General features: G+C 50.8%; 5 protein-coding genes and 1 non-coding gene across 6 annotated transcripts in view; 5 read left to right on the top strand and 1 right to left on the bottom strand.

Annotated features, from left to right (window-relative positions):
* Positions 1–9,535: 9,535 nt before the first annotated feature.
* On the top strand, positions 9,536–16,172 carry LOC103735864 (keratin, type I cytoskeletal 42). Its single transcript, XM_008835244.1, has 8 exons — positions 9,536–9,997; positions 12,064–12,146; positions 12,224–12,380; positions 13,433–13,594; positions 14,125–14,250; positions 14,514–14,734; positions 15,710–15,759; positions 15,882–16,172. The coding sequence occupies exons 1-8, from the start codon at positions 9,536–9,538 to the stop codon at positions 15,977–15,979; spliced, it is 1,359 nt and encodes a 452-aa protein (XP_008833466.1). The 3' UTR covers positions 15,980–16,172.
* A 1,685-nt stretch (positions 16,173–17,857) lies between these two features.
* On the top strand, positions 17,858–22,854 carry LOC103735863 (keratin, type I cytoskeletal 17). Its single transcript, XM_008835243.2, has 8 exons — positions 17,858–18,419; positions 19,392–19,474; positions 19,868–20,024; positions 20,559–20,720; positions 21,273–21,398; positions 21,484–21,704; positions 21,801–21,826; positions 22,622–22,854. The coding sequence occupies exons 1-8, from the start codon at positions 17,991–17,993 to the stop codon at positions 22,714–22,716; spliced, it is 1,299 nt and encodes a 432-aa protein (XP_008833465.1). The 5' UTR covers positions 17,858–17,990; the 3' UTR covers positions 22,717–22,854.
* Positions 22,855–29,778: 6,924 nt separating this feature from the next.
* On the top strand, positions 29,779–32,514 carry LOC103735862 (keratin, type I cytoskeletal 16). The gene is made up of 8 exons (XM_008835242.2): positions 29,779–30,317; positions 30,764–30,846; positions 30,986–31,142; positions 31,239–31,400; positions 31,489–31,614; positions 31,906–32,126; positions 32,213–32,262; positions 32,420–32,514. Exons 1-8 carry the CDS (start codon positions 29,793–29,795, stop codon positions 32,512–32,514), a joined length of 1,419 nt encoding a protein of 472 aa, XP_008833464.1. The 5' UTR covers positions 29,779–29,792.
* Positions 32,515–53,502: 20,988 nt separating this feature from the next.
* LOC103735861 (keratin, type I cytoskeletal 14) lies at positions 53,503–57,812 on the top strand. Its single transcript, XM_008835241.2, has 8 exons — positions 53,503–54,125; positions 55,354–55,436; positions 55,948–56,104; positions 56,269–56,430; positions 56,514–56,639; positions 56,735–56,955; positions 57,047–57,111; positions 57,566–57,812. The coding sequence occupies exons 1-8, from the start codon at positions 53,601–53,603 to the stop codon at positions 57,661–57,663; spliced, it is 1,437 nt and encodes a 478-aa protein (XP_008833463.1). The 5' UTR covers positions 53,503–53,600; the 3' UTR covers positions 57,664–57,812.
* Positions 57,813–59,949: 2,137 nt separating this feature from the next.
* Positions 59,950–60,081, bottom strand: LOC115070714. The gene has a single exon (XR_003849862.1). It is a non-coding gene; the product is annotated as a small nucleolar RNA SNORA51 (small nucleolar RNA).
* A 7,966-nt stretch (positions 60,082–68,047) lies between these two features.
* Krt9 (keratin 9) overlaps positions 68,048–68,448 on the top strand; it is a 5,673-nt gene continuing 5,272 nt past the window's right edge. The window contains 2 exon segments of the mRNA XM_008835371.1: positions 68,048–68,405; positions 68,408–68,448. The exon segment at positions 68,408–68,448 is cut by the window's right edge and continues 232 nt beyond it. Of these exon segments, the coding sequence (XP_008833593.1) occupies positions 68,048–68,405; positions 68,408–68,448 (399 nt within the window).

Genomic DNA, 68,448 nt, shown 5'->3' with positions numbered 1-68,448 from the left:
TCTATACAGTTGGGTGTGGTGGCGCATATATTTAATCCCAGTACTCAGGAAGCAGAGACAGGTGAATCTTTGTGAGATCATGGCCAGCCTGGAAATATAGAGAGACTGTCTCAAAAAAACAAAACAAAACAAAACAAAACAAACAAAAAAAGTGATAGACATTAAAAATGAGATAAGGCTGGAGATGTAGCTGAGTGGGGGACTGTGTGCTTAATATGCCCCAGATGCTGGGTTTGATCCCTAGTACAACAAACAAACTCAAATACAGCCATGCCTGGATGAAGTCTATGCTTTTCAGAATTCTTTCATTGTGGGCTTTTTAAAATTCTGGTCACGTCTCACAAGCTCTGTGAATCTGCCTAGAGATTCCCTATAAGGGTCCCAGGGAGCTCTCTGTCCGCAAAGCTCCTCCTGGAAGTAGCCCTGTGTCCAAGTGAGTTTGGGAAGCACTTTGCACTATGAAGAGTTGCAAGCACCCTAGTTTGTTGGGGGTTCTGGGAAGCCTGCGGTGCAACAAGCAAGCTGAGCTGTCTGAGCAGAATATGCCTTGCCTGGCCCACCACACCATGCATCCTGGTCCTCAGACTCCCGTGAGCACCACCTGGCCAGCTTTGGTTCAGCAGGGATTCCAACCTCTGCTCTGGTGGTTTGGCTCTGACCTTGCTTGACCTAATGTATCATGGTTGTCCCTTGCCATTTCTCCCCTCCTCAGTCTCACTGGCCCTCTCCTTGCTCCTTGAAGAGGAGTGAGTCCCTGGGTCTAGCCTCAGGACATTTGCACTGGCTGTTACTTCCCCTGGAAAGCTCTTCTCTGTGCATGGCTGGCTCCTTCCTTGGTTTCCCTTAGCCATAACTTGGGCAAGATTTCCCTGGCCTTAGAGAATGAATCACTGCCCCATGAGGGCAGAGATGAGCTTTCTTATGCTACTACAATATTCCCAGCATCAGAAACAGTGCCACGCCCTGAGACATGCTCAACCAGTAGCCGATAAGATGCATTTCCTTACACACTCTACTCCCCAGCACTCCAATTGTGTCATTCAGAGATCCTGACCCTGCTTCCCCCCTCTACTATGCTCCCTAAACACACTGGGCATGTCTGTACCTCTGCCTGGCCCATGGCCCCTGCCTTGGCTTTGAAACCTGGCTTTGAGGTCCCTCCCTCTGAAACTGCTCAGTGGCTCAGTGGGAGTCACTTCTTTCCCTGTCCTCCCAAGGTGTTTGTCCACACATACCTTCATCACCACACAATGCTATTGTGCTGGAATGAAGTGCGCCTGTCTCTCGCTCTCTGTTGGCTCTCATTAAGGGCAGGGCTGGGCTGACTCAGGATAGTGTTCTGCTCACCCAGCCCAGTGTCTGCCATACAATGAGAGCAATAAATGGGTGCTGACTGAAGTCCAACTTCGGGCTCTTACTGTCTGTATCCATTTATGCCAGAGGTCAGCATATGTAGGGCACTTACTGTGTGTAGAGCACTGAGTTAAGCCTCGAGGCAGGTCCAGAAGCCATCTTATGGCTGTAAAGGATTACTGTCAAAGGGGAACGGATCTCCTTAATAACTGCACATGAGTGTGCATGGCTAGCTCGCATGGACTGACTAGAATGGTCTTGAGGAGTGTATAGTTTCTTGTTGCTGCTGAGACAAACGACCACCTCATGAACATAACATGGCACGCACATCCCCTTACAGGCCTGGAAGTCAGAAGTCCAAATCAGAGTGTCACCAGGGCTGTCCCTCCTCTGGAGGCTCTGGGGAAATCTGGCCCCTGCCTTTTCCGACTTCAGCAGGTGGCTGAGGCCCTCCGCTCAGGGCCCCCGAGTCACTCTGACATCTATGTTTGTTCTGCATTGGAGGAGGGCCCAAGGGCTTACCTGAGGCCACTAGGCCACACAGAATCCAGACTGGGCATTGGGGTTCAGAGCCCTTTTCATGGGTATGGTCGGGATCATAGATAAAGCAGTGCCTGGCCTTGGGGGTGTGAGGATGAGGAGGGGGTGCTGTTTCTGAGAGTCTTGCTAGAGAAAGTACCTTACTGTGACGAGCCACGGACAAGGCTCTGTGCTCTGCGCCTGAGAAGGCAGGTTGCTCCTGGCTGGCTGGGGCAGCTGGGCTCCAAGGACTGAGGGACAAGAGTCGAAGTGGAGGCACTGTGTTTCATGAGCCTAGGATGCTACAAAAGGACGGAGCCCCTGCCATGCAGCCCTAAGTCTGCCTGCTTTTCTGAGTGCTAGCTCAGGAAAACAATAACTTTTCTTTTTGCTTTTTCCCTCTCTCTTTCTCAGATAATTGGTGTCCTAGTCTGTTCTTCATTGCTGTGACAAAACACTCTGACCAGTACCAACTTGGGGAGGAAAGGGTTTATTTGTCTTACATCTCCCAGGTTGCACGCAGTTCATCAGGGAGCCCAAGGTAGGAACTCAGGGCAGGAACTTGGAGGCAGGAGCTGGAGCACAAGCCATGGAGGAATGCTGCTTACAGGCTTGCTCCCTTAGCCCCTGCTCAGCCTGCTTTCTTATGCAACACAGGCCCACCTGCCCAGGGGTGGCACCACCCACAGTGGGCTGGGCCCTCCCACATCACTCATCAAGAAGATGCCCTTCAGACATGGCCACAGGCCAGTCCAATAGAGGCAATTCCCCGATTGAGGCTCCCTCAACCCAGGTGTGTCAAGTTGACACTAAAGCTACCCAGCACAATTGGCCAGAGTCATGTTTTCTCTGGCACCATGGGCTTTTCCACTTTCTCCGAAGCTACCCCTCTTTCCCATGCATCTGTTTGCTGCCACATGGCTGCTTGCTGACCTCCACTGCTGAGCATGCCATCCTGACTCAGACATCCGGGCTTTTGCTTTCTTCCTCTTCCTCATATCCCTCCTCCCAGCAGCTGCTGAGAGTTACAGCTTGCCTGCTCTGTTTTCTCTCAAACGCAAATAAAATTGTCTTCAAGCTTCAAAAACTGAAGAAACAAACAGGGGCTGGAGAGATGACTCAGCAGTTATTGCTTTTCTAGAGGACCCAGGTTTGGTTCCCAGCACTCACATGGTAATTCACCTCTGTCCTTAACTCGTTTCAGGGGATCTGACACCCTCTTCCTGCCTCTGTGGGCGTTGTACATACATGGTGCACTTACATACACGCAGGCAGAACACTCACACACATAAAATAAAAGGATAATTTTCTGGGTCTGGTGGTGTACATCTGTAATTCAGCACTTAGGACGCTGAGGCAGGAGGGTCTCTGTAAGATAGGGGCTAGCCTGGTCTACATAGCAACTTCCAGGTCATCTGGGGCTACAGAGATATCATGTTTCAAAAACTAACCAACCAACCAACCAGCCAACCAAACGATGTAAAAAATGATGGATGACCTTTCCTGCCCCCGCCCCATCCCCACCCCTTGTCTCCTGTTCCCCAGGTCTTCCGCCAGCATGCCTCTCAGGTCCTCTGGGTTATCCCAGCCCTCCCTGACTGTTTTACCCATCAGTGAGGCTGGTGAGTCATAGTAAGGTGGACTGCTGAGTGAGCAGCAGGTCAAGGGATGCTACCATGAGCTAGTGTCCAGTCATGGGGAGAGAAGCACCTCTTCCTGAGAGCCTGCTACATCTGCCTGGAGGAACGCACTGGAGAACGTGAAGTTTCGGGTGTAAAGAAGAACAAATGAACAGGGGACCAGCCTCTGCAGACCACAGGAAAGCCACCAGTGTGGGCACCTGGGGTTGTGGGCGGGGCCTGTGGTGGGAAGGAGCTTAAGTCCCTCAGCCAGCCTGTGGAGCGTTGGAGAACCTGTGTGAGCCTTAGGCCTGGGGGGACCCTCCAAGGTCACTCCCATGTCATCTTCCTGCAAAAGTTCTCTGGGAAGGATGGGTAGGGGAGGGAAGAAGTGGGGGAAGGTTAGAGGGAAAGGAGAGGGAAGGCAGAAATGGCCAGGTCAGATGTCACCCCAACTCCTTGAAGCATGGGTCCTTCCCTGGTTCCTGGTCCCCAGGCTCTCATGTCCTGTCCACCCATCCTGGGGCATTTCTGGCCTCTGGGTCATTGTTTGGCCCAGATCAGCTGATGTGGCTCTGTCTGGAAGGATGGGTATCCCCAGGCACTTGTGCTGTCTTGGTCCACCCAACATGCATGATTCCTGGAAACCTGTCAGAGGGAGGTAGTGTTGGGGTGGGGCAGAAGGAAAGAGGCTGAGTCAGGCTCCCCTTGGGAGGGGCCCCCTGGTGGCCCTCGGAGTGTTCAGAGTCATTAGGGGATATACTACCCCTGCCTCTCCAAACTGAGAAGAGGCTGGAGAGTGGCACACCTGTGGCACATGGCACGTCCAGGGCCCTAGGGAGGCAGAAGGTGCAGTCTCTTTTGGAGCAGGAGACAAATCATTAGTGGGTGGATTTGGGTGGGGCTGGGCCTCAGGACTGATCCAGGAAACAACTCAGGAAGAAGAGGATTCCACTTGAGGGCGGGGCCGGCAGGTGCGGCTGGTGGAGGATGTATTCTCAAGGGTACCTGCCCAGGAGTGGGGACTGCTTGGTGGCCCTGCCCATCGAACCCTGGCAAGGTGCTTTTAGGTAGGAGGGTCTCAGTGACTGGGGTGAGTGGGAAGGAGCCGATGGTCCCTAGTGCCAGGTACCTGGGAGAAGAGTGATGGCTTCTGGGGGCTTGTCCTTATCTTCTGAGGTTCCAGTAGGAGCCCACCCAGAGCTCTGGAGCCTTTTTCTCTTCCCCTACCTGATTCTGACTTTGGTCCTTGGTGCGGGGAGGTAGCTCTGTTCCCTTCACCCCAGCCACCTTAACAATTCTACGAGCACTTATAGAACACCTGCTGCACACGAACCTTGTCTGGCTCTAAGCAGGGGTATAAGATGAAGCCCATCCTAGGCGTCAACCCTTGAGGCCTACAGGAACCAAGGACAGCTGGGCAGATGTGGTATGACATCTGTCAACATCAATATGTGTTTATTAAATGCCAACTGTATCCAGGCCCTCCACAGTAAAGTCAGAGCCTTCCCCTGACTCCTGATCTGTTCCAGTTTGAGGCAGGCCTGGCTGCAATTCATTCTGGAGCTCACTGGCTTTTCATCAGTCCTCGGAGAGAGGCCCAGGGCTTCGGTGGCAGTCCAGCCTGGGGTTGGCATGCAGTGTTCCATCTTCCTTGGGACTTTCTCTTGCCTCTGTCTCCCACCTATGCCGGGCTTCAGCCACCTCTCAGCCTGGTGTGAAGGAGCCCTGTGGATCTTACCCTTTCACTTGCTCATCTTCAATGTGGGCCCAGTTCTTGACAGCTGCGGGGGTGGCAGGGACCTCTTCCTGCCAGGGCGGAGGGCAGGCCCAGGCAGGAGACTTGCTGGCCCAGAGGACTTCTCTGGCCCTCAGCTGTTGGGTTGGGCCTTTTCTCCCAGTAGGGAGAGTTGGAGCTGCTAGGGACCCTGGCTCCAGGCCTGACTCTTTTTTTTTTTTTGGTCTTTTTGAGACAGGGTCTCCCTGTAGCCCCAGCTGTCCTGGAACTCACTATGTTGACCAGGCTGGCCTTGAACTCACAGAGATCCTCCTGCCTCTGCCTCCCAAGTGCTGAGATTAAAGGTGTGCATCACCATGCCCAATTTCCAGGTCTGACTCTTATGCTACTAGGAGTTTAATCCAGCTTCTGGTGCTCTGTCACCTCAGTTTCCTCACAGTGTTGTGAAGATCTGAACGGGAAGGCCCAAGTCTCCTCAGTCTTGGCCAGGATTGGCCACACATTGCAGAGGGTGTGGAGACCTTCTTGAGGTCCTAGTGCCTTCTTGTGCTATGTCTTGTATATAGTTGCAACTGTACACAAGGTCCCCCCATCACTTTTTTTTTTTTTCGGTCTTTTTGAGACAAGGTCTCCCTGTAGTCCCAGCTGGCCTGGAACTTGCTATGTAGACCAGGCTGGCCCAGATCTTATAGATACCTGCCTGTGTCTGCCTCCTTAGTGCTAGGATTAAAGGAGTGTACCACCACGCCTGGCTGCTAGACCTGCTTTTTTTGTCTTTTTGAAGCAGGGTCTCCCTGTAGCCCCAGCTGTCCTGGAACTCACTATCACTATGTAGAATTTATATACATTTTTAACTTTTTCACATTTTATATTAGTTAACCCTTGTGATTTATTTTGCTTTCTTAAAACTTTTACAAAAACTTTGAGAGTTTCATACATGCATATAAGGTATTTTGATCAAATCCATGCCCCCTCCTTCCCCTCCAACATTCCCCCTTCTGAAGAGGTAACCCTAAAATCTTCTAAGGATTAGATACAAGCTCCCAAATACTTTTGACATTTTTGGACTTTGGAACAGAGTATATTGCTAACAGGCCCAAGGACATTTTGACTTTTAGCCAAGAAACTGGCTACATTTCTTTGGGGTCTTTTTACCTTAACTGCCTAGCCAATTTCTATCTCCTATTCTTATCATGCCATCCTCTGAAGAGGTTATCCAAATTGCCAATAGGGAATAGGGATGCAGAGTGCTCTGGCTTCTTCCATGCTAAACAGAGACATAGGGTGAGGCAATTGGAGTACCCTTTCAGTGGGTCTATCTAAAAGACTTCCAAATTGTATAACTCTTGTCTCTAAGGAGAGAAGAAAGTCCTTGAATCATGAATGGGAGATGTGAAGGAGAAGTAAAGGCAAGAGTAATTAGCATTGCAAGTTCTAGACAGGGAACTAGGAAAAAGTCAGAACAGGGCAATTTTCAAATGTTCCTATGAGAGTCCATTGGAGTTTCTTGACAAGGGCTTCCTAAAGCATCTAAAGTTGGGACTTTTTGCCCATTTCTCCAGTTCTATGCTAGGTTTTGTCTGGGTTGAGTTTGCATTGGTCTTGTATATGCCGTCATCATTGCTCTAAGTTCATATGAGCAAGCTCCCAGAAGCCTGGAAAACTTTCTTTCCTTGTGGTCATCTGCCATCCCTGACTCTTACAATCTTTCCTCCCCGGCTTCCGCAATGGCCTTTGAGTGGCTGCTAGTCTTGCTTTCTGTATTGTTATTTTGAGATAGTCTCACTGAGTTGCCCAGACTGGCCTTGCTTACTCTCTAGCCCAGGGCTGGCCTTGAACTGTGGTCCTCCTGCATCAGTCTCTCAAATAGCTGGGATTACAGACCTGTCCTCCAGGCTTGCTCATGCTGCCTTGACTTTGCCGTTCACTGGGGGAGGGGATGCTAAGCTGGCCTGTCCAGTGTGTGAGGCCTCTCTGGGCTGCAGAATCAGAGGAAGAGTTTCCAATAAGCATAGGCAGAGTTAGATCCCTGAGCAGAAACTGAGAAATAGAGAAATGGAGGCCCAGGGAGGGGGAAGAGTGACTCAAGGCCTTATGTTAGGGGTGAGGGACCTTGTGGGGCCAATAGGGAAGTATGAGGCTTTTGGATGAAAAACGGTTAGCAGACTCTACTTCTCCAAATTGGGCCCTCAAGGCTGAGGTCTGGGGTTCCTGGAGGTAGAAAGTGGGGATCGTTTCTGCCTCCTAAGATCTTTGAGGGACTGTGGAGAGGTGGTGACCACAGCTCTGAGAAAACCAGAGTCCGGATGGGACTGGGGCTGGGGTCCAGACCAGAGGGTTAGGGGTGATCTCCACATACTTCCCTACCGAGGAAAGTAGAGGAGGAGGAAGGCTGTGATGGGGGCTGCACGGAGAGGTCTGAAGGACAAGGGCACCCGCAGCTGACCGGCCACTCTCCAGAGCAACCCAGGGAGTAGTGAGTACAGGGGAGACAGCTTCTAGAGGAGAGGGGGTCTTGGGAGGGTGGCTCTGGCAGGGATGAGGAAGGGCCCCTAGGCCTTTCTCCCAGAGGATGGTTGACTGGGGCAGAAACAGCCTCTGACCCACTCAGGTGAACTCAGGTTATGTGGGGCTCCTCTGTAACCCCAATATAGTCTAGCTTGCCAGAAAGTCCTTCCTGATGTCCAATCTCATGGCTGCCTGACCTTGCTCTCTAGCCTTGGCTCTGAGATTTCCCCACCAGCACCCTTCACAGACCAGGTGGGAGCAGAATAAAGCGACCACCTCACCTCTCTCAGGTGGTTCTAGTAGATCCTACTGTAGTGCTCCAGGTGAGGGGCAGCAGCCCACCAGAGACTACCACTTCTAAGCAGAAAGTCCTTGCAGCAGTCAAACTTCTTTTCAGGAGCCTGTTCTTTATGGAAAATCAAACTCTCTTTCTGTCCCTGAGAGTGGGCAGGGAGCCCAGGCCACCCATGTGCCTCCTGCCTCTGCCCTGTCCCTCAGGCCTTGGCCACCCCTGGAGGTTCCACATTCAGACAGGCCCTGCACAGATGCCAGTGTCTGGTAGGGCCTAAATCATTAGTGCCGGTGAGATTAGGCTGCTAATCTCCTTGTTGGGTGGAGTGGGTGCCAGGCTGTGGGATCGTCACACACTCCCCTGCAGGGGTGGTGGCTGATTCCCAGGATGGGGACATGGCTCTTCCTCAGGGCACAGCACCCACTCAGGGGCACCTGGCAACAGTCCTGCTTCTCTGTGGCTTCCCCACCTCTGGTGCCTTCTGTGGGATCCCCCTGGACTGGCTTTCCTCAGGCGTGGGGCCAGCCAGCTGGTTCCAGGCCCTTCTCCTATCCCAACACCTGCTTCTCATTTTGTCACAGCTTTGCTGATGTCACTACCAGATTCCCCTAAAGACTCTGTGAAATAATTAATAATAATAATAAATTATTGTGTGTGTACGATGTGTTTGTGTGGGTCTATGCGCCACAGTGTGTTTGTAGAGGTCAGAGGACAACTTTGTTGAGCCACTTCTTTCTTTCTACCTTTATGTGGGTTCTGGGAATCAAACTCAGGTCATTGGGTGTGCGTAGCAAGCACCTTTACTCTGATTCCCTTGTGTAAAGGAGGAAAGCTTCCTGAAAAATCAGGGGCACAAAGCTCCCTTTGACTGCAGCCTTGTGTCTTCCTTTGGCTTAGGAACTCAAGCTTGGGACTGTGTCTTGCCTTGAAGACTTGGAACAGTTCCAAGAGAGCTGGGTGGGGGGTGTCCCTCAGCTCAGAGTGGGGGGTCTTGTCAGTAACACCTTGTACCTATAGGGATATAGGGCTCGTGTCTCCCCTTAACCTCAGACCCTGGGATGCTAGGTCAGGGGCCAGAATAGTCTCCTGGCTTCTGGGCCTGTGGAGCCTTGTTTGAGGCCCTTCCTGGCTCCTGGGCTGAATTCTCCTGACTCCCCCCAAGAATGAGCTCAACTGTCTAATTGCGGCTGAGGACAGAGGATCACCCTGCCCTGGGGCTGCAGCTCCAACACCACCTTTGTTTTGGAATAGAACAATGGACCACTAAGAGGTCACCCATGCCCACACTGAGCATGCAAAGGGGGCCTCAGGATACAGGGATGTATTTGACAAGTCTAACCCAAGCCCCAGGCCTTGGGTGACTGGCTGGAACAGAGACAAATTACAGGGCTGGGGTTTTGGCTCCAACTTCAAGGGCAGGGGCTCAGCCTTCCTTCAGCCTTGTTATAAAGGGTAGCCCAGGGTCTCTGTCCAGTCCAGACCGTGTGTGCCTGACTTGGGGACACCATGGCTACCACCACAAGCATCCGCCAGTTCTCAAGCTCTGGATCCATCAAGGGCCTGTGTGCGCCTGGTGGGGGGTTCTCCCGGATGTCCTCCGTCCGTGTTGGGGGTGCCTGTCGGGCTCCCAGCCTCCTGGGAGTTGGCAGCTGTGGCAACATGTCAGTTGCCTCCTCCCGCTTCTCGGCAGGCCTTGGGGGTGGCTATGGTGGTGGCTACACCTGCAACCTGGGAGGGGGCTTTGGATCTAGCTTTGGTGTATCTGATGCTCTGCTGGGGGGCGGTGAGAAGGAGACCATGCAGAACCTCAATGACCGGCTGGCCACCTACCTGGACAAGGTGCGTGCCCTGGAGGAGGCCAACACCGACCTGGAGGTAAAGATCCGAGAGTGGTACAAGAAGCAGGGCCCTGGGCCAGCCCGAGACTACAGCCCCTACTTCAAGACCATCGAGGACCTGCGGAACAAGGTGGGATCCCCTGACCTTTGCCTTTGGCCCGAGTACTCACTCCATCTCAGTAGCAGACCTCCATTGCCTGGCCAGTAATCCTTCCCTCTCTTACCTCTCTGGACTAACTCTGGGTCTGCAGGACGCCCTGGGCTGTGTGGTCATTGCAAGCTCTCTGAGGGGATGGAGAAGAATGCCTCTCTTCCTGGGGAGCATATCTGGGGTGGTTGATGGAAGGATAGGGACAGCTTCAGCACCTTGAGGGCAGGAACTGGCATTCTGGCAGAGAATGGCTTGATAAAAGGTCTGGGAGATGGGGGGCAGGGGGGTGGGTGTCTGGTGTGGCTGCTGGGACATGAAACTGGGTATCTTCTTCCTTCTAGTCTAGTCTCTTCTGGGCTGTGCGCCTGCAGGCTCACCTCCTCCAGGCAGCCCTCCTGAGTGGGTGGCCCTTGTCTTCTTTCCCAGTCTTGGTCCCTTCAATGCTTTGAGGTTCAGTCTTGTTCTGTGAACTGACATCAGAGTCTGGCATGTTCTTAAGGTTGCATTAGTTGTGGATCTTCCCCTCTCTATGATAGTCACTTTGGGGGTCTGTTTTCTAACACAGATTAGAGGCTAACTTGATGGAGGAGGACCCACATTCTACCCCTTACACATTTCTTGACCTCTAAGACCATGGCTTTGGTGTTCTGTAAATGTAGTCACGAGCCTTAGCACAAACCTGCTCTGGGAGGGTCTGTGTACTTAGCCCCAGCAGAAGGCAAGGGTGGATCAACGGAGGGCTGAGAAACAGGCTTAGACTGGTCCCAGGCAGCTCTGAGGGTATCTCAGACTCCGGGGTGGAGGGCCAGGCCTGGTGCAGCCCTATAAGGGGCATTGTCTGCTCCTGCCCAGGGCCTCCACCTGGCAGGGGATTCCTGTAATCTCCCCTTGGAAGCAGAACTCCTAGCTGTGCCAGATCAGATACTAGGCTTGGTTGGGGCGGCGGGGAACCCAAGGGAGTCCTGATGAGTCAGCACTCTGGGCTTTGGGGTTAGCCAGCACCTCCCCACTAACCCCAGAGCAGAGCCCCTCCCCTGGGTTTTCACTTCCTATCCTTGATGCACCCAGTTAGCCTCCAGGGTATGGAGATGGTGGAGTCAGATCTCTGTAAGGTACAGATGGGTCCACTGAGGCAGAAGGAGGGAAGCAACCTGATTCTCAGGCTCAAACTGACCAGGACACTACATAGAACTTAGAGCCTGGAGTGGGGTCTCTGGAGGGAGGTTGTAGTAGCCATAGATGTATAGGATAATCACGATGGGGTATCTCCTCCTTGGGCTAGCCTTAACCCACCCACATCAAATTCTACCCAGCTCCTGCTACCGGGTTAGCTTTTCTCTGTGCTCAAGTCTTTGCCCCTAACTATTCCTTGGGGTCTGCCTTGGGCATTTCCAACAACATTGATAGCAGCAGTAATAATAACCAACCTTTTGTACCTTCTTGGGCCCTGCCCTGGCTTTGAGGAGGGGCCGGTCATAACCTCATCAATCAATTAATTAGTCACTTAATTAGACAAATATACCCTGGGGGCCAACTCTAGGCCAAGCACTGTGCCAGGGCCAGAGGATTCCAATGAGAACTAGACAGATGTGACCTCATTCTCAGGCAACACTGAGTCCAGAGGGAAGGAAGTAACCAAAAACGTGGTAGAAAGTTGCTCACCACCTGGAAAAAAGCTATGAAGGAAACAGAGGACTAGGGGACTGGCAGGGCTTTCTGGGGCAGGTGGGAGTGAGCCCAGAGGGGAATTTAGTTGGGAATGAGGCCTGCCTGGGACCCATGGTGAGAGATGGGTGCATACGGTCTGTCCTAGCACCCCCATTTCTCTGTGCTGGGGTGTCATGTTCCATCACTTTGTGAGCCCTTGCCGTAGGTGTGAGGGGTGTGAGGTGGGGGATTGGTGGCTCCTGAAACTCACTATGGTGTTCAGAGAGCATAGGAACCCTCATTGCCCTCCTCTGTGAAGTTGCATGCAAGCAGGGTGTGTCAGGGCCTCCAGGGGCTGTGGTGGGTATTTGCTTATGAAGACCCCCCGTTACACGCAGATCCTGGCAGCCACAATTGACAATGCCAGCTTCGTGCTGCAGATTGACAATGCTCGCCTGGCAGCCGATGACTTCCGCACCAAGTGAGTCTGTGCTTCAGGGGAGCTAGTGGTGGGTCTGGCTCTGCATGCAGTGCAACACCTCATCTCCAACCTTATAGGTATGAGACGGAGCTGAACCTGCGCATGAGTGTGGAGGCCGACATCAACGGCCTGCGCAGGGTGCTGGACGAGCTGACCCTGTCCAGAGCCGACCTGGAGATGCAGATTGAGAGTCTCAAAGAGGAGCTGGCCTATCTGAAGAAGAACCATGAGGAGGTGAGGCTGGCTTAGGAGTAGCTCCTCATGGAGCTGGGAGAATAGAACTTCTGCAGGCTGGGACCATATACTAGGTCTGGGTCTCATCTCCAGTGGGTTCCTGGCCTGGCATTTGACCCTGAGTACGGCTGAGGGCCCTCCATCCACAGAGACTTTGCTCCAGGCGTGGGTGACTGTGCGTGGCGACAGTTAACTCACTAATGAGTGAATCAGGCTAACACACAGTGCTAATTATTATAATTAATTATAATAGTGATAGCTGTAACATGGTGCATTTGCCCAGCATATTACAACTAATTCACAGCCCTTATTTCTGCCAACAACACCGCTGGGAGAAAAAGACTCCTTCCCTTTTTCGTTGCCAAAGTGTGGAGGCTCAGAGAGGGTTAGGGACATGTTCAGTGCTGCACAGGGACTTGGTTTTGGGTCCATCTGATTTATATCTACCTGTGGTCTGACTCCACCTCTCTTCCACTCACCTCCCCTGACTCCTTTTTCCAGAGAGTTCTGAGTTTTAGGTCCCCAAGGCAGAGTCCAAAAATGGAGGTCTAAGACCCTGCCTAGGACTCAAGTAGCCTTCTCATCCTGCCTTTGAGGATTTCTTCTCAGCTCGGTGCTGCTTGACCTGGGCTGGGGGAGCCTGATTCCCAGGTGCAGGACACCCAGAAAGTGCTTGCCTTAACTTTGAGGCTGGGTGCGTGATGGCTTTCTCCTAGCTGACCAGCATTGCCTAATGGAATCTTGCTTGAGCCTGTGCCATCATAGAGTAGCTTGCCGGTGCCTAGGCTGTAAGGTTGGTGGTTAAAGGACAAGCCAGGGTCAGGGAGGAGGGTGAAGTCTTTCCCCATGCTAGAACTGCTATGTCTCTCCTGCTTCACGCACACTGGGGAGTGGGTGATGGGCACTCTCAGGGTGTGTGTTGGGTAGACTGTTGGAATCCATGTTCCTGTGAGTAGGGGACACGTTGTCTGCCTGTCTGTCTGTTTCTCTGAAGACCTAGGGTCTCTCCCTGGCATGGCCCTGGGTTAGCTTTTACTGTCCTCTCTGTCCAGGAAATGAATGCCCTTCGAAGCCAGGTGGGCGGGGATGTCAGTGTGGAGATGGATGCGGCCCCTGGTGTGGACCTGAGCCGCATCCTGAATGAGATGCGTGACCAGTATGAAAAGATGGCAGAGAAGAATCGCAAGGATGCCGAGGACTGGTTCTTCACCAAGGTGGGTGGCTGTGTGGGGCAGGCGTGCTCGCATGTGACTGCATGTGCTACCTACTGGCACGGCCTAGATCACACTCAGATCCCCATTGTCCCTGCTGGAAGGATCTTTGGAAACCACTTGGACCAGTGTTCAGGGCTTAAAGTAAAATGTGAAGCCCAGAGACGCTCAGGCCGGGCCACCCAGCCTGGCTCAGGCTCCACCCACCGTAGGTGTTTGCTGCATGTGTATGTTTGGTCCTGTAGCTCATGCCTTGAATAAACACCTACTGAGCAACTATGGGGTCTTGGGACAGTCACTGGCCCACCAATAATCGCTGGTGCCTGCCTGTCTTTGAGGCGTTGCAGTTCAGCAGGGAGTTTCAGGTGCCAGTCCCACTCCACGGGTTCCACATGCATAGAGGAGCTGTGGGTGCAGGCCGTGGGTTCCTCCAAAGCCAGGGAGGGGTAGTTTTGAGACAGGACAGGGACAGTCCCCATCTTCCGCCCCCTCTGAAAGCCTGCTTTAGCCCTTGTGCTCACCCTGCCTTCCAGACGGAGGAGCTGAACCGCGAGGTGGCCACCAACACGGAGGCCCTGCAGAGCAGCCGGACTGAGATCACAGAGCTCCGCCGCTCTGTGCAGAACCTGGAGATTGAGCTACAGTCCCAGCTTAGCATGGTGGGCCACCGTCCCTGTCCTGCCTGGCTCTTGTCACCCCTGTGTGGGCCCTACCCTATAGGCATTCATCACTGGGAAAACAGGGACTCCTGGTCCAGCCTATCCCTTCACACTCAGGCCTATGGGCCCCACTTTGCCCTAATTACTGTTCCACGGTGCTGACAACACATACTACCCACCCAGGCAGGACCACTCTCCGGGTGCCCACCATGGGGAAGGGGCCTGGGTCTTGTCTCACTGTGCACCTGTCCCTTGGGCTTCAGAAAGCATCACTGGAGAACAGTCTGGCAGAGACAGAGGCGCGCTATGGGGCGCAGCTGGCACAGCTGCAGGGTCTTATCAGCAGCGTGGAGCAGCAGCTGTGTGAGCTGCGCTGTGACATGGAGCGACAGAACCACGAGTACCAGGTGCTGTTGGACGTGAAGACACGGCTGGAGCAAGAGATTGCCACCTACCGCCGCCTGCTGGAGGGCGAGGATGCCCAGTGAGTGGGGGTCCCTGCACTCACCAGGCTGGGCTGGATGCTGCTTTGCCCAGGGAATATTGACAGCTAGATGTGAACGTGAGGTGTGCAAAAGTGAAACCGAGAAGGGGGAGGGTCTGACCATGAGGATTGTCATTGGGAGCCATGGAAAGATGTGGAGCAGAGGTCATCAGGATCCTTGAGAATATTCGCTTTGACTATAGAGGAAGACAGGAGCCAGAAAGATGCAGAGTGGACAGGAGAACGGCATCAGGAGGCTGGAACAGGGAGTCTGGGCAGCTGATGGAGTCCCCAGGGCTGGGGGTGGGGTGCTTATCAGAAGAGAGGTATCACTAAAAACAGCAGGATGAGATGACCAAGTGTGGGGGTGAGCATGGCTCACGGTGCTCAATAAATGTGGAGGGATCATGTGGAGGAGTGGATGATGAAGACCCTGAGTTTCTGGTTTGGATGACTGTGCTGTTGGTGACACCATTAGCCAGGACAAGCTAAGGTGCAGGGTAAGCGAAACTTTGATTTGGAGCTGGGAATGTTGATCAAAGCCTTGGTGGGAAGCTGAGAGAGTCCTGGAGTCTCCATGCTTAGTCCCACATTCTAGCCTTTTGCTCCCTGACAATGGTGAATTTTATGTGCAGTCTAACCATAGTCTCTCTTGCTTTAACGAAGTCTTATTGGGCCCTTCAGGATATGGAAAAACCACTTGCGTAGCTTCTCCTTGTAAATCCTGGGTTAGTGGCCACAAAGTAGCCACAAAATGCCGTTGGCTGTTCCTTTTCTTCCTTCTGCTTTGAGGAACCTGTGGCATTCGATCCTTGGTTTGTGCTGTTCTCTGTGAATTCTCAGCTGTGATATCCCAATTGGTGGGACTCTTTTGCTCCTCTGGGCCTCCCTAGATGCTGTGCCTTCCCAGTAGTACTCCCAGGGCCCCATTGGCCTGTGGTAGCCCTGAGTTGACCCGTTCCTCTCTCCCTGCAGCCTGGCTACTCAGTACTCCTCATCCCTGACTTCGCAGCCCTCCAGGGACGGTAAGAGTGTGCCCTGTCCTGCACATGGGTCATTGGAGAGATTGGGGGTGCATGGGCAGGAGGTGGGTGGAGCAGGGGCTCTTGCCTGAAGCTTCCTGTGCCCTCTCCTCTTCCACTTGCAGCCATGGTAACCAGCCGCCAGGTGCGCACCATCGTGGAAGAAGTCCAGGATGGTAAGGTGGTCTCCTCCAGAGAGCAGGTTCACCGCTCCACTCACTGAGGCTCTGTTCTTCGGTGACCACCCAGCCTCATAGGCCAAGGGGCAGCAATGCCTGCAGCTCCCAGCATCTACTGCCACGCCTGAGTGCCCATGAGCTGTTGCCTTCCGTGTTTGCTTTCTGCTGCCCCTTACTAAGGGGCCTCTGGGTTTACTCCAGGGACTTCAAATAAAGCTTTGCTGAAGTTCAGTCCTTGAATTTGTGACCTCTCTGGTTATTAACCTGGGCAGTGTGGGCTGAGTTGGGGAGGAGAATTCACTGAGCGTCTGGTATCGCTTGTCACCTGCCCACCTGTTCTGCCCACTGCCTCCAGGTCTGGGGTTCCTGGGAAGCCAAGAAGGGAGGAGGTGGAAGGGTGGAAGGTAGCAATGTGAGATAGCCTATTTCTAAGAATCAGCTGTGGGGCTGTTTCTGGGTTGGTTCCCGGTAGGGCCTGCAGACTTTTTGGGGACCATGCCTGCATCAGAGCAAAGGGAAAGGGGTCTGGCTTAGGGGTTGTCTTTCTGAAAGAATGGTCTAGGGCTTTGATGGATGAGGGGTGGCAATCTGGCAGTCTGGCAGCCAGTTCAAGAAGCCAGACCTGCTTTACCTGGTGTGTGTGGGGTGGGGTGGCCAAGTGTGTTTGTGTCGGGGGCAACCTGTTTGTTTTGGTGGCTTGGCAGCTGCTGGGCCATTGGGGAAATCTCTCTCAGTTACCAATGGGGGCTGTCTGGGCCTGTCTGGGAGGAGGAACCCATTGGCAGTCTCAAACACGACCACATTCCGCCCAGCAAGCCTGCCGGGACCCTGGGACCCAGGGCTGGACTTGGGATGGTGGGCAGGGCAGGGTGGAGCCATGGGGTGGGGCCTGTGGCCCACCCTGGGGAACCACATCATCGTGGGGAGCCTGGCAGGGGTGGGGTGGGGGAAGAGTATCAGGGAAGAATATCCTTTAGTTTTCCTCCTGGCTGGGACCTGAACTATCCCACCATCCTTTGATTTTCTCAGGATATAGACAGGATGTGGAAGGAGACAATCCCCTCACGGTCCCCTCAGAATCCCCCTTAATGAAACATCCTTCCCACAACTCTACCTGTTCCGTAATTACAGCTGAGTACCTCTTTGCCCACTCAAGCCTGAAAGTTGCCACTGTAGGGAGGAGGTAGGGGAAGGTTTAGAAGCAAAATCTGGGCTCCCTGGGACCTCAGGGATTGGGCAGTTTCAGAAGACTAGCTAGATGGATCTTCATCCCAGGATGCATCCCTGGGTGTTGGGGCTCCTCAGAAGGGAGACTCCTGGGTAGGGGCTGTTGCAGCTGAGTGAAGAGGAAAGTTGCAGTGGGCTAGCCCACTCCTGGAGCAAATTAGGCCTGTTTGGACAATGCATCCTTCCCTAAACCCTGGTGTCCTGAGTCCTGGGTTGGCAACTGGAGACCTGAGGTAGTTTGTGTTGTGTGGTGGGCCTGGTGGGTTTAGGACCAAATCTCAAGGCAAGATAGGTACATGGTCTTTCTGTCTCCCCAGTCCCCAGTTCCAAGCCTGTCACATGTCGGGTGGCATATGGAGAAGGGAAGCCACCTCAGGTGTGTGTGTGTGGATGCCTAACTTCTCACCTCATTTCCCCATCAGGTTGTGGGGGGGCAGCTGCCTGGGAGGGCTGGGTGGCAGTGACGTCGCCTTCTCCTCTTGTCCGTATTAGGTCATGGGAAAGCGTAGCTGGAGGGCCTGCCTGAATCACAGGTGACAGGCCTGAGACCAGAGACAGACACACACGCACATGCTCAACGACACCTAGCATGGGTTTGATGAAATGAGGCAGAGCCCCAGTGGTGGGAGGGGAGGGGGCCCACAGCCACCTGGGAGCTGGCGGGCAGCCAGCGGTGATGAAAGCCCAGGGGAATGGAAACAGCCTGCATGTTGAAATCGCTACGCCCACTGGCCGCCCTATAAAGGAAGCGGGCGAGCCCCAGCACAGCACGCACCTTGGCACCTCTCTTCCTTCCGAGCCCTCCAGCTCCCACTTCCTGTTGCCACCATGACCACCACCATTCGCCAGTTCACCTCCTCCAGTTCCATCAAGGGCTCCTCTGGCCTGGGAGGCTCGTCCCGCACCTCCTGTCGGCTGTCTGGCAGCCTAGGTGGTGGCTCCTGCAGGCTGGGGTCTGCCAGTGCCCTGGGCAGTGCCCTTGGGAGCAGCAGCTACTCTAGCTGCTATAGTTTTGGCGCTGGCAGCGGCTATGGAGGCAGCTTTGGAGGTGTTGATGGCCTGCTGGCTGGAGGGGAGAAGGCCACCATGCAGAACCTCAATGACCGACTGGCCTCCTACCTGGACAAGGTTCGTGCACTGGAAGAGGCCAACACTGAGCTGGAGGTCAAGATCCGAGACTGGTACCAGAAGCAGGCCCCAGGGCCAGCTCGAGACTACAGCCCCTACTACCAGACCATCGAGGACCTGAAGAACAAGGTAGGGTTTCGGGCAGGAGAGCGAACCACTGTTCTCCTACCCTCAGGGAAGGCCTGGGGCTGCCACAGGGCAGCTACGCTCTGAGCCTCCAGGAGCCTCTATGGCCCATAGCTCCCCTTTGTGGAGGCAACTGGTTGGACTGGTGACAGTCTGGCAGCATGGGGTCCCTTCAGAGTGTCATTTCCTTCTCAGGAAGTTCCTGTGGCCTTGTGTCATTGTCATCCAGGCCATGAGGATGCAGGTAGAGAGCACTGGGCCCATAGAATGAAGCTAGATCCGTGGGTGTCCCAGCAGGAGGGGATTTGTAGGTTAGGTCTGAGAGAGCTCACCACAGAAAACCTTGGAGAGGCAGCAGGACCTTATGGGGACTCTCATGGCCCTTATTAGTGTCGTGTGCCCCCTCCCCTGCCAGCTCCCTTGACTTTCCTTTTGATCCTCGGGATGGGAGCTCAGTAATCCCCAGGGTGGGGTTGCTGGTTGCAGCCCAGAGTTAATGCTTCCCAGGGGTCCTGAGTCTGATTAAATGAGGCAGAGCCCCAGTGGTGAGCCCCTGCTGGTGAGAGCTCCTCTAGCCACCTTCTGGGGGAGATTCACACAGCCACCATCTGAGTGATAGTAAAACAGTGGGTTCCACACACTCTCCCCATGCTTCCTGGAGTTTTGATGTAGCTTCTCTCTTGAGGACATTTTAAGATTCTCTGGCTCTCTCATCATCCCAGCCCATGACCTCCTTGGTTTTAAGGCTGACACTGGCATGAGGGGTGTCCATGCTGGGGTGGGAGGCAGGAGAGGCATGTTTCAGTTCTTCGGACTCTGCCAACAAAGCAACGCTGCTTAGCCAGAGGCTGGCAGAAGAGGGCTTTCCTCAGAAGGCAGCTCATCTCAGCTCCTAGCTAGGAAGATTGGCTCAGAAACTGGGCCTGGGCTGAGTCACCCCAAACTCAATGACCTAATGGCCTGCCATCTCCCTAGATCCTCGTGGCCACTGTGGACAATGCCAGCATCCTTCTGCAGATTGACAATGCCCGTCTAGCAGCTGATGACTTCCGTACTAAGTGAGTCCCAGTCAGCTGGTTTGGGTAACCTTAAAGCTGGGGAGGAATCTTGGTCCTTTACCCCAGGACTCCATGGCTGCTTGTGGCTAGGTGCAGAAGATGGGGATGAGAGGGCCTGAGAGCTGAGGGCTGACCCCTTAGTTGGAAGAGCAAAGACTACTTCTGAAGGCAGTGGTGGTGGTGGGGGGGGCAAATAGGAGACAGAGGAGCAGAGCCAGGAAGCCAGTGGGCATGTGGTAGTCTCAGGCCCCAGGATTGCAACTTGCTTCCATTCCATCCTTTGATTCTCCCCCAAGTGTCCTTCCAGCCCTGGAAAAAGGAATTCACGGGCATGGACAGGACAGTGACCTGTGTCAGAGCAGCCCCGTCCGAAGTCTCTGGTTTTCATTGCAGGTTTGAGACAGAGCAGGCCCTGCGCATGAGTGTGGAGGCCGACATCAATGGCCTACGCCGGGTGCTGGATGAGCTGACCCTGGCCAGAGCCGACCTGGAGATGCAGATCGAGAATCTCAAGGAGGAACTGGCTTACCTGAAGAAAAACCACGAGGAGGTGAGGGAACCCAGTCAGCAGATCAAAGAGGATGAGGAGTGGGTGGTGGGGCCTCAGGGCTGGACTGCATGAGTTGAGGCTGTAAGAGAGGGCTTACTGGGATTAGTCACCCTACAGGGCTACCCTTTCTGCAAGGCCCTAGTCCCAGAGGTGGGGTGCATCCCTGTATCTAAGGGATCTCCTGGGCCTCACAGAGGCGGCCTCTTCTGTCCTGATCTCCCTCATAATGACAGAAGAGAGATGCTCAAATGCTTGCTTTAGTTCCAACTCTTAAACCGAGACGCCACACGATGTTTGGCAATTGGAAGGGAAGCTTTGGGGGCAAAAGTGTAATTAAATGTTGTCTTCGGAGAGTTCTCAGTCTAATGACGGAGACAACAAGTGAACAAGTGAACAAAAATCCATAGAAGGGTCAGAGGGAAGAGGCTGGGAAGAGGGTCAGGAATGGATATGGGCAGTGGGAAGGCTTAGGAGCTAGGGGTCAACCCTAGCCTACAGGACCACACCTTCATCATTCCTTCCCCTCTTCCACAGGAGATGAATGCTCTGAGAGGCCAGGTGGGCGGTGAGATCAACGTGGAGATGGATGCGGCCCCTGGCGTGGACCTGAGCCGCATCCTGTCGGAGATGCGCGACCAGTATGAGAAGATGGCGGAGAAGAACCGCAAGGATGCCGAGGACTGGTTCTTCAGCAAGGTGGGGGCTGCTGTAGGCCAGATAGGGTGCCAGGGCCTGAACCCCAATGCTAGCCTGTCATCTTAGGGCCCTGTCTGCAGCGAGCCACACAGACCCTGGGGGAGGGGGGCAGGCTTGCTCATTGCATCGACAGAGCTGGAGTTAGCTAAAGGTGGGACCTGGGGTATAAGTGGGAAATGGGGAAGCCCCAGGAATTCAAGGCAGAGGGTAAAGACCCTGGGAATGGCCACTTTTCCCTAGGAAGGAACCAGTACCGGGGTGGGGCTACATGTCCTGGCTGGTTCTTCAGTGTCCTGCTCTACTGCCTCTCACTTGTAGGGATTAACCATACCATTGCAAAGAGCATGTTCCAGGACCTGGGAAGGAAAAAGCTGGGGGAAAGGCAGGATAGGCTCATGGGAGGTCAGGAAGGTAGCCATGACCAGGGGAGAGGAATGGAGTGTAAATAGATCAAAGTGGCCATCTGGATCCTGGGGGCTGAGCATATAGAGGACACTGAACATGTGATTTGGGACCCAGGCTCATGTCCCCTGTCCTGTGTCCTGTTTGCAGACAGAGGAGCTGAACCGAGAGGTGGCCACCAACAGCGAATTGGTGCAAAGCGGCAAGAGCGAGATCTCCGAGCTCCGGCGCACAATGCAGGCCCTGGAGATCGAGCTGCAGTCCCAGCTCAGCATGGTAGGGATGCTGCTATGCACAGGGATGGGTCCAGCACCCAGGATGTGGTTCTATCTCTCTCACTGACCACCCCGTTCTCCTGCAGAAAGCATCCCTGGAGGGTAGCCTGGCAGAGACAGAGAGCCGCTACTGCGTGCAGCTGTCCCAGATCCAGGGGCTGATCAGCAGCGTGGAGGAACAGCTGGCTCAGCTGCGCTGTGAGATGGAGCAGCAGAACCAGGAGTACAAGATCCTGCTGGACGTGAAGACACGGCTGGAGCAGGAGATCGCCACCTACCGCCGCCTGCTGGAGGGAGAGGATGCCCAGTGAGTGGAGGCCTGGGGACAGGGCTGGGGGTTTTAGGGGGATGAAAGTACTCCCAGACCTCATCTAATCTTGTCTCCATTTTTTTTTTCTTCTAGCCTGACTCATTACAAGCCAAAAGAACGTAAGGATCTTGGTGACTGAGGGCTGGGGGAATGCATGGGGCACAAAGCTGGCAAGGGTCCCCAAGGAGTGCCAAGAAATGATGATGGCTGGTCCTCAGCAGGCATAGAGGAATGAACCTGTTAGGGCTTAGAATTGATGCTCAGGGGAAGGATCAAAGGAGAAAGACTGGTCTAATGAGGGCATGGACAGAGAACTGGTCCTTACTCTAGAGATGACAATCTGATAAGGGAGACGATTTTTGATTCTCATACCTCACAGATGGGCCAAAGCAGTTTTCTTCCTGGGGGCTCAAGCCTGATGGGTGACAGGGACATGGTCTTTGTCCTTCAGATCTCCCTCTGGTAGGGGAAGATACATGGTGCTAGCTCGGGGGCTCCTAGTCTACACGGGATGATGGTGACCTAGATTTTTGTTTTGGGCATCCCCATCTAGTGGATGGTAAATGGGAGCATAGTCCACACACTGGAGACTGCAGTGGAGTGGAGAGAGAACTTGTTTCAGGCAGCACCCAGTCCACATAGTCACTCTCTTGAAGGATGAAGTGGGTCAGAATCAAATAACTCATCCAGGGGACCACAACTCACTCACACAGGGAAACCAGCAGAGATGTGGGATAGAAGGGAAGCTGGTGAAGGCAGGAAGGTTGTGTGTGCCATGTGATATTGAGGGGTGAGCACAGTCTTTGCAGTAGCTGGGAGAGGACCAGGGTGGGGCACCAGCTCCCACACAGGGGGCTTGGGGCTGAGCATGGCTTTCTGCACCTACCTACCACTTGAGTGTGTTTCTCCTGCAGCTGTGACCACCCGCCAGGTGCGTACCATTGTGGAAGAGGTCCAGGATGGCAAGGTCATCTCATCCCGGGAGCAGGTCCACCAGACCACCCGCTAAGGACTCAGATCCTCCCGGCCAGGCCCCATCACAGGGAGGCAGCCTTCCTCGGCGCACCACAGTCTGCAGCCTCTCTAGTGTCAGCCCTCTGCTTCAGCCTCTTCCCCAACCCCACCCCTGCTTGATGCCATTAAAGCTGTTGATCTGATGTGAACTGTGTCTTTGTCCTGAACACTGAAGTAGACCTAATGACAATGGGTGGACTGGGAAGAAAAGGAGGTGTGTGTGTGTGTGTGTGTGTGTGTGTGTGCGTGTGTGTGTACACTCACTATTACTGATGTGGAGGTCAGGGGTTAAGAGCTTGGGGTGCTTTGTATACCCTGAAGTCATCTCTCCTTGGTAGGGTGAATGGTTCAGATCAAAGTAACCTTGGAGTAGAGTCATCATATCATATCAGGGGTGGCCCCAGCTGGCCTCCTCTTGTCCTGTAAGTGGCTCCACGACCTTGGCCAGTCACAACAGTCTCGTCCCCTTGAGAAGCCTAATTTCTCACCCATAAATGGATGGGAAGTCCTCAGGTGCAGGGGCTCATCTATCCAGGGATGACTCATCCAATCCCTGGTCCTCCCTGAGGGGCAGGAGGTAGGCCAGGATGGGGAGAGGCACACAGGAAGAGTAGGTGGTCCAGGCTCAGGCTCCTGGGGGAGTCTCAGGAACTCCCGTGGTTCTTGTGCTTTCACTTTGGGAATGGGTGTGGGAGGTCTTGTATTTCTGGAAAAGTTGGGGTCCTGGCACAGATGAGAGGAAGAGTGGGTTTTTTTGGAATGTCTCCTTAAATGGCCAGGCTGCTAAGGATGGGGATGAGTTGGGGTCCTGTGTAGGGTTGTGCTAGGGAGCAGTGCCCTCTGAGCACCAGACCTGGCTCATTCCGGTAACAGCTGTGGGGATCTGACTCTGGGGCACCCTGGGTATCTAGTGGTCTTCCTTGGAGTAAATCTGGAAGTTGCTGAGCAGGGTAGCTGCCTTCCTAGTTTTATTTTCTTTTTAATATTTTATTTATTATTTTTAAGTGTATGAGTGTTTTGCCTGCATGTATATAAGTGCACCCATATTGTGCAGTGCTTGAGGAGGTCATAAGGAGGGCATCTGATCCCCTGAACTAGTTATAGACAATTGTTAGCTGCCATGTGTGTGCTGGGAATCGAACCTGGGTCCTCTACAATAGCAGCCAGTGCTCTTTATTGCTGAGCCATCTCTCCAGCCCTCTTCCTAGTTTTCTTTAAGGACTGGGGATGGAAGATGTTAAAAAGAGTAGGTGTCCTCACCTGAATCCACTGCAGGGATTAGGGAGGTCTTGAACCAGGACCCAGAGACACCTGGTCTCTCTCAGTGCTTGGAGGTGTGGGTGGGACTTAGGGTGAAGGAACAGGAGTGGTCAGCATCCCAGAGGACTGGCATAGTAGGGGCTTGAGACCAGGGGAAGCTGGCATGGAACAAATGGGGAGAGTGGCAAGAATCCGGGGTGCTGGAGTATGTAGACTTTGAGTAGGCCATAGTCTTCTCTGGACCTTAGAGGGCTCAGTGTGACATGAGAGGTGAGAGGGTGGCCCAGATGCTGATGTGGAGTATGGCTTTCTCCCTGGGCCACAGCAGCATCCACGAGTCTCAGAGCTTCATAGGCTCTGTGCCATCAATCTGGCGCCTCTCAGCTGCCTGGCTGCAGACACAGCTCAGGTGAGGGCAGGAGGGAAACACGTCCCCCCCTCATATATCCGGCCATAACCCGAAGAACCAGTCCTTGGACATGATGGCTCATCCTGGAGGGTGAGATCATTTATCTGAACCATGGTCCCAGGAAGCGGGGAGAATCTGGGAGGGGGCACCCCATTGTGTGGATGGGGACACTGAGGCTCTGACAAGCAATGACTCAGCTATTCTCCTGGAGCTTGGCATATCAGGGGTGGAGCAGGGGAGGGAGGGGAGTGGACCCCACTCTGTGCTAGGAAGAGGTATGTGGCGCCACCCTCTTGCCACACCCTGGCTCTTAGGAAGGGTTGTGTCCCCCTTCTGGAGACTCTGGGGATCCACTCTTACTGGCAGGCATGAGGAGTCAGTGTAGGGAAGACAGGAGACAGCCCTGGATTGTGGTCTTCTCCTGAGTGAGTAGGTGGGGGGTTAAGGGATCATCGTGGGAGAGCTGTGGGGTCAGCTGAGGCAGTGGTCCCCTAGGGGAATGTGTGAAGAACTTGAGTAACTTTGTTCCAGGGGCATCCCAAATAGGCCCAGGCTGCTGGGGATATGTGCCTGAGCCTGGCCTGGGGGCCCAGTGGTGCGATTCCAAGAAGGGGCTCGCTGATCATCCAAACTCACTGTGCTTACATCCCCAACTCCCTCCTCCCACCCTAGTAGAAGCCTCAGGTGTATGACTGCCCTTGGTGCCCCTTCCCTGTGATGGATACATACCGATTCCCAGGCCAAGCCCTTGTCAGAGGTAGCTGGGCCTGGGACGCTTTCTCTACCACTCCAAGCTTCTGGAAGTTTTCTGCAAGGAGACAGATGTGGTGGACAGCATTGTCCACAGCACAGCATGTACCTATGGGAAGGAGGGGTCAGTGCCTGGATGAGGGGACTCAAGGGACTTCAAGACCCTCAGCTAAGGGGTGGTGAGCACAGCAGTGGGTCTGAGAATACAGTCATAAGCCTCATGCAGTGTGGGTCTCTTGGGAAGTTGAGGGGAACAGAGGGTGGTTCTGCGCCTAGGCACAGAGCCAGGCTGTATTTGAGCTTGACAGAGCCTTAGGTTTACCTCGAGGGGCCCAGACTGGTGTGAGGGGCTGTAACAGGCTGGCTCCCCGCAGGGGAACATCAAGTATGCAGGAGGGGGAGGACCCCACAGGAAGTGCCTAACCTATGTAGATTCCTTCCAACCCAGGACCAATCAGAGGGTCAGGGTCTGGAATGGACACTTGTTCATCCCTGGGGACCTTGCCCTGTTTCCCTGCACCATCGTATACTACCAGGTCCAGACCACACAGTACTAGAACTGTATTAGCCAAACTCTCTCGCCAGACTGCACATTTGGAGGGCTTCCCTGTCTTGTTCTTTGATTGAGTGCCTGGAACATGGTTGATGTTTTTGTAGACCCCACTGAATATCTGCAGTGATGGGTATCAGTCTGTTAGGCACCTATTTTCTTTCCTCCCTACTCTAACATGCCTATGAGGCAGTGCTGTTATCCCATTTCCCAGAGAAGAAAACCGAGGCTCCCAGAGGCTAAACAGTTTGCCCAATGCCTCCGCTCGACTTGCCTCTCTGTCCTGGCTCAGTGGCACTCTTTTTCCTTCTTGTTTCCCTGAAGCCTGTGGCTCTGGCCTGCCCAACAGGGGTGGGGGCTCTGAAGCTGTTCCTCTTGCACTTAACCCTTACCCTAGAGCTCTCTGAGTTGCTTCTTTCTCCTTCAGCCTGGTAATCCCCTGAGGAGCTTGTAAAAGAGCCCCAAGACCAGGCTTGTCCTGGGCAATGCTGCAGCAGGGGTTGGGGCAGGTAGCAAGTCTGCATAGGGATTCTGATGACCTGTCGGGTTTGGGAACCACTGTGCATTGAGGTGTGGCATTGGCCAATGATGTTTCTCCACCAACTCAAGTGTGACATGACTTCATACTAGAGAAGGGGCGGGGCAGAAGGCTGAGATGGGGGAGGAATCCACTACCTGGAGGGGTGCCAGTTTGATGGGATTCTGTTCTTGTGGCCCCTGGCTTCATGGGCCTGGTCCTGACAACTTTGGGATAAGTGTGCCTCACTGGCATCCAGGAAGTGCCCACCACAACTCTGCCCTCTCAGGTTGTCTGAGGCTGACTGCAGCCTTGTGCTGCCTGGATTCAGAGGGGCAGGACCAGGAAAACAGCCCTATCCTTTACAGCTGAGTCTCAGGGGGTAACACTTCCCCAGGGTCCTCCTGTAGAGGAGTACGGCCAGGGGCCCAGTGCTCCCTGCCGTCAGAGTGCTGTGCCCGATTGGGACTGTGTCTTTAAGACCATGTTTTGCTAAGGTTGAATTATGCTACTGTCTACCATTCCCCAGCCTCTGAGAGACTCCCTGACCTTCCTAGGTGAGATCCTGATTCCTCCCAGAATGGAAGTGTGTGTGTGTGTGTGTGTGTGTGTGTGTGTGTGTGTGTGTGTGTGCGTGCATGCTGAGGGCAGAAAATGAAGAGGTCCCAGAAACTCCAGGGTCAGAGCTGGTGTAAACCTTGACTTGGTAGTTGGAGCCAGGTTTGAATCTACTTCCGTGCTGTTTAACATTTAACTTTCTCTAGTTGGCATAGTGGCCTTTGGTGGCCATGAGGTTTGTTTTCTGGTGTGTGTGTGTGTGTGTGTGTGTGTGTGTGTGTGTGTGTGTGTCTTTTTGACGGGGTCTCCCTGTAGCCCAAGCTAGCCTGGAACTCACTATGTAGACCAGGCTGGCCTTGAACTCACAGAGATCCACCTGTCTCTCCTCCCGAGTGCTGGGATTAAAAATGTTTTTAATTCCAAGGGTGCTGAGTCTATGGTTGGACTTGAATTCTAGCCACATCCAGACAGCTGCAGACTGTTTTAATTTTTTGGCCCCAGATTTTGGGATCTTCTTTGCCCATATTTGGGGTCAGGTGTTGGTACTGGGTTCCTTCTCCCAGGTCTGGACCCCCAAACACATGTATCAGCTCTGTTCTTATTAGGCAAGAGGCTAGCTCCGGGAGGAACTGACCAACAGACCCCCAAAGATAATCTTGTTGCCCTTTCCCCTAATAAACTTTTCAGCTTTAGGGGTACTTGAACCCTTACACATATTCTTTTTTTTTTTTTTTTTGAGACAGGATGGACCCAGCTAGCCTTGAACTTGCTGTGTAGACCACCAGGCTGGCCTTGATCTCACAGAGATCTGTCTCCCTCTGCCTCCTGAGTGCTGGGATTAAAGGTGTACTGCCATCAGGCCTGTCTCGATACAGTCTTACATCTCACACATCGATGTACAGCAGGCTAAATTCTGGGAAAAAGCATGAAGAAAGCATGCCCTTTTCCTAGCAGAGCCCACCCTAGGGACAGCACGAGGGGGTGACATCAGGGAGGAGTGTCAGCCCTGTACCTGCCGGGGCGGAGGATGTTGCCGATCAGCTCAGTCTGCTCTTTTCTAAAGTGTACATTCTTACTTCTTACCTCGATTGAATTACACTCTTGACTGCTTGATCTACTGTGCCCCAACTGAATTCTTTTCTTTCTGGAGCCCAAGACCCAAGATTGCTGCTGGGGTGAAGACTAGAGGAAAACTAGAGGCCTCCCCAGAACACGGTCACCTCTGGGCTGAGTGGCCAATTGGCCTGAATGAGACGTGGTGGCAACACACAGATTTTCCTGCTCCAGCACAGACTTCAGGTTCAGGCAAGACTCTTTGGGCTCCTGTCACTTCAAAAGAGGTGTGACAGCGACAGTCTAGCACCGTGGGTATTGCCCATGGTATCCAAAAGGCTGTCTTTGGGCTTACACCCTATCCTTCCCCTCAGACCAAGGCTGTGACTACTGTGGGCACTGCTCTTGCCAGGCACTATGGGGATGTGGGTAAGAACTGGACTTACCTGGCTCCTGCCTGCAAGGCATCATGGGAGCGTGTTGAGTTCTGGCTTCGTGGCTGTAGGCCAAGTGACTTTGAGTGAATCTCTACCTCTCTCTGGTTCTTCCTCAGTCCTCCTCACTTACAAGGTTGTCAAGGATTGAGAAAAAGATGTGAATTTGGGAGATGCAGAGAGAGAGGGTCAGGATGGTTTGGAGAATCCACAAGCAGGGTCTTGGGGACCCACTTGGCCTCCTGTGTCTCCACTCCCTCCTGTGGAGAATCCTGGTGGGAATACTCACCACAGACCTGCTTCTTGGAACTGTGTAGGTACTCTGTGTGATTCCTGAGCAGGGCAAGGGTCCAGAGAGCCCTCTGAGTACCCCACTGAATGAACAAAGTCATCAACCCAAGCCTGGAACTATGGCCATGGGCAAAATGGTTTCCACATGGGGACTCTGAGGCCCATGGAGGAGCCAAGGGGTCACATACAAACTAGGAGCAGGATTGGGATTCCTTCTGACTATAGACCACAGGGGGTGCCCCCCAGCAGGCGAGGGCAGGAGGTAGCATGGAGGAACTGTGTGCTGAAAGCAGGTGCTGTGTAGGTGTAGGGCCTCATGTGGTGGACCTGTGTGTGAAGATGGGTGTAAGGGACAGTTAGGCTGCAAAGGGAGGCTGAGGAGGCAGGCCATCGGGATGGGGTCCATAAGGCATACTTCTTTGTGACTGGGATGTGTCTTGAAAGAACTGAGCCCCAGGGGCAGCATGTGAGAGGCAGGGCAGGTGTGTGGCTGCTTAGGGTGTGGTTGCCATGGTGCATGCCACTCCTGGACCTCCTGGTGTCTCAAAGGCAGCCTCCGAATCCAAATTAGAACCTGAGGGAAAGAGAATCCTTTGATTTTTAGAACTAGAAAGAACTGCAGTTACCTAGCCTAGACTTGCCTCTGTTGGGGGAAGCAGGCACAGAGAGGGGAGGTGAAGGGCCTCAGGTTCCACAGTGAGCAGAGCTGAGTGCAGCCACCAGCCCAGTTCTTGTTCACAGCATGGCATCCTGAGACAGCCTGGGATGATACTGCTGAGGGGCATCACTGAGGGATGTTTCACACTGTGGGACAGGGAGGTCTGACTAGCTGACTCACTGCCTGGGGACGCAGCTGTCACAAAGGTGCCTGTTCCAAGGCCTCACTGTTGCTGTCCCCTCAGGCTCCAGGAACCAGAGCTGATTCCTGGCTACTTAGCCTGAGTCACTTCTGACTCCAGTTTGTGTTTTTCTCTCAGCCCCACACCCCCAGAGCTGGGTGGGAACTCTGAGCCGGCACATAGAGGAGTGTGTCCACCCTGAGCTGAATAATCCAGAGTAGGGAGTTGGACAGGACAGAGTGACGAAATTCGGAGGGGAACCCAGAGTCAGCAGTTGGAGGGCCCCGCCTTCCCCAGGTGCATATAAAGGATCCTGGTGTCTGAGGCATCCACAGCATCCTCTCTAGCCTCTCTGAGCAGCTCTGTCTTCTCTCTGCTGACTCGCTGACTCGCTCACCTCCCTCGGCAACATGACCACCTGCAGCCGCCAGTTCACCTCCTCTAGCTCCATGAAGGGCTCCTGTGGCATCGGTGGTGGCTCCAGCCGCATCTCCTCTGTCCTGACGGGAGGATCCTGCCGGGCCCCCAGTGCCTACGGAGGCCTGTCGGTCACCTCCTCCCGCTTCTCCTCTGGGGGAGCCTGTGGAATCGGGGGTGGCTATGGCGGTGGCTTCAGCAGCAGCAGCAGCAGCTTTGGTGTGGGTCTCGGTAGTGGTTTTGGAGGTGCTGGTTTTGGAGGAGGATTTGGTGGTGCTGGCTTCGGCAGTGGCTTTGGTGGTGGCTTTGGTGGTGATGGGCTCCTGGTGGGTAGTGAAAAAGTGACCATGCAGAACCTCAATGACCGGTTGGCCACCTACCTGGACAAGGTGCGTGCCCTGGAGGAGGCCAACACTGACCTGGAGGTCAAGATTCGTGACTGGTACCAGAGGCAGCGGCCCACTGAGATCAAGGACTACAGCCCCTACTTCAGGACCATTGAGGAACTGAAGAGCAAGGTGGGTGACTCTGGTGGATGGAATGTTGAGCAGTCAGGGCTACAGTGGCCAGGAAACCATTTCTAGAGTGTCCATTTTACAAGCAAGAAGACTGAAGGATGATCTTTGGGCGTAATGGTCAAAGTTGCCCAGAGAAGTGGTAGCTGAGGGTCCCTTTTTAGAATCCTTGCCTCAGCTGCAACTGGGACCCTGGCTTTTATTCCTTGCAAGGGTACTTTGTATGGCATGTTCAGATCTTTAGATCTAGGCTAAAGGATAAGGCTAAGGGTGGTGGAAGACGTGGGTGCACCCCTACATACCCTGAGCTGGCTGTAGAATTCATTAGCTTGTCTGGGGAAGTAGAGGACCTAACCTGCAATCCAGATGACCACCAGGTTTGGGGAGGCTCCCCCCCCCCGCCGGGACCTCGGCTGATCAGGCCTCCTACCTTTTCATCCCCACTCTAGATCATTGCGGCCACTCTGGAGAATGCACAGCCTATTCTGCAGATCGATAATGCCAGGCTGGCAGCTGATGACTTCAGGACCAAGTGAGCAGCCAGCATGTTGGGGTTGAAGGCTCAGGGGAGGGGATGAAAGAATAGAACTATCCATCTAGGAGGGCCATCACATCTTCATCCTTAGAGACCTCAAGGATGGTGCCTGAAGGTCTGACCTCTGTCCTGCCAGGTATGAGCATGAGCTGGCCCTGCGCCAGACTGTGGAGGCCGACATCAATGGTCTGCGCAGAGTGCTCGACGAGCTGACCTTGGCCAGGACTGACCTGGAGATGCAGATCGAAAGTCTCAAGGAAGAGCTGGCTTACCTGAAGAAGAACCATGAGGAGGTGAGGCTGTGGCTGGCTTTGGATGGAGGGCTGGTTTAGCAGGGCTTCCAGGAGAGGGGTCCACCGATCTGACCGCCCATTTCTGTTCTTTTCTAGGAGATGCTTGCCCTGCGGGGTCAGACTGGTGGGGATGTCAATGTGGAGATGGACGCAGCCCCTGGAGTGGACCTGAGCCGCATCCTGAATGAGATGCGTGACCAGTATGAACAGATGGCGGAAAAGAACCGCAGAGACGCGGAGGCCTGGTTCCTGAGCAAGGTGAGGTTTACCTCCTCCACACGCCTGTGGAATTCTTGGTCAAGGAGGCGCTCAAGAACCTTACACCTTCTCCTTTCTCCTGTCTCAGACTGAGGAGCTGAACAAGGAAGTAGCCTCTAACAGTGAACTGATACAGAGTGGCCGCAGTGAGGTGTCTGAACTCCGCAGAGTGTTCCAGGGCTTGGAGATTGAACTGCAGTCCCAGCTCAGCATGGTATGAAGGATCTGTCTGTCCCCACTAGCATCCCCAAGTCACCTGCAGTGGCCACCATCCCCCAACAAGGCCACAATCCAGTTCCACTTTTCTGGAGAATGGGACTGGAAGAATCATGGTGCCCATTGCAGAGATAAGAGGATAGGAAAGAGAAAAGTCAGGAAAACTTTTCTCCATATTGTCTAGTCCAATCACTACCCCACCTGGGTCAAGATTCAGGCACCTATCAGGAAGTGCGCCTAGAGACAGAAGTAACATACCACTGTTTTTTTCTCTCTCTCACACTCACAGAAAGCATCCTTGGAGAACAGCCTAGAAGAGACCAAAGGCAGATACTGCATGCAGCTGTCCCAGATACAGGGGCTGATCAGCAATGTGGAAGAGCAGCTGGCTCAATTGCGTTGTGAGATGGAACAGCAGAGCCAGGAGTACAACATCCTGTTGGATGTGAAGACACGACTGGAGCAGGAGATTGCCACCTACCGCCGTCTGCTGGATGGCGAGGATGCCCAGTGAGTTGACCCTTAGTCCCTCCTCACAGCCCCTCTGCCCCTGCTGCTCCCAACACATCTAATGCTCCCTTCTCTCCTCTGCCCAGCATCTCTTCCTCTCAGCACTCATCTGGCCAGTCCTATTCTTCCCATGAAGGTAAGGCTTCTGGCGTTCCTGAGACCATGTCCCATAGCCTGACTCTGTGGGCTGTGGGCCAAGCTCCCCGCTGCAGAGTTCTGGGCTTCCCTTCCCCAACCTGGCAGCTTGCTTAGCTCCCAGAGCCCATCTCAACCCTTTTTTTCTTCTCCTGCAGTCTTCTCATCGTCCTCCCGCCAGCCCCGGTCCATCCTCAAGGAGCAGGGCTCGTCCAGCTTCAGCCAGAGCCAGAGCCAGAGCTCCAGGAACTAATCTGCCTTTTCCAGAGCTTCCTGGCCCAAGCCTTCAAATCCTGTTCTAGTGCAGCCCCCAGCTGTCTCCCTTCCCCTCCGCTGGTGGTGGGCTAATAAAGCTGACTTTCTGGTTGATGCAAACTTGTGTGTGATCTCCATGTTTGATTTGATGGGAGAGGAGTTGAAGGGTCTCCCAGGGACGTTCCTGTGGTCTCCAAACTTAAAGAAGTACAGAATAAAGTGCATTCAAAAGAGCTTGCAGTCTTCCAGAAGTTTTCCATGCCATCAGGTGGTAGTTGGGAGGACACAAGGAGTGAAGATGTTCATAGGGTTCTTTAATTGTCTTCCCCTAGGAACCCTATGAGGCGGGTGTAATTAGGCCCATTTAGGGGTTGGAAACCCCTGGGATTCAAGGAGGTTCTTGGACTTGCTTAACACAAGAAGTAGCTTTGAAGTTCTACTCTAGGTTTTCTGTCTGGCTACAGTCATGTCTTTCTGTTAAGACCACTCTACCTGTTCATATATTTTTCCCCAAAGACTCCTAAGTTTGAGCTCTGAACTCCTGAATTGCCTACACACACACACACACACACACACACACACGGTGATTTTGCTGCTGAAGGAAAGGCAGAGCCTTGAGATTGGAGCCATAGTCAGAGCTGAAATCTCTCCTCCCCTCCCTGCCCTTCCTCCTCACCCTATTCGCTGAATGCTGAATACTTCCTCTGAATGCTGATGAGTCTCCTGGGAAATGCCTGCTACCCATGCCCTCCTCCCCATCTCTACCCATGCCCTCCTCCCCATCTCTACCCATGCCCTCCTCCCCATCTCTACCCATGCCCTCCTCCCCATCTCTACCCATGTCCACTGCCACCAACATATCTGGAGTCTCTCCCCCCTCTCTCTCAGGAACTAGGCTCAGGTATCTCTTTCCATCCGTCTCTCCTATTCCCAGTTCCTACTAGATGACCCTTCTTACAAGAATAAGGGCCAGGTCAGGAACAAGGAGGCCAGGACTTCCCTGTTTAAGAACCCCTGATGGTTTCTTTCCTTCCAGCACTCAGCCCTTCCCCATACAGCTCCCATGAGTCAACGCTTCCTAATTGCATGGTCCACACCTCTCAGGCGCCGTTCCTTTTTTCTGGATGCTTTCCAGAATTTAAAAGAAAAAAAAAAATACGTGCGTATAGTATCATAACGTGTGTTCATGCGTGTGTGTGCCTGTGTGTGTGAAGAGCCATTCCCGAGCTGGATCTGACTCTGCCTTTTCTACCTCCCACTTTGGACTTAAGTTGTTTCTTTTGGCATTTGCGTCCTTACTTCTAAATACCAATCTTCTACCTTCTCCTTCTGTCTCTTTTTATTTAGCTTCAGTTTTTAATCATTTGGCTTCCTGTTCTGGCTGAAGGATGAGGATTTAGTTCTCTTATTGAGACCTAAATGCTCTTATACAGCATTGATCGTCCCCACAAGTCCTTTCTTTTCCATCTTCTCACTTTCTGAATATATTCCCAGTTTTGGTTAATTAAGTGTTTACATTATTATGACTAGTATTCACAGTCAAACCATATTTTATAGTATATTAAATTTCCTTGGAATAAACACTATTTCTTTTTCAATCTCTTAAGTTTTCTGTGTACCTGTCATTCATTTATTCCCTAATTCAGTGTTGGAAGTATGCATCCTCTTCGTGTGTTAACATCCTGGGACTTCCGTCAGTTTCATCTTGAAGATGTCTTGCCTGAGGTCTTCTGTTCTGCTCCAGACTGTTCTGGATCCTCTCTGGGCTTGTTGCCCAGGTGGAATATCCCTTCATCTGTCTTCATATCCATCCATTGCTTTCTGGATCTCTCTGTTTCCCCTGTCTCTCTCCATTTTAGGAAGGCCCACCTTCCAGCTGATTCCCAGGGGGTTAACTTTCTTTTTCTTTTACTTCTCATGTCTGGAAGGATCTTCAGTTTGCTTTTGCTCTCAGGGATAGTTTGGCTGGGCACGGGATTCTAGGTTGGACATTGTTTTTCTTCAGCTTCTGAGGGTGCTGGCCACCACAGCTCCTGGTGTTGCCATGGAGAAGTCTCATGCCGCTTTGGTTGTAGATCGTTTGTACTGTCTGCTCCCGCTCCTTTCACTGGAAGCTCTGGAGTTCTTTTCGTTTTCTAGCAGCCTGGACTAGCATCAAAGTGGTTCCTTGAGGCAGCCATGTCTTCCCCCATCCGACATGGCATTAGCAGAAACTTCTAGCACGGGAACTCAAGTTTTCTTAAAAATATTTTATTATTATTTTTAATTTTTTATGTGTATGAGTGTATTGCCTGTATGTGTGTAAGTACACCCGTGTTGTGCAATGCCCTTGGAGGTCAAAAGAGGCTGTTGGATCTCCTGAAACTGGAGTTACAGGACGGTTGTTAGCCACCATGTGGGTGCTAGGAATTGAACCTGGGTCCTCTGCAAGAGCAGCCAGTGCTCTTGACTGCTGAACCATCTCTCCAGCCCTGGGAACTTAAGTTTTAAAGTTCTGAAAAATTGTCTTTTAAAAAATATTTATTTTTTTAATTATTTTTATTTTATGTGTATGAGTGTATTGTCTGTATGTATGCCAGTGTACCCTTGTCATACAATGCCCACAAGGTCAAAAGAAGGTGTCAGATCTCCCAGAGTTGGAGTTACAGATAGTTGTTAGCTACCATGTGGGTGCTGGGAATTGAACCTGGGTCCTCTGCAAGAGCAGTTAGTGCTCTTAACCACTGAGCCATCTCTCCAGCCCCAAACTCTCTTATAGTATAGCTTCCTTTATCTATTTTCTCCCTTTAAGAAACTTTTTTTTTTGAGAGAAGGTTTCCCTGTAGCCCCAGCTGGCCTGAAACTTGCTATATAGACCAGGTTAGCCTCGATCTTGCAGAGATCTGCTTGTCTCTGCTTCCCCAAGTGTTGGAATTAAAGGTGTGTACCACCATGCCAGGCCTAGGAACCCTTCCTTTCAATGTATATTCAATTCCATCTTATTTTCCATTTAACTTGTCTTTTTTTTTTCTACTTTTCTAGAAATTTCCCTAACTTTTCCATCAAAATCTTTTATATTTGGGAATATGCTGTATTTTTTAAACATTCCATGGATCTGAATAATTAGCTCTTTCAATGGAGTGCCCCAGATATCATATCGGGAGGTCATTTTTTCTTGAGAAGGGTCTTTCTTAGAAAGGATGGCTCCCTCAGAAATGATGCCTCTGATTTCCTGCCTGAATTGTGAAAGCTACCAGCTTTCTGGAAGATGTGTGGGAGCAGGTAAGCTGGGAAGGCCTCAGTCTCGGTTAACTTTGAATTTTCTGACTGATCATTCAGTGTGTTACCCCTGTTCTTGGCCCTGATTGATGTCTTCAGTTCAGAGTCACTTGGGTGGCGGATGGGGTGGGGTGGGGTAGTGGTGGGGGTGGTTGGGGGGTGTTACTTCCTCTAGAGTAAACTTCCAGTTTCTTCTGGTCTAAAAGAAGTATGATTGACAGATACCAGACACACAGGAGGGAGGAACTACAGAGATCTCCTGACTTTTGAGAAAAACTTCTAACCCATCTGCCTGTTTCTTTGAGACAAGGGCTTGCCATGTATCCCAGGCTAGCTCTGAACTTGTGATCCTCCTGCCTCAGCTTCCTGGATGTAGGATTGCATGCGTGTACCACTACACCCAGCTACCAGCTCCCCTGCTCTGCACTCTCAGAAGTGTCCTGTGTCTTTTACCAGTGACTTCCCAGGGTTTTGACGTGTGATGGGCTTGGTTCCTGCTCTCTGCCTGGGCAAGCACTGACTTTTCTTTCTATCTTTCTGATTCTGACATTTAGCTGCTGTCAGCCACCTCTTGTTCTTTGTCCATATGGATTTATTTTCAATTACTGTACTTCTAATGGCGCTTAGAACGTGAAACCAAACCACATATTTAGCTTGTCATTTTAATCTGCCCATGGTAAAACCATATTCATCCTTCAAGCTTGCTGAGCTTGATTCATTATTTTATAATGAATAACCATTGTTAATTGTTCAGCAAACATGTCTCCCTTTTTATGGTCACCAATCCTGTCTTCTAGATTATAGGGTGAATGTATGATTCATACCGAACCCCAATCCCAATACCCCAAAGTAAATACCGGCAACAATTTTCTTATTTTCATACATATACGAAAATACTTATGCATATTGTGATTAAGCTACAATGACACTGAATTCAAAATTTTTTGTATGTGGTGCTGGGGATTGAATCCGAGAACTTCACACATGCTAATCAAGTACTCTGCAACAGTGTTACATTCCCAGGCTTGGATTTCCTTAGTATTATAAAAGAAATACTTTCCTGTATTATTAAAAGCATTATACACTTTTCATGTTCTTTTTATATTTTAAATCTTTTATCTATTATTTTTATTTTATGTGTATGAGTATATTTCCTACATGTGTGTAAGTGCATCCGTGCCCTGCAATGCTTGCAGAGGTTAGAAGAAGGTGTTAGACTCCCCTGGAACTGAAGTTACAGACGGTTGTTGGCCACCATGTGGGTGCTGGGAATTAAACCCAGGTCCCCTGCAAGAGCAGTCCATACTTTTAGCCACTGAGCCATCCCTCCAGCCCCCTTTTGTGTTCTTTCTACTGTTTGTTGCCATAGAAAATAGTGCAGCAGTGAACATCTTTCTAAAGTGATAGCTTTCATAAGTATTTTGGATTATTTCCCAAGGCTAGTTCTCAGAAATGTAATTACTAAATGAGAAGAAATAAAAATTTCAAGGTTCTTCATTTGTATTGGCAAACTGATTCCAAGAGGAGTTGTACCAATTTATATATTTACCAGCACAGAATGGGAGTGCCTATTTCAAAACACGCCCACCAACTTTGAGTACTGTCTTCTGAGTGCTTCTTTTGTAAATTGACTCATCTGTCTCTTAGAGCTGATGTTACAGAGGGACCCTTACACAAAGATACAGCCTGGGTTATTGAACAGCTCCTAGGCTAGTGCACATGTTTACGAGTTGTTCTGTAGCGGGATGTCAGAACATAGGGTGTAGATCACATTTTACCTGGGTGTGGGAGCTGCTGTAAAGTGTCCTGTGCCTTGTCACACAGCTCATCTTTGATCAATGGACCTTTGGGAAGCCCCATGAGAAAGGCTGGCCCTTGGTAGGTAAGGAAACCGAGGTCTGTATTAACCAGTTTTGCATTGTTTTAACGACCTGCATGAGGCTGAGTAACTTCATAAAGGGGCTTATTTTGGCTCATGATTTCAGACAGTCAAACTCCCATTGGTTCAGCCTTTGGTTATGGCCTTCTTATAGGCAGAGTCCCAATGTGGCACAGGGACTCACTTGTCAGGACACCAGAGAGTGTGTGTTTACATGTCTGTTTATCTTGCCTCTGTCCTTTTTCTTAATTAGCTACCAAGATTCAGTTTGAGCTTATTTAAACTTAATCGCTTTTCACAAAGATGCTATCTCAAAACATTGTGGTTGAGTTACATTTTGACCTACTTAATACCATTATATAGCTTTGGTTACTGAACTCTGCATGAGTTTCTGGGGGGAGAGAGGTGACATAGAGCATATTTAAACCATAGTTAAGTATAAAATAATCAAGGAAGGGGTTGGGGAGATGATTCAGTGGTTAAGAGCACTGGCTGCTCTTGCAGAAGAGCTGGGTTTGATGCCCAGTACCCACATGGCAGCTCACAACTATCCCTAACTCTAGTTCTAGGGGATCCGACTCCCTCTTCTGGCCTCCACCATTGAACGACACAAGTTCACTTACATACATGCAGGCAATACACTCATACGCATAAAATAAAATATTTTAAAAAGCAATCAAGGAAAAAAATTCTTGGGGTGTGATAGCAAGACTCCCTAAAAACAGGACCTGCATTTCTCCTGTGCATAGCTGCATTTTGTAGACAAAAAATAGTTACCTTTCAAGGAAGGACAATGTTGGGCTGGGATGTATGTCGTTCAGTAGGTAGAGTGCTTACTTAGCATGCATAAACTGGCAAAGTGGTACACATCCATGATCAGCATTCAGAAAGCAGAGGCAGGAGGGTCAGAAGTCCAAGATCATCTTTGGCTACATAATTTGAGGCCAACCTGGGATACATGAGACCCTGTCTCAACAAACAAGTAAGCAAGCAAGCAAACAATGCCCCCCAATATCAAAGGCAGAAATAGAACCTTGATTCTAGAAACCCTGTTCAGATAAGAGAACCGGCATTTCCATCTGGAAACAGTTGCTGATCCAAGACCCCAATCAGAAAGACATTGCTGCCTCTTGAGATCCTGAGCCAAGGTGAAGAGATTGAGTATTCACCATGTGCCTTGTAATTTCTCTATTTTGAACACAAGTTCAGATTCCTTATGCTTGAGTTAGTGAAATAGAGTGTGTGAAATACTGTTTTAGATAATTGCACAAAGTGCTAAAACAATGACTAGTGTATACAAGTTAATGATAGTCCGTAATGCATATCTGCTGATGGAAATCAATTAGTGGTAAGCTCGTAAGGCTTTGCTTTCTTTGGGCCCTTTGTTTCCAAGTGCTATAAAAAGCTCAGTGTTTCTCTTGGTATCTGAGACAAGCAATTTCTTCAGCTGGGCCTCCCACTGCTATGGTAGTTTAAGACCTTCTGGGGCTCTCTGAAGATAAACACAAACAAATCTTGCTGTTGTGTTCGTTAACAGCCATCGTAGACAGTGCCCAGCACATGAGGGCTCTCTGAAGATGAGTGGCGTGAGGTCCCTAGGTTATGCAGTCTCTTAGAGGTCTCTGTTATTCTCATCTTCCATGGAACCTTCTCAGAGGAGTTTCTGGGGTGGAGTGGGGAAGCTCACCACGTTGGCACAAGGCAGCGTCCATGGGGAGATACTGAGGCTGTAGAAGACAAAACAAATTACCTTCTGGAGCCCTGGAGGGATGGAGCAGCTAGCAGAAGCTCTTGACCCAGTCCTTCCTCTGATGTGCTTTCTGCATTGCTGCCAAGGACAGATGTCGCTCTGTGTCCCCATCCCCACCAGCCTGAGGCCCTTGATGGGTGTTATGTGCAGATCAAGTGGTAGAAGGCAAAGACGCAGTGGCTGGGGAGACTTTCTGATTCCACCATTAATGTATTGTCTGGCCACAAAGGGGTCTTCCTCCTTCAGTTACAAGATTGATTACACATGACATTAGATACTCTTTTCCTCTCTAACTTTTCTCTACCATATGGATAGTGTGACGCCATAAAAATAGAGTATAAAATACTTATTGCTTGATTCCCAGTATTTTAAACATATTTTATTGATTTAGTTTTTATGTGTATGAGTGTTTTGCCTGCTTCCCTTCCCTTCCCTTCCCTTCCCTTCCCTTCCCTTCCCTTCCCTGACATCTTTCCCTTCCCCAAGGGAAAGGTGCCCCATGAGAAATAAATCTGTATCTCGCTGAGAATTCCATCTGTGCCTCATCCATCCGCTCGTGCCGCCCACCCGCTGCTCTCTCTCTCCAACATTCATACCTATCAGGTAACAGGTAGGCTGTATGAATAATGACCTAGGATTTGGAGAGATGGCTCCCTTGGTAAAGTGCTTGCTGTACAAGCATGAAGACCTGAGTTTGAATCCCCAGCACCCATGTAAAAGCTGGACATGGTATTGCGCATTTGTAATTCCAGCGCTGGGGAGGTGTATGTAGTCAGATTTTTAGAACTCATTGGTCAGCCAGTCTAGCTGAATCAACCAGCTCCAGGTTCAGGGAGAGACCCTGCCTCAAAAAATGAGATGGAGAGTAACTGAGGAGACACCCAGCATCAACCTGTAGCCTCCACGTGCGCATGCATGTGTATGCATATGCACCCATAACCACATGGACACACACACACACATACACACACACACACACACACACACACACACACACACACACACACACTGCTGACTCACCCATACATAGAGTATCAAATAGCCAATATGGTTGATATCCTGGACCTGTGTCAGATGGTAAGGAAAGATTCCTCCAGGTACTGGGGAGAGAGATGCACTCTGTGAAAAGCATGTGTAGTAAGTTGACTTTACTTGTGTGAAATAAATGTTAACTGACCCCTCATTATGTAACTGTATTTGATGTATAATTATATGAAAAAAATATGAAAGGGTACACATAGGGCTATTAATGTAGATTATTGTTGGGGTGGGCTGCAAAGGCTGGGTATGGTGGTGCATGCCTTTAATCCCAGGACTCTGTGAGTTTAAGGCCAGCCTGGTCTATAAAGCAAGTTCTAGGCTAGCCAGAATTACATAGTGAGACCCTCTCTCTCTAAAAAAAAAAAAAAAAAGATGGGCATGGTGGATGGTGGTTCATGCCTGTAATCCTAGCATTTGGGAGGCTGAAGCAGGAGGATCTTGAGTTCAAGGCCAGTTTGGGCTATGGAGTGAGACCCTGGTTCAGAAAAACAATGAAGGGGTTAGAGAGATGGCTCAGTGGTTAAGAGCCCTGGCTGCTCTTGCATAGGACCCAGGTTTGGTTTCCAGCACCCACATGGCAGCTAACAACTGTTCATAACTCCTGTTCTAAGGAATCCAATGCCCTCTTCTGACATCCTTGGGCATTGCAGGACATGGGTGCACTTAAGACACGAAGGCAATACACTCATACACAAAATAAAAAATTGAAACAAAACAAAACAAAAAGCCAACCAAACACCTCGGTGGTGCTAGTATAGCATTCATGAGGCTCTGAGTTCAACCCTCAGCACCTCAGAGCAAAATAAAAGAAAAACCTCACCCAATGAACCAACCAAACCAAAAGCCAACAAAAACAAAATCACATTGCCTGAACAGATATTCTGACCTGCCAATTTTATGTTACTGTCCAGTAGATTTGTGCTGTGCTCAAATCTATGGCTGTACAATTAAGCATGATAATTAGGAGAGGAAAACGAAGCGAGATCATAGACCTTGCAGAAGGTGGTGTGGCTGTGGGGGCGACCGAGGCCACCCCAGGTTGGCCTCTGTGCAAAATGTGGCGGATGCTACATCTGTCCGAATCTGTTTCCTCATCTGTATGTTATGGCTATTCACATCTGCCTGAAGGGGTTCACATGAGGATTTAGGGCGATAACAGGTAGACAAAGCTTTTAATGTTCTCCTTCTTTCTCCTTTTGGAGTTTCCCAAATAGCCCAACCCATTATGGCCTCATCTGAGTCTTCCTGCTCTTCCTTCCAAGTCTGAGCTGGAGCAAGCACTTTCTCCCTGCCTGCTCTGTCAAGCCTCCTTGCCAACTCATGCACCTGATTCATCCCATTTAATAGGTGAAGAAATTGAGGCTCAAGGAGGCCCAGCAACTTACGCTAGGGTGCATGACTAGTGGGTGAAGTCACAGAAAAGCCCCCAGGCAATCAGACCCCTGGTCTCATTTGATTTGATCAGGCTCTCAGAGAAGGTGAATTCTAGCTGTAGTCCAGTGAATTTAGTCCAAGCTCACTTAAGGCTGTTTCTGGCCAGGTGGAGTGCTGGACTGAGGTGCAAGGTGAGGCTACAATGGTAAATCAGAAGCCAGCCTGGCCTCAATGAAATACTGCTTTACAGTACCATGCAGGTAAGGTGCCCTTTGTCCTCAAAGTTCTCCAGTGTGTGTGGGTGGCTGCTGCTTACAGTGACTGATTCTTTCTCAGCTGCCTAGCCTGGGTTGATTTCTTCTCTCCCACTCCTCCTCTAGGCAAAGTGGTGGGGGCTGGGCGGTGGAACTTACAAAAGGCCTAAATAATACTGTGGGCCCTGTCTACTCAGATGGCCACAAGACCTGAAATGTTGGTGGTGGGGAGTGGGAGGTGTGAATAAATATCTCCTATGAGCTAATCTGCCTGGGCTGGATTCCAGTCTCCTCCTCTCTGCCTTCTGGGGTTAACTCTGAGGATGAGAAGAGATGAGGTTTAAACTCAGTTATGGTAAGCTCTTGTCCTTATTAAACTTTCGGAAAGAGACCCTAAGAGGGTGATTTTACCTCTGTGAGAGCTGCTTAAGCTGAATTTGCTCTGTTCACCGAAAGATTTGATGCATAGTGTCAGTTTTATACACCCTTTCTCCACCATCACCACCATCACCACTGTCTCCATCAGTACCACCTGTCTGCCCCAGTACCATTATCATCATCATCACATCATTATAGCCATCACCACTACTACAATCACTACATTATCACCAATATCATGACCACCAGTACCAGCACCATCCTCAATACCATAACTACTATCATCATCACCACCACCTTTAGTACCATCTATATGTCCAGTGCATTATCTCTAGCACTTTGAATCCTATGGGTTAAGTTGGATGAGGTGTGTGCTGGATAGCTTTAGTGTCAACTTGACACAGCTGGGTTGAGGGAGCCTCAGTGGGGAATTGCCTCTATTGGACTGGCCTGTGGCCATGTCTGAGGGGCATCTTCTTGATGAGTGATGTGGGAGGGCCCAGCCCACTGTGGGTGGTGCCACCCCTGGGCAGGTGGGCCTGTGTTGCATAAGAAAGCAGGCTGAGCTGGGCCAGGGGAGCAAGCCAGTAAGCAGTATTCCTCCATGGCCTGTGCTCCAGCTCCTGCCTCCAGGTTCCTGCCCTGAGTTCCTACCTTGGGCTTCTGGATGAACTGTGACCTGGGATATGTAAGCTAAATAAACCCTTTCCTCCCCAAGTTGGTAGTGGTCAGAATATTTTGTCACAGCAATGAAGAAACAAACCAGAACAAGGTGTAAACAAATTCTTGGGACACAAAGATGTCATCCAAGCTGGGATAGCTAAAGGAGAGATAGTTGGGTGTGATGGCCAAGGGGTCCTGAGTGCATGATGACAGGGAGGTCAACTAATAGAATAATATCTGGAGTCCTTGAAAAAGGGTGAGCTAATATGGCAGCATAGACTTGGAACCCCAGCCTGGTCTCCCACAGGACTGCCTGGGGGCAGGCAAGTTCTTGTTCTATCTGGTGAAGACTGGGTGACTTCTGGATGTTGCCTCCACAATTGTCCACCTAGATCGTCTTGTCTTATCACCATGGCCACCAACTCTTCCTCCTTCCTTCACCAATACCCTCCCCACAGCCTGGTTTCTTTGCTTTGCTGTCATTTGTTCCTTGTCTATTACATATAGCCTAAGCTTCAAGGCTGATTGGCATGCTGGAGCTGGCTTATGTTGGCTCTTCAGAGCCAGGGTTAGAGTTTTAGGAAGTTTGTAAGCTGATTATTAAACACAGTCAGTACTAACACTTAAATTATATAAACTTAAAGTTAAGTAAAATATATTATGAGCAAAGATATTAAATACTTTAAACTTATGACTTCCAATGCCTTTTACTAATATTTATGCTTTTGAGGTTACTTATGACTATTTCATCTGTGTGGCAGACATACTGTATAATGTACATTACTGCCCATTTCCTCCTGGCTTTACCTTGGTTGCTCTAAATTAACCATGGTAGGGGTATTCAAAACATGAAATTAAAAAAAAAAAAAAGTACTGGGCTGGAGAGCTGGCTCAGTGGTTAAGAACACTGGTTGTTCTTGCAGAAGACCCAGGTTCGAATCCCAGCACCCACATGGCAGCTAACAACTGTCCATAACTCCAGTCCCAGGGGATCTGACAGTTTCTTCTGTCCTCACGGGCATTGCACGACACGGGAGCACTTACCTACAAGCAGGCAATACACTCATACACATAAAATAAAAATAATAGAATTTTTTTAAAAGAAGTACCAATTTGGGTTTGTTTTATTTTATAGATTTAAGAACCTAATGAACAGATGTCAGTAATGCATGTTATTCTTTTTGTCTTGTTTTATTGTTTTTAAGAGAAGACCTCTGTAGCCCAGACTAGCTAGCCTGGAACTCACAAGCTGAGGATGACCTTGACCTCCTGATCCTCCTGCCTCCAGCTCCCAGGTGCTGGGATTACAGTCTTGAGCCACCACACTTGTCTTATTGCAAATGAGTCTTGGAAATGTGTCACATCTGTAGCCATTGCATTGAGCAAAACAATCTCAAGACAATATTTTCTTCAGTATTCAAAACTTCCCTGATTAAGCATAGAAATCATTCAGATTCTTGATGAACAATGCATTTCCACCAGCATTCAGGTCAGAGCCACATTTGTTAATTACAATAATAGGTTGCAAGAGTTTGGGACGTTATAACACACAAGAATTTGGTAAAAAAAAATCAGTGACAGCATTCTATGAAATTTTACTATATGGGACTGGAGAGATGGCTCAGCAGTTAAATGTACTGGTGGCTCTTGTAGAAGAGTTTTGGTCCCCAGCACCTACAAGGAGGCTAACAACCATCTGTAAGTTCAGTTGTAGGGAATCCAATGCCTTCTATGGCCTCTATGGGTATTGCACACACATAGTGCACTTACATAACCCAGGCAAAAGACTCATACACATAAAAATGAAAAGAAAGTAACTTAAAAAAGGAAAAAGGAAAATGGACTATATGGATTTTACAGTAAGAAATATGTTTTCAAATTTTATTTTCTTTATTTTTAAAAATTTTATGTATGAGTGTATTGCCTGCATGTGTGTAAGTGCACCCCTGTCATGCAATGACTGTGGAGTTCAGAAGAGGGCATTGAATCCCCTGGAACTAGAGTTACAGATGGTTGTTAGCCACCATATGGGTGCTGGGAATCAAACCCAGGTCTTCTGCAAGAGTAGTCAGTGCTCTTAACCACTGAGTTATCTCTCTAGCCCTGGAATATTTCTTATTATTTGTAAAATGACTGCTACCCATCTCTTCCATTAGTACAATTTATAATAAATTTAAGATAGGGCCTGGAGAGATGGCTCAGTGGTTAAGAGCACTGGCTGCTTTTGCAGAAGACCTGGGTTCAGTTCTCAGCACCACACAGCAGTTAACAACTGTCTGGAACTCCAGTTCAAGGGGAGTCTGATGCCTTCTTCTGACCTCTGCAGGCATTGCATGACATGGGTGCACGTACATACACACAGGTAATACACTCATACACAAAAATAAAAATAAAAATAAATTTAAGATAAAAGTGGATATCTCTTTCTCTCCTGGATAGATGCTTGTTCAACATTTTCTGGCACACAAGTGATTTAGTTAAAATAAAAATTCTGGTGCCTTAGTTTGGCTTCCCCAGTGTCAGACCTTCAGAGTCCAGACTGGAACTGGTTGTGGAGGTGTTGCTCCCTCCACAGCGTCAAGAAACCTCCCTCAACCCCAGGAGTAGGTGGACTGCAGGATGTTGGATCTGCTCTTACACCTCTGAATGGTGGGAAAAACACCTTTCCTTTTTTCTCTTGAGGTAGAACTCCTGGGGTGGCTTCCCTCTCTCTGTCCCTGTCCCTCAGTCCTGGTGGCTCAGGACTCCTGACACAGCCATTCTGAGCTAGGTGCTGACTCTCTAGCGACTCACCCTGTGGTGCTAGAGTTCCCACAGCCCTGCCCCTGGCTGGGAATGCCCTCCCTGCTCCACCCTCCAGAGCTCTTCCTGCTCTCCAACCCTGAGTCAATGAGCACTTTCCAAGATGCCTTCTGTGTGCCACCCACCCCACCTGGCAGCTTCTAGACTCTGGGCACTTTTCAGCCTGTGGAACAGAAAAAGCTTGGTTGTCCTCCACTACCAGTCTGCCTCAAAGGCAAGGAAGACATCTCCCTTATCGGACCAGAGTAATTAAATTGTTATGCTGGGCGCCTATCATGTGAGATACCTTGTAGCTCTCTAAGGCATTATAGTGAGCTGTAGTGGGAGCTCAGGTCGCAGACACAGTGCGAGGGCTGAGAAAGGAGAAAGCCAGTGACCTAGAGTTATGGGGTAGGACCTCTTGGCCCCAAACATGATTCCTTGCCTGGATAATGGCAAGTCCCCTTTACCAATTTTCCTTTTTTCCTGTCCTCCCTGGCATATTCAATGAGGATACCAGAGTGGGCTTTGTAAACAACCCAACAGCATCACTCCCGTGCTAAGAACATTGAAGGGGGTCCCGATGTTGTCAGGATGGAGTCTGAGATGCTTAGAACCTTTATCATCCAGGTCTCTGCTCTCAGTTTCAACGGGCAGATCCAGCTCTGAGCTGAGAGCCAAAGTGAGACTTAGCTGCTTGTGGTCGCTATCTCTGCTCATGTCTCTTCCTTGCTTAGATACTTCCCTGAGCAAAAGGGATGTGCTTAGTACCCTCTCACCTCAAGCATCAGTAAAGATGCCCGGCCACCCTGCCCCTGGGCTGTGCAGACTGCCCTTTCACTCACTGGTCTCCCCCCAACCCATGTATCTACTTCCCTTCTGGTCATTCATCCATCCATCCTAGTTTCCTTCATCGACTCATGCGTTCATCCGCTCCTTGCCTATTCTTTCTCTCGGTCTCGCTCTTGCTTTCTCATTCTCAGGCTAGAGATCAACCCCAGAGCCTTATACACACTCGGCAATCACTCTATCACAGAGACAATCCCCTAGACCCTCAGCCCATCCCTCCCTCCACTTTGCTTTCTTCGATTTACTCGTCCATCTGCCCACACTCCATTCCTCCGTTTGCCCACTTATATATTATCCATCTATCCATCCACTCTTCTACTCTCTTCCCTCTCTTCCTTTTTTGCCTCCTCACCCTCCCTCTCTTTGTCTTCCTGTCCTTCACTAAACATCTGCTTTATGTCACAGTGTCTAGAGAAACCATGTTTTAAAACAGTGTTGAGCAGAACCTTGACCCTAAAGAATGTGAGGGATTTGGAAAGGAGAGGAGAGATGTGGAAATCCACTCAGAGGCTAGAAATGTAGGTTCCTGTAATGAGGCTGGCTTGCAGAAGACTTGGTAAATAGTGGCCATCATGGTTAATGTGCTGGAAGCCAGTGGAGGTTAGTGAACTGATATATTGTGAGCCCTTAGTCACCGGACTGTCCATGTTCTTGAGTTTGGGAGGATTTCTTAACTTGGATAAGATCCTGGAGTGCAGACATAGCACCCCACACGTATTTTCACCCTGCTGCTCTCAGAACCCTTGGTGGCATTGTTAAATGTTTTTCAGGTTTGAAGTGGGACCTACTGTGTTCTTTGGAATGCCCCTTCTCTCTGAGCCTCAAGTTTCTCACCAGTAAACTTTTTTTTGGTCTTTTTTTGAGACAGAGTCTCCCTGTAGCCCCAGTTGGCCTGGAACTCGCTACATAGACCAGGCTGGCCTCAAACTCACAGAGATCCACCTACCTCTGTCTCCCAAGTGCTGGGGTTAAAGGCGTGCGCCACTATGCCTGGCTATCTTACCTGTAAACTTAAAAGGTTGGTGTATAGACTAGATGAAGGTTGTGTTTTTTGGGAATTTTTAACAGAAGAGTATCTGTCCTTGACAAATGAGGCTTGAAACCAGATGGAGCGGGAGTTGGATCTTTACTAAGTAGCTTCCTTGTTGAGGATGCTGAGAAGCTCCTCAGTCCCTGACTTTCATCTATAGTGTGAGATTCAGCTTCTGTTCGGTCAACTTTGCAGTACAGCTGGGCAGCCCAGACAGGCTCAGGTGCTAATGTGCTTGGCTTAGCCCTCCTGCTGAGTCAGGCCAGGTTCTTACAGGACACATGACCCAGGTGGGCAGGCTGACCTGGAAAACCAGCAGTTGGCAGAGCTTTCTGGGGCTAAGGAGATTTTGGGCTTCAGGGAGTGCTCCAGACTCATGATTGACTTGCTGCCTACCCCCACCTGCTGGCCTGTTGAGGGTCCCTGGCTTCAGCTGTCCCTGTCCTCTGGCAGCAGAGGCTGCTGGGACCTCAGATTTCCTGCAAGCCACATCCCTGAGCCCTAAGAGAGCACTCTCTGAGGCACAGGGAGAAGGATGGTGGGGTAAAGGGGACTGGCAGAGAAAAATGTTTCTTCTATCAGAAAGAAAGAAAAAAAGGAAAGAAAGAAAAGAAGGAAGAAGGAAGGAAGGAAGGAAGAAGGGAGGAAGGAAGGAAGGAAGGAAGAAGGGAGGAAGGAAGGAAGGAGGAAAGAAGGAAGAAGGGAGGAAGAAGCCCAGCCATGGGTCTGGGGATTATATTGCCTGCCTGTGGCTTATGGAGGACCCTGCCGTCTATTTCTTTCCCAAAGGACTGACGGGGGCCAAGAAAATTTTCTAGAAAACAAGAATCAGGGAAATGCTTGGGCCAGGCTTAGTGGCATGCCTATAATTCCAGGACTAGAGGGAGGCTGAGGCAGGAGGGTCACTGTGATTCAAGGCCAGCCTGGGTTACATAGTTAGACCCAGTCTCAAGGAAGGAAGGAAGGAAGGAAGGAAGGAAGGAAGGAGGGAGGAAGGAAGGAAGGAAGGAAGGAAGGAAGGAAGGAAGGAAGGAAGCGAACAAACAAAACCCTAAATGACAGCAGCTCCAATACTCCCCTGCAACAGCAGAGGGGAACATGTATCTTGCCAAGCAAAGATCGCATGGGAATGTCCCAGACTGGACAGCAGAGGGCTCTAGGACATGTGGTTTGACTTGAGTGGTGGAGGAGGGAGTCTTTTTCTAGGCATGGACCACTATAGCCTTTCTTGAAGCCACAGCCCCTCAGGGAGTCCAGAACAAATCAGGTCTTGAATCCAGAGGATGATAAGCTTTCTTTCCCTGCATTGATAGAGGCATGCATTAGAGTATTAAAGCTGAAGGAGAAATAAGACTCGTGTGTACCCTCTAGGTCGCTTTCTCAAAACACTCATTAGGGCAACAAAGAAACTTTAAGGTAGAGAATTCCAATAGACACCATCTTGGCCCATATATGAGGTCAATGTTAGCTACAAGTCGCGAGAACGTACCTGTCCTCTCTGACCCAATGATATGCTTGAGAAAGAAACATAACTTGTGTGGGTTTCTTGGCAAATACATGACCTCAGTCTGGTCATGAGAAAACAGGAAAATCCAAATAGAACTATTCTACCAGATAGTCAATCAATACTGTTCAAAAGTGCCCAGGTTGGCAGAAGCCCAGGAAGACTGGGAAGCGGCTATGGACCTGAGGAGGCTCAGAGGACACCAAGGGAACGCAGTGTGGGGTCTGCAACTGGATTCTGTAGCAGAAAGGGAACATTCTTGGGAAAACTGGCAGGATTTCTTTAAAGTCTGTGGTTAACTAATGACATAATTTGTGTCAATGTTAACTTGTTTTTGAAAACTGTACATACTTATGTAATATGTTCACATTAAAGAAAGCTGGGTGAAGGGTACAGATAAATTCTGTTTTTGCAATTTTACATTTGGTTTTAATTATTATTTCTTGAGAGACAGGATCTCATGTAGCCTAAGCTAGCCTCAAACTCATTATGTAGCCGAGAATGATCTTGAACTCCTAATTCTCCTGTCCCTACCTCCCAAATGCTGGAATTACAGGCATGCAACACAATGCCTGACCAATGTTTTCTTTTTGTAGCTTTTTCTGGGAGTCCAAAATTATTTTAAAATTAAAAAAATTGAAAATAACCAGGCTTGGTGGCACAGGATTGTGATCCCAGCACTGAGAGGTGGGACGTAGAGGCAGGAAAATTACAAATCTGAGGGCTGTCTGGGCTACATAGGGAGACCCTGTCTCCAAAAACCAAAACAAAATTAAAAATAAAAAGTGCTTTCTATTCCTGAGCAGCTCTGTGTTTGTGAAGGAGTTAAAGAAATGGGGTGAGCACTGAACCAAAACTGAGAAGTGTGCATCTCCTTGCTGCCATGCTCCCCAACACCCTAATATGCAGAGCTCAAAGCTGCTTCCTCCAGAAACTTCCACATTGGCTCCACCTACCTCTTATCACAATCATCTCCTCCAGGTTTTCATTAGCACCTTTGCAGTGTGGGTATCAGCACCGGGTCTGTTACACAGTGGACTGTCTTCCCACAGTCAACACTATTGCAAGTAGGGCCTCTGCTGATAGATTAAGGTGAGGACCAAGGTGAGAGCACGCTGGCTTGGGGGACACTAGAGCCAGCAAGTGCAATCGTAAAACAAACAAACAAACAAACAAACAAACAAACAAACAAACAAACAAACGCACACGCACGCACACACACACACACACACACACACACACACAAAAGCTGTGGGGAGATGGAGAGAGAACTGGCCAAGGCAAGGAAGGATCCTCCCCTCGAGTCCAGAGGGAAGGTATCCTGCCATCTTATCTGGAAGCATCTGGATTCCAGAAACAACTGAGTCTATAGTGATTTGGAATGTGCGGCCCTGGAAAGCATGCAGATGGTGTTTGTTTTTCTTAAGCTTTTCTTATCTTAAGTAACTTTGAAGGCTGGTCCTTTTTTTCTCTTTCAGGCCAAGGGCTTCCAAAGACAGGGACAGTCTATCTCAATAGACTATGGGCTTCGAGGGCAGGGCTTGTGCCTCCCTCCTCAGCCCTGGCTCCTCCTTCCTAAGGATGCCACCCCCTAGCTCCTGCCCAGGACTCAGCAGACAATGGGGCTGTGTGGGGGTTGCCTGGCCTTGCCCCTTCACCTGTTTGGGTTGGCATGGGTCTCTCCACCACAGGGAGGTGCAAGAGACTCACTAACCACAGAGCACTCACTGTCCAGGCCCCTCCTTTACTCCCCCTTCATGGGCAGGCTGGAGGGAGGGACAGATATGGTGCCCACACCGAGCCTGCTTAAAGAAGGTGGGCACACCAAATCCCAGCAGACAGACCCACCGATCAGATACCCGCTCTAATCATTAACTCTTGATGCCTCAGAGGTTGCTTCTCCCCAAAATGCCATCGGCACCATGGGGATGGGAGTGCCCTGTCTTGCCTCTGTTCCCCACAGCTCTGTTGAGCTCTTGGTAGCTCCTTGGCCACAGAATCTGTGTCTGTTGGCCTCAGTGTATTCCATTTGGGGGCCCAGAGTCCAGGGTGGGGAGGGCTGGCAAAGTGAGGGTGTGCTTATCTGGCATTTGTTTCCTATCATCTTTATCTTTTGAGTACTCCTTAGAGGAGGTGGAGGGCCAGGCAAAGGGGGAGGAACTGGGGGAAGGGGAGGAGGATTTGGGAAAGAGAAGAACCTGGGGGAGGAGCAGAAGAAGGGGGATGATGAGGAAGAAGAAGAGCAGGGCTCAGGAGGAGGAGCAGATAGAGGAGATGGTAGCTAGAAGGAGGAGGAGGAAGAACAGGGTGAAGAGCATGGGAAGGAAGGAGGAGGGGCATCAGGAGGAGCCTCCTTGGAATTCCGCTGAACTTGATGGAGAAAAGCTGGCCTTTTCTTGGTCCTAAGCTCCGTGGGTTCTTTTCTCATTCCTTGAAGAAGTGGGGAACAGGGTGTTATATCACCAAGGAAGCTGGGATTGGACTCTGTACCCTACTCCTGTTTCTGGAGCTTTCTGGACACTGCGTTTTTCTCCAGGGAGGACACTTCCACTTCCTACCCCAGCCAACTCCAACACATCGTCCAACAAAAGTATCTATCCCTCAGCCCCAAATCCCCGAGGCCTGTTGCCTTCCACCGGGGAAATTGCAGGACTGGGCCAGGGAGGAGGAGACCATGCTCTGGAAGGAGATTAGGAGTGTCTGTCAGGGGTGGGTGGATCAGGGTGGGGCCCTGGCTTACTCACATCCTTACCAGTCCTGAGAGAGGCAGATTTGGGGAGCCCTCAACCTCAAGAGTCTGTCTCAGCATTGTCATCTGAATTCCTAAGCCCTGTTGGGAGGAGGGGGTAGGCTTCTGCTTCAGTGGCACTCAGGCCTGGTGGGGCTGGGCGTCGGAGGTGCCACTTCCCTTCTGGGAGCAGTTGATCCTAGGAGGATCACAGGAGCCTCCAGTGGGGGCTGTTGGGGCCTGTCTGAGGAGATGGGACGTGTCAGGCAGCCCCAGACATGACCGCATTCCTCCCAACATGCCTTCTAGGGTCCATGGGGCTGAGGGGCTGGCAGGAGGGTGGTGGGGACCAGAAGGGGTTGTTTCAGGAGGTTGTTAGGGAGAGGAAGGGCAGCTGAGGTCTTGGTATACTGGACTCCTGGAGTTATCCCCAGGCCCTCGGGGACTCAGGAAGGAGGAACCCTCATGTCCACTCTGTCGACACCCTTGGCACAGGTCTGCTCTACTCCCAGGTGCCTACATTCCTCCCTGACACATCTCTTGGGTGAGTTCCACAGGGGATCAAACAAGGGTGCCTAATCCAGCCCCCTGCCTCCCACCTTAGCTGCCCTGGTGTCTGAGACTACACCTGGGGATGGAAGAAAAATTAATTCCTCTAGGCCTGTCCCAGAGATGTGGCCTGACTTCGCTTTGGGGCCAAGATGAGCTCCAAGCCTCTTAGTCAGACTTTATGCCACACACCATTGACAAAATCCTTCAAGATCATTGTCCCTTTGGATCCTCTGAGGTGCCTACAGTAGGCACAGTTGAGTTCTTTACACCCACTTTTCAGAGCAGCAAACTGAGGCTCTGACAAGTGTTGAGTCTTGGGTCGTACCTGATTCTCTTCTCTTACCCAACGTCTTTGGCTCTGCCCGTGAGGCTCTGTCCTTGGTGACTGAAAAGCTGACACTGTTAGGTCTGTGCACAGGTGTGTGGTGACTATCAGGGTTTGTGCCCAGGGCTGGAGAGAGTTGCCTGGAGTCTGAGCCATCCAACTGGCTGAAGATGTTACAGGCTCCTTAGCACGGCCAGTCCTTAGCAAGTAGTGCTGAAGGTGGCGATACTAGCGTGCCTCCAACCAAATGTCAGTTTCCTGCTGTGGTGGGCTTCCTCTACACGGAGTAAAGTGTTCCCCCATCAAATGGGAGCTAACAGGTCACCAGGTTCATGGTGGAGTAAGTCTCTACCCTGTCATCTTTGCCGAGCCCAGAGTGCGGGATCCTAAGGGCTGTGACTCCCAGGGCCTCATGGGAAAGTATAGCCTGAAGGCCCACCCCTCCCCAGATGATTCATGCCTGGCGGGAGGAGAAAGCCCAAAACACCTCAAACAATGAGTTTCCAGTAAAATATGACAGACATGATGAGGCGGAGGAGAGGAGGGATCTAACTGGGAGTTGGCACTGGCCTGTGGGTGATGAAAGCCAAGGAGAATGGAAAATGCCAGGCCCGCCCCCTACTCAGGAGTATAAAGCACTATCATCCTCTTTCAACTTACCTGAGCAGCTCTGTCTTCTCTCTGCTGACTCGCTCACTCGCTCACCTCCCTAGGCAACATGACCACCTGCAGCCGCCAGTTCTCCTCCTCTAGCTCCATGAAGGGCTCCTGTGGCATCGGTGGTGGCTCCAGCCGCATCTCCTCTGTCCTGACGGGAGGATCCTGCCGGGCCCCCAGTGCCTACGGAGGCCTGTCGGTCACCTCCTCCCGCTTCTCCTCTGGGGGAGCCTGTGGAATCGGGGGTGGCTATGGCGGTGGCTTCAGCAGCAGCAGCAGTAGCTTTGGTGGGGGTCTCGGTAGTGGTTTTGGAGGTGCTGGTTTTGGAGGAGGATTTGGTGGTGCTGGCTTCGGCAGTGGCTTTGGTGGTGGCTTTGGTGGTGATGGGCTCCTGGTGGGCAGTGAAAAAGTGACCATGCAGAACCTCAATGACCGACTGGCCAGCTACCTGGACAAGGTGCGTGCTCTGGAGGAGGCCAATGCTGACCTGGAGGTCAAGATTCGTGACTGGTACCAGAAGCAGAGGCCCGCTGAGATCAAGGACTACAGCCCCTACTTCAAGACCATCGAGGAACTGAGGAGCAAGGTGAGCTGACTGGGCAGCAGAACAGGACCTGCCGTTCCAGCTCCTTTTCTCTGCCTGGGAATGAGATGCCTCAGCCACTTTAGATTCCTACATAGGACAGCCTCTAACCCTTATCCTTTTCTTTGAGGTCCTGAATACCCCCAACAGGGCTGTCAGTGAGAAGATGATATTCTTTTCAGGCCTTTATCATGCTTTTCTGAGTGCCAGTCCTTTAGCCCATGTGAGACCAATGATTCCTACCTGTAACATATTGCAGAGGGAGAAATTGAAGTTTTGAGAGGTGCTGTGATCTGGTAGGGACCACATGGCAGAGGAAGGGCAGAGCTGAGACTAGGCCTGGTGGTCCACTTCTATCCAGTACAGGTGGTAACTACCTGACCTCCAATGGAGAGGCGGAGCGATGCTGTAACGGGACTGGGCTAGACATTCAAACCGCTCATTAGCTTGTTAGTCTGGGCTGAGGCCGCCACCGCCCATAAGCCTTGGCACCAACCAGCCTCTCCCTACAGGCAGGCATAGTAAACCCACAGCCACAACCATTTGTGGTACACATCTGTACCCTGTACCAGAAGGAGCTGCTGGGTTTGTGTTTCCAGCATCCTTCTTCCTATTCCTCTGTTACCCCAAGGACCCTCCTGCTAAATCTGCTTGGCTCTGATGCCTCACATAGATTATGGAAATTAAACAGTCCTGGGCAGAAACTCTAGCCAGGTTCAGAAATCTGTCTGTCTTCTTTTCCTTCCCTGCTTCATCTTTTCTAATCCCCTGGGCAGGCTGGGTCTTGTCTTTTGGGAAAGTCCCATCTGAGGTCTCATGCCCTGAGGGCTTAGAAAGCAATGAGTCTGTCTGCCCAGGGCTGCCTGGGCTGGCTTGCAACAGGAGAGGAAGATCCAGAGCATGAAGGGTGTCTAGGGAGCTTTAGGGGAACTTGAAACCCTGAGAGCCATCTTAGGTTTTGCAGCAAATAAGTGGTAATATTGGGAGCTGAGCTCTCGGGCTTTTGATTCTAGGGCCAGACGTCTTCCTACCTCTTCTGTTGACCAGGCTCGGAAGTCCTGGGTCAAAGCTGACTGCTTGGGGGTTGTCTCTCAGGCTGCTGTGGTGAACGAAGGCTTGTGGAGGAAGAACAGGACTCAAGAGCAGGAGGGTAAAGGCCAGCGCAGGCTGCAGTGATGCCTGCCTACTGCTGTTTGTTTGCTAAACAACCCATGCCTTTTCCATTCTGCAGATCCTCACAGCCACTGTGGACAATGCCAATGTCCTCCTGCAGATTGACAATGCCCGTCTGGCTGCAGATGACTTCCGCACCAAGTGAGTGTGTGGTGGTGGCTCAGAACATCCTCACTCCTTAGGGTGGAGTATTCTGAATCAGTGTTTTCTAACCAGAGCTGACTAGTGCCAGGAAAACCTTTTAGAGTGCTTGTAAAAATACAAGACTCTTGGGCTCCACCCTTGCAGGTTGGTTCAGTTATTTATAACAGATTACCTGGGTGATTCTGATCCACAGCCAGGTGTGAGAACCAAGGCTTTAGGGAGAGGTCCTCCCAACTTCCCCATCTGCTCCTGAATGCAGTGGGTTGTCATATTTGGAAGTATTAAGTCTTATTGGGCAGCTTGAAGTTCCCTTCTCCCAGGGAAATGCCTTACTCCCTGGATCCCAGGAATGTTTAGACCTAAATAATCAATGGGCACTGTGTCTAACACTGACTCTCCAAACCACTGCCTGGGGGCCAGCTCTGGGAAGAAGCTACAACAGCAGAGAACAAAGCTTTTAGTGTGGCTGGGATGGGTATCTCATTCCTTTTCTCTTGGATCATTCCAGGTATGAGACGGAGCTGAACCTGCGCATGAGCGTGGAGGCCGACATTAACGGCCTGCGCAGGGTGCTGGATGAGCTGACCCTGTCCAGAGCCGACCTGGAGATGCAGATTGAGAGTCTCAAAGAGGAGCTGGCCTATCTGAAGAAGAACCATGAGGAGGTGAGAGCTAAATGGAAAAGCCACTTTAAAAGGATGGCTGGAGAGAAGTGAGGGAATGGAGATGGTGGCCAGGTCATCTTTGGATCAGGATCGGCTCTCACTAGAAAACCCAGCTGGCTATCATGATGAGGCTCCCGACAATGGACTTTTCTCTGACTGTGCAGGAGATGGCCTCTATGAGAGGCCAGGTTGGTGGAGATGTCAATGTGGAGATGGACGCAGCACCTGGTGTGGACCTGAGCCGCATCCTGAATGAGATGCGTGACCAGTACGAGAAGATGGCAGAGAAGAATCGCAAGGATGCTGAGGACTGGTTCTTCACCAAGGTGGGTGTCATTTGGAGAGGAAGAGACCCAGACCACCTGCCTTCTAGAAATTTCTGCTGTGAATGGTGTTCTCTTTTCCACAGACAGAGGAGCTGAACCGTGAGGTGGCCACCAACAGCGAGCTGGTGCAGAGCGGCAAGAGCGAGATCTCTGAGCTCCGGCGCACCATGCAGAACCTGGAGATTGAGCTGCAGTCCCAGCTGAGCATGGTAGGGATGCTGCTATGCCCAGGGCTGAGTCCAGGACTAACAGAAGGGAGATGGCCATCCTCAGTGATCCCTTAAACTCTTTCTCTCCTTCACAGAAAGCATCCCTGGAGAACAACCTGGAGGAGACCAAGGGCCGCTACTGCATGCAGCTGGCCCAGATCCAAGAGATGATCAGCAGCGTGGAGGAACAGCTGGCTCAGCTGCGCTGTGAGATGGAGCAGCAGAACCAGGAGTACAAGATCCTGCTGGATGTGAAGACACGGCTGGAGCAGGAGATCGCCACCTACCGCCGCCTGCTGGAGGGAGAGGATGCCCAGTGAGTGGCCCCCTCCTTGGGCTGTGCCTTTTCTCTTCACTTACTGCCCCCCCCATATGTCTAATGGTCTTGCCCTCTTCTGTCTTTGCAGTCTCTCCTCTGCCCAGTTCTCCTCATCCTCCCAGTTCTCCTCTGGCTCTCAGTCATCCAGAGACGGTAAGACTTTCCTCCTCAGCAAACCTGGGCGTGGGGCCACCCCTAGGTCTCTCAGTCTAGGGCCTAGATTAGGACCTTCTAGGCGATTGAGCTAAGTGTTTTCACCCAAAATCCTTGTATGAGCCTCTTCAGGTAGAAGGAACCATTCCCTAACCCTCCTTAGGGCTGGGGGCGGTGACCCTCATCTTGTATTTCCAATGGGTGCCTGGCTAAACCCTATAGTGATGGAGATCAGCACCAAGGACAGCACCTTGCATGGTTCCTGTAGTCCCTTGGGGTCTAGTTGGACAACACTAGTTGGGTCTGAGTTTCTAGGAAGCTCCAGTCTGAGGACACAGACTGTACATGACCACAGGGAACTCTGCTGTTGGTGGTGGCAGCAGGAGACAGCTCACTACTCAGCACTCCATCACCTGTCCACCTCTGCTAATGCCTTCCTTCCTGTCTTCCCCAGTGACCTCCTCCAGCCGCCAGATCCGCACCAAGGTCATGGATGTGCACGATGGCAAAGTGGTGTCCACCCATGAGCAGGTCCTTCGCTCCAAGAACTAAGACCACCAGATCCTGCTCAGGCTTAGGAGGCTCCTGTGTGGACACACACATCACTGGAAGAGCCCTCTCCTGTCCCCACACACTTCACCCTCCACTTGACCCTTGTCCCTCCTGGCATTCAATAAAGCTTCTTTATCTGAGTTGCACAATCACTGCCCTCTGCCTGGTCATTATCGGGAGTGGGGGTGGGAAGAAGGTGGGTAGCATTGTTTTGGCATTTGTCAGAGCACCTGGCTGTGGCCTCTGGGACTGGGAGAAAGGGCCCGGGGGCGGTCTGGGCTCAGGTCCCATCTCAGAAGATCCAGATTGCTGTGTGTACAGGTCATGCGTGGGATCTCCTAGAGTGCAGAGGCACATTCCCTCATTCATTCATTTGTTCACATATTCACCAGATATGGAGTACCTTTAGGTGCCAGGCAGTATGCTAGGTGAAGGATTCACTTAAAAAATTTATTTATGCCAGGTGTGGTGATGCACGTCTTTAATCCCAGCACTCAGGAGGCAGAGGCAGGCAGATCTCTGTGAGTTCAAGGCCAGCCTCGTCTACATAGTGAGTTCCAGGACAGCTGGGGCTACAGGGAGACCCTGTCTCAAAAAGACCAAAAACATTTATTTATTATTATTGCACGCGTGCGTGTGTGTGTGTGATGCAGGCATGTATATGTCATGGTGAACATGTGGAGGTCATAGGACAACTCTGGGGAGTTGGTTCTCTTCTTTCACTGTGGGTGGGTTCCAGAGATCAACTCAGGTCATCAGCTTGTGCGGCAAGCACTTTTATATTCTGAGCCAATTTTAAAAAATTGTTTTTGATTTGTTTATTTTTATTTTATGTGTATGAGTGTTATGCCTCTGTGTATGTAAGTGTGCCCATGTTGTGTAGTGCCTGAGGAGCCCAGAAGAAGGCACTGGATCCCTTGGAACTGGAGTTATAGATGGTTATTAGCCACCATGTGGGTGCTGGGAACTGAACCCAGGTCTTCTGCAAGAGCCAGTGCTCTTAACTGTTGAACCATCTCTCTAAACTCCAGGTTAAGGATTCTTAATATTTTTGTGATCCTTTGAGACTATATTGGAAGTTATGTTCTTCCTATACCTTATCTATACCCTATCTCCAAATAAGTACACATATCTACATGCAACTGTGTGGGATACACAAGTTCCCTAAATGTAAGAACTCATGCTCTGCTGGCAGTCTTATCTCCCTGATCTAGAACTTTCTAGAATCGTGTCTACCCAGAGAAAGATGATGGCCATTTCCAAGTCTCAGATTCTATATCTATAAAACAGGAATAATGCTAGTATGACCTCTTGGGCCTGTGAATGTTCACTGGAAGAACATCTGTAAGACGTCCTCTAGCACGGTGCCTGGTGTCCACACAGGAGCCTCCTAAGCTTGAGCAGGGTCTGCAGGCTCAAGGCACAGCTGTGTTAGCAATTCTGGGCTAGCATGCATGATAAGGACATTTTTGGAGGTTTTTGGAATAAGCTAACTGATGTCTAATACTGGCTGTGTTCTACGTTAGCTCTGGGACCTTGGAGCATCTGGACCTCAGTTTTTCTCACTTGTACATTAAGGATAATGATGACTTCTGCTTTGGGGGGTTGGTATAGGAATCTAGTGAATAACTACACTTTAAGAGCCAGGGTTGACCTCAGTCTGGTAGTTTGCACATGTAATCTCAGCACTTGGGAGGTGGATCATTGTGAGTTCGAGGCCAGACCTACATAGTGAGGGCTTGAGGAGCTGCTTCTTAGTGGTACAGTGACTTTTGCTGTCTCTTGGGGCTGGATGAGGAGTAGGAAGAGGAGCAGTAATCATCCAGGTGAGTGGCAGAGATGCCAAGGGTGGGTGGAGCTTAGTGCTTCAGGCTAGGAAAGAGTTGACTAGTTCTTTATCAGTTTCAACAGTTTGTTCATTTGGCGGTATGGAGGAAACTTCTAGGTGGAGTTAAGAGTGAGGATGGGAATGAAGAGAGAATTTGGACAAGGGACTAAAACCTTGGATAGAGAATCAGACATCTTGTACTTCAGTTTTGTGTTCCTGCCTCAATTAGCCTTGGAGAGTTTGGGCAGGATACTGAGCCCAGTTTGCGAATTCCTCCTTTACAAAGCAGAGAATAAACACCTTCACTATACCATGCTGATGGATTAAATGATCTCATGGAGGCAATGAGTTTAGTGGTTGTGTAGTCAGAGTTTTATCTGTGATATTGCAAGAGTAAAAGAAATGAGGTGATGCTGGTGTTTCTTATCTACACCCATTCTGTGGGTGACACTCCCCCCCCATGTCTCCCCATTTACAATACAGATGAGCTCAGTGGCCTGGGCTGGGGTGTATATGGGGCAGGTTTGCTCTGCCTCCTCTTTCTGTAGAGTCAGTGTGAAAACACAGCCTGTGGTAAGCACAAGGAGGCCTGTGGGTGACATTTTACTTAAGCTGGGGCATCAGGCAAGGTTGAGTTGGGGTGATACTCTGAGAGGTTAGGCACCCTGGAGCTGAAGGACTAGAGTTTGAAGGTACAAGAGGGAATCTCAGAGATGGGAAAGGATGGAGAGAGCTGTTTCAGAGACTGTGAAGGGATGGTTTTCAGGTCCTAGAGTGATAGGACTTTCTCTACTCAAGAGTGACATCGAATATAGAGAATGGTTCACATTTGAGGGATCATGGGGGCAGGACAGAAAGCAAAACACAGCTACACTGAGTAGTGGAAACTGAAACCCAAAATGCTTTGGACTGCCTCTGAATTTCCAGTTATCACTCAACCTGTGACATTTAAGCCTCTCCTCTAAAGGAGCCTACATTAGACGGATATGGAAATGTAAGTTCTTTGGACTCAGATGTGATGGGAGGAGCACCCTCTGTGCTTGCATGAATGATTGCTATTGCTGTTTGGAAGGAATACAGGGACAGGCAGGTTTGCTTGAGGGTAAAGATGGTGCCATAAGACACCTGGCTGGAAGAAAACTCAGGACTGGAGGTGAGGAATCAAGTAATGGGCTTCATGGTGGTCCCACTCTGTGCTCCAGTGCCCCAGGGGAAAAGGGCAGGCATAGGATCTGCCCCCAGGGTCTCACGGGGATACCCTCCTCTCCTGATCTTCATTATCATACTCTGGGAAGGGTAGAGACAGCTCTACTGATGACCATCATTCTTGTTCACAGGGCCTTGAGGCTACAGCACCCACTCAAGACCTAGGTTCTGTCTGACCCCACCATTAAAACATACCAGAAAAGTGACTCGGTAGCACAGTCTAGTGGAAGCTAGAGAGGTTGCCTCTTAGAATCCTGAGGTCAGTCAGATGACGATTGTGGCTCGACGCCCCTCTGATGTATTCTGGGAGAACTGACTTTCTCTACCTTCTCTGAATGCAGAATGGGGCTGTGCTCTGCGGACCATGGAGACCATCACTCCATCCTCCCCTTCTTAGGGAGACCGACCTACTCCAGATCACACAGTCTGAAAGTGGCCATATCCAGCCTTCAGGTCCCTTGAGGGAGGGATCATAAGCCCCAAACCTTTGTGTGTCCTTCTTGACACAGGTCTTTGATCTTAATTGGAGTCCGATAGAGGAGTAATAAGCAAGAAAGTTGACATACAAGTCATCTAGATGGCCCAAAAGGGAAGCATGCCTAGTGTCATTAGAGACCATGATGCCCCGTGGTGTGCTGGACTTACACCAGATGTTTTCTAATATTAACTCTTCAGAGCCTCACATGAAGGTGTAACTATTTTTATCTTCCAAACATCCTTTCCTTGATCCAACTCACTGTCCTTTAGTCACATTGGATGTACGTGTGTTCTTGCAGTCACTGCACCTTCCTACCTCAGGACATTGTGTCTGATTTGATCTCTCTCTCAGGTTGAATTTTCCCCATCCCTCTTCCTTGATCACTCTTACTCTTTACTCAAATGTCTCTCAGGGGACTGTGACTCATCCCCCAGACCATGCCACAGGCTTTATGGGCTCCCCATTTTCCCACCAGTAGCATTCATCTTACTTTTAAGTTTTATATTTACTGGGAGAATTTGCTTTATCCTGTAGCTGTTCAAGGATGTAGGGCTTGTTCATTATCGGTGTGTGTGTGTGTGTGTGTGTGTGTGTGTGTGTGTGTGTATGCACTTACATGTGTATGCATGGGGAGGCCAGAGGTTGATGTTGGGTTTCTTCCTCCATCACTCTCCACCTTAGCTTTTGAGACAGATCCTCTGAGGTCTCATCCATTTGTGTAGACTTACTGACCAGCAAGCCCCAGGGATCCTCTTATCTTTGGCTCTGAAAGCTGGGGTTACAGATGTACCCTGCCACGTTTGGCTTTTTATGTGAGTGCTGGGGATCTGAACTCAGGCCGTCATGTTTGCAGGGTGGGCACTTTACGGATTGGGCTTCTCTCATTATTTTATTATCCTCAGCTCTCAGTACAATGTAGACAATAGTGTATGCAGTAGATACATTCAGTAAACAATAAACTCAGAGCTGGGAAGAGGGTTCAGAGAGAGGAAGCCACTTTCCACAAATAAATGGGAGATGCTGGCCTTAGACTCAGGCCACTTTGGGTCTGGTGGGTCTGGCTATGTGGGGTGGGGGCAGGTGACCATTGTATGAGAAAGAATCATTGCTGACAGATGAATGCAAGCACCTCCAGCTGTTCCCTAATCCTCAGTGCACACTTGCCTAGACGGCTCACAGAGGGGCGGGCCCACGTGCCAGGAGAAGAGCTATGAGTCATGTCTATGTTCCTTCGGCCAGCATCCAGCTCACAATGACTCAGGGCCCCCTGGGTCCACCTGGCCTCAAGGACACAGAGTGGTGGGGACCACGTAGGGGTGGGCAGCTGAATACAGGCAAGCAGGAGGCTTCTATGGCCACAGCCAGGCTGGCCTTGCCACCTCTCAATACTCCATACTCCTAATAGAGGACCCATCTTCTCCTGACACCTTGTAGGTAGAACTCATTCATGGTTTCCTCTCTGGCTCTCTGGTCCACAGAACCCTTCTCCCTCATGCCATCCATGCTCCGATGTTGGGACTGTACTTGGGATACTTGACTGAGGCCCAATAGACTAGAGGGATAGGCTAATAAAAAGCAAGAGCATTGCCACCCAACTCATCCAGATGGTACAAGGGAAGGGAAGAAGCATGCTTAGTGCCTGACAGTAAGGATAATGTCTTACACTGTGCTGGGCCCATACCAGCAATTTTCTCATGTCAGCTGCAGCCTGGATAAGGTCTATAGAGACAGCATTCATTCTCACTTGGACCAGGGGCAGGGTATCCTGAGCTACATGGGCTCCATTCCCTGTTCATTTCTAGGAGGTGTCAGAGGTGGGGCTCAGGGGACAGACCCTGAGCCTTGAGAGGGTAGACAAATGAGCCACATCCCACAGCTGAAAAGAGTCCCCTCACTCAGTGGGGCCTGTCAGCATCCTCATCCCTTGGTCCCACCCTTCCCATGCCAGGCAGAGATCTGAGAGAAGGGAGCAGACAGCACACCGCTCATACCTGGCATAGCTGGCTCATCTTTGGGCTGAAAGTAGAGCCAGATGTGGAGAGGACTGACAGATACAGAAGTGAAAGAGACTGAGGGGGAGAAGGGATGGGGAGGAGGGTAGATGTGGGGAGGAGGTGAATGGGGGGAGGAGAGAGAATGGGTAGGAAAGTGGATGAGGAGAAGGGTGGATGGGGAGGAGAGGAGAAGGGGAGGACACAGACACATCGGACAGTAGCTTGGCCTAAACCTAGAGACCCCTCCATTGTTCCTACACTGTATTATGTCCCTGGTAACTCAGCATATAAGATTTCCCACAGGGAAACCAAGGTCAAGACCACAAGGGTAGGTATGGTGAGGCTGACAGGTAGCCCAGCCCTGCCTTACTGGAAAGCTGCTGCTGTCTCTACTGTGCTGTTCTGGAGGCCCAGTGGGGTGGACTGCACCTCAAAGACAGAGGTGACATGCAGGGACTGTTCAGATGTGGGAGACAGGCCTGGGACTTCCTTGAACTCAGGGATTTCTTGATCCAGGCAGAAGATGGTTCAGATAAGTGTAATTCAGGGGAAAGCCAGCAGACACTTGTAATTCCAGTCTCAGGCAGGAGAATTATGAGTTCAAGAATAGCCTGAGCTGCATAGACCCTGTAACCAAACCAAACCAAACCAAACCAAGCCAAGCCAAACCCAGAATGCAATTTCTGGGAACAGGGTCACAGAAGTGCTGTGCGATTTGCTTTCCCTGAAACTGCCAGCTCCAGCTTGACCCAACCTCTCCTAGCTCAAGCACTGGGACCTGGGCGTGGGTGTGAGAACACTGGAAGAAAGAACATCAGAGTGGGCCTGGGTTTCAGATCACATCGCAGACAGGTCTTGGGCTTCCTAGGGGAGCTTGGCAGGAACATGGACAGAGGTTTAGAACCATCAAGAAATGAGGGCAGGAATGAGACTTCCCACTAGCCTTGGTTTAAGAGTTTCTCAGGTGTTAGACTTGCACACAATAGGTTAAATATTCTGTTCTACCTACTGACTTGCCTAATTTTTTTTTTTTCGGCCTTTTTGAGGCAGGGTCTTCCTGTATCCCCAGCTGGCCTGGAACTTGCTATGTAGACCAGGCTGGCCTCAAACTCACAGAGATCTGCCTGCCTCTGCCTCCCAAGGGCTGGGACTAAAGGTGTGCGCCACCACAGCCAGCTTACTTATCTATTTTAAACTGGCATATTTTGTACCAACAATTTAAATATTTAATTAATATTTAGCTCACCTTTATTTCAACAAACTATTTGTAGAGGAAATCCCATATTACTAGAGAGAACAAGGAAGATCAGAATGAATCGTCATTAATAGGAAATGAGGCAGATTCCAATTCACTGCTGTTGCTTCCTGTAGGATTTAAGCCCAAGATGGGCTTGGTTTTATTGAATGGGATAATTGACAGGAATAGAGGTTGTTAAGGAAGTTGTAGTGCCGATTGAGATTTCTTTCCTTGAGAATCAAGACACTGAACCATGTGATTCAGTACTTTTTTTCCAGACAGGATCTTGCTATGTTGCCTAGGCTAGTCTCCTACTTGTGATCATCCTGTTCCAGTTTCCCGAGTGATAGAATTGAAGGTGTGCACCACCACACTGGACTCAGTGCTATGTTACTGAAAATAATCTCCATGCATCACTCAGAAGCGTCTCCATCTGCTGTCTTTTACAACACCTACCATCCAGAGGCCCTTTTCCAGACCCTTTGCTAGGAAGAGCCTTGTATCCCAGCCATACCACTAAGGATTCAGGCCTTTGCAGACCCTCTTGGCACCTTTTCTTATCTCCAGGTCTTCCTTAGCTCTCTATACTTACCTAAAATGGCTGGTTCCCATTCCTTCATCCCATATGCTGTTGGGATCTTGTTTTAACCAGACACTGGGGCTGGGCACTGGGCATATGTGAGTTGAGCAGGTACAGGCTTTTAAAGGAGCCCCTTCTGGGATGGGGAAGGAGGAGCCTTTCCTGGGGAGTGGGTGTTGGTGGTGGGAGAGGCCGCAGAGATGCAGGTGAGAGCTCTTAACAAGACAAAGTGGGACTCCAGAAGGAGCTCAGGAAAGCTTCATGGAAGAGGAGGCATGCAGAAAGGTTGCCAAAGATGTGGAGGATGGGGCCGGTAAGATGGATCAACGGGTAAAGATGCTTGCCACAAAACCTGAAGACCTGAGTTTGATCCTTACTTAATCTTTAAGTTATTCTCTGCCCTCCACACATGCACAGTCACACACACACACACACACACACACACACACACACACACTCACAGAGTAATACCCCTCCCCCAAACCAGAAAAGATAAGTAGGAGGTTTCAATAAAGAGAAGATATTGAGGGACATTTCAGTTGGAAGCAACTGCAAGAGTTCAAGGGGAGTTAGAGGAGCATCATATGATTTGGTAGGTGGTTTGGTGAACAGGGAGAGATGTGTCAGGGATGCAAGAGAACTGGCCTTGAGTGCCAGGAAGGCAGATCTTATCTTGAGGCATAGGAAAGTCAGGGGAGGGACAAGGTTAGAAGGGCCATCCCAGCTGGGCTTCAAGGGGTGTGTGTGCAGTGGAGTGAGAAATAGCCTGGTGGGTAACGATGCTTCCTGCACAAACCTGGAGACCTGAGTTTGATCCCTGGAACCGACATAGATGTAAGAGAAGAGAACCGACTCCACAAAGTAATGCTTTGATGTCTACACATGTACTGTGGTGTGTGTGCCCCCCATCATGCACATACACAACAGCAACAACAACAATAGTTTAAAATACCAAGAAGAGGTCAGTGGACACAGGCAGAGCAAGGGAGCTGTTAGAAATTGATGTCTGGCTGTACGTGGTGGCACATGCCTTTAGTCCTAGCACTTGGGAGGCAGAGGCAGGTGGATCTCTGTGAGTTTGAGGCCAGCTTGGTCCGCATAGTGAGTTCCAGGCTAGCTGGAGCTGGCAACAACAACAATAGTTTAAAATACCAAGAAGAGGTCAGTGGACACAGGCAGAGCAAGGGAGCTGTTAGAAATTGATGTCTGGCTGTACGTGGTGGCACATGCCTTTAGTCCTAGCACTTGGGAGGCAGAGGCAGGTGGATCTCTGTGAGTTTGAGGCCAGCTTGGTCCGCATAGTGAGTTCCAGGCTAGCTGGAGCTGCAGGGAGACCCCGCCTCAAAAAAAAACACACACACACACACACACACACACACACACCCAAACACACACACACACACACACACACACACACACACACACACAGAAAAGAAAAAAGAAAAAAGAAGAAAAGAAAGAAAGAAAAATAAATTGATGTCTGGGGCAGGGGAAGGCAGTGGTGTGTAGGTCTTAAGCAGTTGAATGCCCAGAGGCAGTTTGATCTTCCTTGAGTCTTTCTTATGCCTGTTTTTCTGGGAAATGGGCAAACAAATCACTTTACAGGGGAGGGAGTTAAGGCATAGGTGACTAAGTTATCACATAGCCAGTGAGCATGGAGTCTAGACTGTGCTCAGGTGGTCTAGCACCACATCCCACAGCTTTCTTCACTATTCCTTTTTGGCTTTGGTGAACAGAATAAATGTGGGGATCCACCAGAAGCAGGGGTAAGTCGCATCGTGGTACCCAGCCATCCCCAGGGCTCAGCATCAGACAGTAACTCAACCAAGGTCAATTCCATACCCACTGCCAGGTTCTGTACCAGGACAGGGACTGGGGAGATAGCTCAGTGGGTAAAGTGCTTGCCATGTAAGCATGAGGACCTTAATTTGAACCTCAGCATCCATGTGATTAGCTGAAGCACGGCGGTGTGTACTTAGAATCCCAGTGCTGGGGAGGCACATTTGAGAGGATCCCTGTGACTTGCTAGTTAGCTAATCTTGCTGAATCAGTGAGTTCCAGGTTCAGTGAGAGACCCTGTCTCAAAAAAAAAAAAAAGGTGGAGAGTGACAGAGGAAGACACTTGATGTCAGCCTCTGGCCGCCACATGTGCACGCATACCCACCCACACACACACACACACACACACACACACACACACACATGCACACACACCCCAGGATGAGCATGGTGTTCCTGCTGTAAGGTCAGTGAGCAGTAGCAGCACTGTATTTAGTTTGCTTTCTTCTCTCAGTCCTCTGTGCGAATGCTGCACTCTGTCCTGAAGCCCTGGGAGAGTACTATGTACCGCTCTCCATCTTTTGGCCCCACCACCATCTCCCCAGCAAAGGGGATTCCCCTAAAGAGCTGAGCCCTGTCTCTCCTGTCAGCCTGGAGAACTGTGACAGCTGGGATTCCCAATGGATAGGAACTCCACCAGGGCACGAGCTCACTTCCTGCTCACACTGCTCCCTCATTCTGGCATCTCCCTGTGGGCAGGAGCTATGCTTTCCCTAGCCTCTGCAGTGATTTCTGTACCCAGGTTCCAGCTCAGTCCACAGTGGGCACCAGGTAGGAACATGGTGAGGTGCAGAGTGACAGTAACCATGAGGGAGATGTCTGCTTTGGGAAGCTTCAATCTTAGACAGTCAGGGGAACTGAGCCTCAGGTCTGCTGTCAAGTCAGCCAGACATCAGACTGTAAGATATAGGTCACCCCGTTGACAACAGGGCTGATTTATGGTGTCTTTGACAGCCTAATATCATCAAATTACCCCACACAACAGAGACAGGCTGGGCTGCCTCTGGGCAGTCACCAAGGGACGGCAGAGCCTGGGGCTGCCAGGCTGCTCCAATATCCTAGAACATCTCTGAGTCTATGGGGGGAAGCTGGCACAGGCCGAGCGCACACCCAGGTGTGTCACTTTCAGCAGGGGGTATAAGTAGGCAGCCCTGGGGATGGCTCAGTAACCAGAAACTCCTGAGACTGCTTCCCTCCCTAAGGGGGCACGGCCGGCAACACCATGAGTTGCAGACAGATCCCGTCTTTCTGGAGCTGCAGCAGCTGTGGAGGCGGCAGGGTCAGCGGGGGTGGCGGGGGCGGCGGGGGCGGCGGGGGCAGCGGGCGGTCTTCTTTCAGTTGCTCCTCACCGGGTGGCGGAGGAGGAGGCCGCTTCAACTCTTCCAGTGGCTTTGGTAGGGGTGGCTCTCCGGCTTGTGGCAGTGGAGGTGGTGGCAATTTTGGCTCCAGCCATGGTGGAGGGTTTGGAGGGGGCATTAGTGCAGGGGGTTCCAGCAGTATGTTTCGGGGAGGCTCCAAAGGCTTCGGTGATGGTGCTGGAGGTTTTGATGGGTCTGGGGGCTTTGGTGGTGGCTTTGGAGGATTGGGGGCTCTGGGGGTGGCTTTGGTGGTGGTGCTGGAGGT

The sequence above is a fragment of the Nannospalax galili genome, unplaced genomic scaffold, assembly GCF_000622305.1.
Source record: "Nannospalax galili isolate Female #2095 unplaced genomic scaffold, S.galili_v1.0 scaffold137, whole genome shotgun sequence".
In the NCBI taxonomy this organism is placed as follows: Eukaryota; Metazoa; Chordata; class Mammalia; order Rodentia; family Spalacidae; genus Nannospalax; species Nannospalax galili.
Note: the sequence above shows the minus strand (reverse complement) of the source record. Positions and strands in the feature narration are given on the sequence as shown.

Coding starts and splice junctions, on each gene's coding strand:
- LOC103735864 (XM_008835244.1), top strand. CDS start 9,536: ATGGCTACCACCACAAGCATCCGCCAGTTCTCAAGCTCTGGATCCATC. Junction 9,998..12,063: donor TCGAGGACCTGCGGAACAAG/GTGGGATCCCCT, acceptor CGTTACACGCAG/ATCCTGGCAGCCACAATTGA. Junction 15,760..15,881: donor TTCGCAGCCCTCCAGGGACG/GTAAGAGTGTGC, acceptor TTCCACTTGCAG/CCATGGTAACCAGCCGCCAG.
- LOC103735863 (XM_008835243.2), top strand. CDS start 17,991: ATGACCACCACCATTCGCCAGTTCACCTCCTCCAGTTCCATCAAGGGC. Junction 20,025..20,558: donor TGAAGAAAAACCACGAGGAG/GTGAGGGAACCC, acceptor CCTCTTCCACAG/GAGATGAATGCTCTGAGAGG. Junction 21,827..22,621: donor TCATTACAAGCCAAAAGAAC/GTAAGGATCTTG, acceptor TTTCTCCTGCAG/CTGTGACCACCCGCCAGGTG.
- LOC103735862 (XM_008835242.2), top strand. CDS start 29,793: ATGACCACCTGCAGCCGCCAGTTCACCTCCTCTAGCTCCATGAAGGGC. Junction 31,615..31,905: donor TGCAGTCCCAGCTCAGCATG/GTATGAAGGATC, acceptor TCACACTCACAG/AAAGCATCCTTGGAGAACAG. Junction 32,263..32,419: donor GTCCTATTCTTCCCATGAAG/GTAAGGCTTCTG, acceptor CTTCTCCTGCAG/TCTTCTCATCGTCCTCCCGC.
- LOC103735861 (XM_008835241.2), top strand. CDS start 53,601: ATGACCACCTGCAGCCGCCAGTTCTCCTCCTCTAGCTCCATGAAGGGC. Junction 56,105..56,268: donor TGAAGAAGAACCATGAGGAG/GTGAGAGCTAAA, acceptor CTGACTGTGCAG/GAGATGGCCTCTATGAGAGG. Junction 56,431..56,513: donor AGGACTGGTTCTTCACCAAG/GTGGGTGTCATT, acceptor TCTTTTCCACAG/ACAGAGGAGCTGAACCGTGA.